General features: G+C 41.5%; 1 protein-coding gene and 1 non-coding gene across 3 annotated transcripts; both read right to left on the bottom strand.

The window, feature by feature from the left end:
* Window positions 1–24,665: 24,665 nt before the first annotated feature.
* Window positions 24,666–61,261, bottom strand: Nedd1 (NEDD1 gamma-tubulin ring complex targeting factor). 2 transcript variants are annotated; one of them, XM_041669807.1, is made up of 15 exons: window positions 61,220–61,261; window positions 59,221–59,364; window positions 55,775–55,869; window positions 52,166–52,282; window positions 49,540–49,680; window positions 40,205–40,434; window positions 38,587–38,788; window positions 38,023–38,218; window positions 35,362–35,493; window positions 33,516–33,563; window positions 32,441–32,643; window positions 31,199–31,355; window positions 30,063–30,219; window positions 26,644–26,710; window positions 24,666–26,235 (listed from the first exon to the last, which is right to left on the bottom strand). In XM_041669807.1, the coding sequence occupies exons 2-15, from the start codon at window positions 59,354–59,356 to the stop codon at window positions 26,131–26,133; spliced, it is 1,986 nt and encodes a 661-aa protein (XP_041525741.1). In that variant the 5' UTR covers window positions 59,357–59,364; window positions 61,220–61,261; the 3' UTR covers window positions 24,666–26,130. The 2 variants fall into 2 exon arrangements, with proteins under 2 accessions (XP_041525741.1, XP_041525749.1); XM_041669815.1 differs by lacking the exons at window positions 59,221–59,364; window positions 61,220–61,261 and adding an exon at window positions 60,301–60,304.
* On the bottom strand, window positions 29,002–29,144 carry LOC121464818. The gene has a single exon (XR_005976568.1). It is a non-coding gene; the product is annotated as a small nucleolar RNA SNORA79 (small nucleolar RNA).
* Window positions 61,262–72,089: the final 10,828 nt, after the last annotated feature.

The following is a 72,089-nucleotide window of genomic DNA, read 5'->3' as shown; positions in this document are numbered from 1 at the left end:
TTTGGGGATCCATTTTTCTCCTTGACGGGGCAGCTGGGTTCGACACCCGTGAGCACCCCACCCCCACTGACACCCTACCTACCCTAGCAGTAAGTTGGGGCTTCAAACTATTAGTATAGAAGCAGTTTTGCTGACGTAGGCATAAGGAAAAGATGCTGCTTACGTTGTAGCTATGATGAGAGAATTACTGATCATTCAAAGGAGCTTTTAAATGTCAATGGTTGGGTACCATTTGATAACACTCGAGAACAGAACCTAGATTTCAATGGTGTTGGCACATTTTTACCACCGTTGGCCAACAGCCGTGATGATTGCTAACACCTATGTTCCCCTGCTCCACTCTCTAACGAGTCTCTAAATTGGCTTGGTTCCTCATACTTTTTGTTTGACCGTTCATTGACTGTAAAAATTATTCCACTGTTACTTATGGTAACCAAGCTGTCTCAAAACCAGAAGAAAAAAAAAACACAATTAAGATTAACATGAGAGGAGTGAGGAGGAAGAGGAGGAGGAAGAAGAGGAAGAGGAGGAGGGAAGAGTCCCAGCTGGCATCAGTGAGTCACTGTACAAGTGAAACTGAGTGCTAACTGGTCAGGTTTTTAGTAAGGACTCATTTTCAATAAGGACCCTTCCATCATCTGGCCAGTAGGACATGAGACACCCGGCCTCTGCAGGAAGCAATGGTTCAAAGTTCACAGAACCTTCTCAGTGCCAGTCCTCCCGAGTCTCTCCGATTTGGATCATCTCCTTTGTTTTCCATCCCCTCCTGCTCTTCCTCCTTCTGAACACATTAGTTACTATGGAAACATTAGTGTGAATGTCAGAAGGCCCGGCTCGGAAATGCTTCATAAAGTCAATTTATAGAATGGTCTGACATTTATATCATGTTTAGGAAATTGAAAGAATTTGTGAGTTTCATGACTATGGACGGGGGTGAGTGATAAACAGAATAATATATCTGGTTTTTAAAGCTGTGTTTTCTCTGCTTTGGGAAAACATCAGGTTTTGTGTCATAGGGGAAGAACAGAAACAGAGGCAGGAGTCTCGTCTGGGATTTGAAATTGGATTCATTTTCCCTCCGTTCAGGAAGAAATTCCACTTGTAAGTTTATGAAACTCACTAGAATCTCTTGTGTCAAAATAAATGCTTTTTGAAAAACTTACGGCTGGCATAATTTTTCTTTCTTTAGCCAGACATTAAGACAAATGGCATCACCCATACTAATATTCACAGTATTCACGGGGCATTAGAACCCAAATGCCAATGGCCATGTTACAAAAAATTCCTACTTAGCGAGATGAATTTGAGCTAGTGCTACCCTCCAGAATAAAAATAGTCACTAACGATTCCAGCTCCACTTAATTGTGTGCCAGGGCCCTGTCTAAGTACTGTGTGTGTGTGTGTGTGTGTGTCTGTGTGTGTGTGTGTGAGTGCGTGTGTGAGTGTGTAAGTGTGTGTGTGAGTGTGTGTGAGTGTGTGTGTGAGTGTGTGTGAGAGTGTGTGTGAGTGTGTGTGTGTGAGTGTGTGTGTGAGTGTGTGTGAGTGTGAGTGTGTGTGTGTGTGAGTGTGTGTGTGTGAGTGTGTGTGAGTGTGTGTGTGTGTGTGTGTGTGCGTGTGTGTGTATGTGTATGTGAATTCATGGTAACAGAAATTATCCTGTCACATCCATTTGACACATGAGAGTGGCAAAGAGAGTGAAGTAACTCACCCGCCCTAAGTGGAGGAAGCAAGATTTAAAGGAAAGCAGTCCTCACCCGGAGCCTACGCTCCTAACCACAGTACACAGCTGCCCCCAGAGCAGACATGTTGAAACTTTGCCGGGAAGCCACAGCCACACGGCAATACACAGATTAATGGAGATGGCTTAGTTTAGGTTATGAGAGTTAGCCAGAAATACGTTTAAGCTATTGGCCAAACAGCATTGCAAAGAATATAGTTTCTGTGTGGTTATTTTGAACTGAGCAGCGGGGAACAAGTGGGCTCTTACACCATGCATGAAACTAGCCAGAGTTGACCTATCCCATGTAAGCCGCATGTTTTTGTCTTGTTTCATAACTATCAACATTTGTGATTACAGAGTGCTACACAGATTCTTTCATGAAACGATATGCTTTATAATATATAAAATCCCTTGTTAAATTCCAAAGACACATCCAAACATTTTAGATAAAACTTTAGACTCCTATCCAGAGTATACGTTGAATAAATTGAGTTGGTGAATAAAATCATAACCTCTCAACTGAATGGGGCCCGAGCTGCCTAATGACACCGATGTAATGCTTGAGAAGAAAGCCATCTGTCATCGCAAAGTCACATTGAGGGTAACATTCTGTTTCTGTCTCAGACAACAGACACACATTGAGTCTAGTATCAGTTTGATAAACATGCAGAAGGAAGATCTGCAAGTCTGGGGCACAAGACAAAGGCATGAAGAGCACCAAAGAGATAATCAAGGAAGAGCTTCAGGAACAGAGGAGGCGGAAGAAACAAGCTCACCGCCTGACTCTACATCCGGGCCACTCATATTCCCTGACTAGAGGTGTAAAGAACTGACAGGGAATGCAAGGGATTGTGGCACTGGTTATGTCTTGAAAACCACTTTTTATGTTCACTGAGAATGTATTCTAAGCCCTCCTTCCTGGGCTAGTTCTCATATTACACACACACACACACACACACACACACAAGAAAACTCTTATATCACTCAATATCCAAATAACTACAGGAAAGCAAATTAAAATTTACCCCAAAGTAACAAATCTTAGGGTCATGACATCTTTTCTTCTTTCTATCTCTCTCTCTCACTGAAACCGTAGTTAATGCATGATACATACATTTACATGTGCTTTACTGATGAGCGCATCCACTGTCTGTTTCTCACATCGCTGCCATCAGACAGCCCTGACCCACTGTCTGCCGGATGAAGGGGAAAAGCCGACTAGACGTGCTCATCAATACAGAAAGTTTCTCTCAAGTGTTGCAGCAGCTGCAGGGGAAAATATTTTTAATTCTGTTAATTCTCCCTGACACGCCTTTGAGACCTATGGCTATGTGATTTTTCTTTATAACAAAAACAACCCACCCACCTACCCACCCACCTAAGTGTAGCAGTGTGCTCACACCCACGCACCTGAGCATGGTAGTGTGCACACACCCACCTGGGCATGGGAGTGTGCCCACACTTGATGGTGCACTCAGAAGGCAGAGGCAGGTGGGTCTCTATGAGTTTAAAGTCAGCTTGTTCTACATAGTGAGTTTCAGGCCCATAAGGGCTTCATGGCGAGACCTTATTTCCAACTAATAATAGTGTCTAAAGGTGCAAATAGAACTCTATGCAAATTAGTCAAAACGCTGGCAGACAGAGGCGGCAGTAATTTCGTAACTCTAGAAACTTGAAAATTGTGCGTGTATGAATGTAATATATATGATAAACATTTCTTTCATATATAAGAAAAACACATATCAACTAGCCTACCACAGCTAAGAAATAGTAAAGCCTAAAAGAGAGGGGAAAAAATCATGCAGCCCAAATGGTCCACATTCTAGAGTGAGAAACGGTGTCTCCCTATGGATGTATCGCCAGTGTCCAAAGCCCCGGCTGTAAGAGCCAGCGCACTGCTCAGCTTCTTTGTCTCCATATCGCTCGCAGCCAGCTCGTCTCTCCACAAGAATCACCAGCTCCCTTTCCTGTCTCCCCTGTTTCCCTTTTGACATGGATTTCTACCTGTTCCATCACTAGACAAAGATCATTCGATGCTCCGGGGAAACTTGCCACAGATCGCTTGTCAAAGATGTACAGAAAAATCTCAGTTTCTCTGAACACAGATTTCTCTGAACTCGAGACCCTAAATGCACGCCATTCAAGTGCTACATGACAACGCACCCAAACAAGCGGCAAGGTCATATTGCCATTGTTCTGAACGCATTCACTCCTCTAGCAACGGAAGCAAGATGCTTCTCCGGTCCTTACCCACCCATCCTGTCAATCAAAATCTCAGCGCAATGAATCCATCTTATTCTCTCAAGCTCCCAGTCCATTCCTACTCACAAGGCTGTGGTTTACATCCTGAACTGCTAAGATGGCTCTCTAAGCAGAGTTACCTGCTTTGGCCCATTCCTGCGCTCTTCTGACAGGAACCTCTTTTCAAGAAGATAAATCAAGTCATCCATCTCTCTCTCTGCATCAGCAATCCCGCCCCTAAACCCATCCTCTTGTTCCGGGGCAGGAGTAATGGAGGCGCAAGGCTTTGCAGACCGTTCAGGTCTTGCCTCAACTGACACATACCCAACTGAGTCCACCCCAGCCCACAGAGGAGTACGCAGCCCTGGCCAACGCTATGTTCCTGTGTTTGGTGCTGTGTGCTTGTTATGTGTGACTGTGTGTATATGATTGCACATGCATGGACATGAGTGTGTGTGTGAGTGAGTGCGTGTGTGTGTGTGTATGTGTGTGTGTTTGTAGACCGAAGGATATTGCCCTGTTATTCCATTGTTCTCCACTGTACTTACTGAGGCAGTTTCTTTCACTGAACCAAACGTCTGCTAGTTCAGCCGCTCTGGCTAGCTAGCTTGCCCAAAGTTCTGAATTACAAGTAGGCCACTACACCCGCTCAGCTTTTATATGGGTCCTAGGAATCTGAACGCCAGTCTTCACACTTGTGTGGAGAACACTTTATCCAGCAACTCACCTCCCCGGCCCTATGGGGTTTGGGGTTTGGTTTGGTTTGTTGTTCCTGGTTTGATTTTTCGTGATGTTGCTCACGTGGTTTAAATACCAAACTGTTTAGGTATTTAAGTGGCAGCATACACTAGCAAGAACAAAACGTAAATATGTTTCTGGCCATTTCTCCACTGGAGTAAAATGAGGTTAGCATGCTTTCAAGTTGACATACTCTGCTTCAGAACAGGCTATGTAACTTCCCCCTTGTTCAGATTCTTATTCTTAGCAGATTTTTTGTTTGTTTGTTTTGTTGCGGTTTTATGTTTTTGGTTTTTGTTTTGGCTTTTAATGAACCATTTTTTCTCAGATGAAGGCCATAAACAGTTATAGAAATAGACCAGCTTGGGGGCTCAAAACACATCCACAAAGAAACCAATGGAAGAGCATGTTTCCTTTATAACACACAATCACTCATGAAATAGCCGACAGTCTGTCTTTGTGATAACGTGTTCCTTGCCTCAGCTGTTTATGTTGGTATGTTCTTAGAGATTATTACATGGAGCTGATAACCCTGTACCAACTAAGTCGTTGCTGTAACTGATATGGACTGACATGAGAAATCCAGAACCTCTGCAATCATGCATAAGGAAAGTATTGTATTTCATGTTAGGCTGTTTATCTTGATTATAAACCAAATTACATGTAGCATGATAAAGACATCTGTTGAAACTGTAACACTATAGTTCTGAAAGCAAGACACTCCTTCGGCCCTTGCCCATCTACTTCCTGTCAACCACCTCTCTATTCAATACCCTGAATCTATCTTAGGCTCTCAAGCTCCCTTTCCATTCCTGCTCATATGGCTGTGGTCTGTACTGCAGCTAACTAAACCTGATGAATATATAAAGTAAATTCTATTAGGAAACTAATATGTATCCTGAAAGAAAAATAAATAAAGGCTAGCAAGAATGATGAGAGGCTGATACAGTGTTTGAAAAACACAATACAGAGGTAAAGAGATGGTTCAGTAGTTAAAGGCAATGTTGCCCTTACAGAGGACCTAGGTTCGGTTCCCAGCACCCACATGGGAGGTCACAACTACAGGTCCAGGGGATCTGATACCTACTTCTGACCTCCAGGAAGACCAGACATGCACATGCTATACATACATACATACATACATACATACATACATACATGCAGGCACAACTCGCACACACACAAAATAAAAATAAATAAAGTTTAGAAAGCACAATGGAACCTGAAACAAAATGATAAAGGAAATGATTAAAACAGTATATGAAAAGCTATTATAGTATTTGTCTACAGTGGAGCCTGCCTCCAAAATAAAAGGGTGAGACAGTACACAAAAATAAACTGAAACATGTACAGGTTAGTAGAGGAGACCTTACAGAATGTTGGAAACTCCATGACTCTACATATCTTTAATACTGAAAAACGAGGCATGGTGGCTAATCTTGATTATCAACTTGCTACATCTCGGAAGGACCCCAGCTGAGGAACTGCCTCTATCAGAATGGTCTGTCACTATGTTTGTGACACATTTTCTTGACTGCCAAGTTCACTGTGGGCTATGGCATCTCTGAGCAGGTGGGCCTGGATTATATAAGAAAGGCAGCTGAGGAAGCCAGGGAGAGCAAGCCGGGAAACTCGTCTGACCTAACACCTTTGTCTATTAAACCTTTGGGGATGTATTAACATACTGTGGTTTGTATCATCATCCCCTAAGCTAAGAAGGTCATCAGAGAGCCTTGAAAACCTGTAACAGAGACTTCTCTACTTGGCTGTCACATCCCTCCCGAGTGGTTCCAACTACATGTCTTAAGAATGTCTTGAGTTATGAACGTCTTTTTTTTCTGTAGTTACAAATCTTCATGAAACTGTTGATGTCAGAATATGGTATTTAGAGTGGCCTAAAGTTGGTTCCGCTCCACGGTCACTCATATTTGACCACAGCACAAACTGTCTCTTATTCCCTTTAAATGAAGGCTGTGCTATTGCGCCAATGTATCTGGCATTTTGTACTCAACAAGCTTATGTTCTTCGAGTGCTTAGCACAAAGGAATGGCTTACTGTTTATCAAATTAATTAATTCATAATTAAAACTGAAGACAAAAGATCAGAAGTGAGCCTTCCAGATTGAGCGTCTCCACTGGGACAGAATCGACTGTGAACATGACGAAGCCAGAGGCCAATGTCCTCAAATTGCTACCACTAATCCTATGAGAAATCCCAACAAAGACTCTCCAGATCTGGGCTAGCCTATTGGCCTCTCTGAATCCTCCTCTTCCCCAGTTTTTTCTTCCCTCAAAAAGGCCATGACTGGAACTGGAGAGAAGGCTCAGTGGTTAAGAGCACTGGATGTTCTTCTAGAGGTCCTGAGTTCAATCCCCAGCACCCACATGATGACTCACAACCACCTGTAATGTGATCTGGTGCCCTCTGCTGGCCTGCAGGCAAACATGTAGACAGAACGCTGTATACATAGTAAATAAATAAATCTTAAAACAAAACCAAACAAAAAGACCAGGACTGATGGAAAAAAGGAATGCCAGCCACATTTACCTGGCAGCGTCACATGAAGAACCCGGAAGGTGGGCACAGCTCTTCTTGTTCCATAGTGTGCGGGCAAACACACGTCAGCTAACAAAAGTGGAAACCCCATCTTAACGTGTCCCACTAATCTCACCAGCCTCTCCATAGCAACCGCTACAGGAACCCCTGTGTGTGGCCCTTCTTCTCGTCCTTCACACCTGTGACACTCAGACAAACCTCACTGCTTTGTCAACATCAATAACTAGGCGACTGAAAGAGAGCTCGCTACCGGTAGTAATCTTTAGATATCCAGAAATTCTTTGGTTTCATTTGGCAGATAGAAATTGAGTGTGATCATCGTCTTTTGAAAATGAGAAGCAAATGTTTTCTCACCTCGCTGCTCTCCAAAGGAGAGTGTAGGTGTCTTTTGACATAAGACACACTTCAAACAAATTTTGAAAATTTCAATTTGTCTGAATACAGAATGGGGCATAATTGATTTTTGACATTTTAATTTTAAGTGAACTCGTTTTCAGGTTTCGTTTGAATAGGACCTGCAGTATCTGTATCAAGGATATGTCAACTATCTTCAAGCACATTGTTATTTCACGGTGTGCGTGAGTCTATCTTACTATTATGAAGAGCTGAGAGTTGACACATCAAGAATGAAGGGTTATGATTAATCAGATTTCAGGTTTATTGTGAAGATCACATATACCACACAAGAATTAATATATAATAATCCCTTATGTATACAACATTCTTCAAAGGCTGCTATATAAAGAGATGCTCTTGAACCTCCATGGGGAGGATCACATCACACAGGACATGGTCTAGCCCCAGATAATTTAAAGGCTGCCTCTTCCCAATAAGGATCCATCCTGGGGACAATAACCATAATTTTATAAGAATTATCATAGTGTGAGGAAAGAAATTTTTGGATGCCCAGAAGAGAATATAGCTAGCTGCCTTTGGGTCAAGGAAAGATAACAAAAAGGCGAAATATAGGCAGAGTCTTAGGATTTTAAAGTGTTTGGCAGGCAGAGGAAGGGAGCCATGGAAAGGCATCACCCCCCACCCAACCTCTCTCCGGATCCTGAGATTGGAACATTGGGTGCCTGGTGTGTTACAGGAAAGACGTCTGTAAGAAGGACAAGGATGTCTTACCAAGAGTGATGGCCCCTTCTTTTGGACAATCAGAATTGCGTTTGGGTGAAGACAACTCTTAAGAGCTGCTTATGGAATGGCCAAGTAGGGAAATAGAAAGCCTAGAAAGGCCACTTAAAAGCTAGAGAAGATGCGAGGATGGGGTAGAGGTGGGGCAAGAAACGTGTCCAGTACAGCACGATCCACGCCCAAAGAATCTCCGTGGCACATAGTAGTACACACTTTCAGCCGCGCTACACACTAAACTGGGTTTGATTCTGCAGCCTGGCTAAGGTCTTCATCCTGTGTAGCTTTCTGTTGCTATGATAAACGCCATGGCTGAAAGCAACTTGGGGAGGAAAGGGTTGGTTTGCCTGACTGACCAGATTACAGCCCATCCTTGAGGGAAGCCAAGGCAGAAAGCAACTGGAGCAGGGCAGGCACATGGGGACAAGAAGGAGGCAGAGAGCATGCCAGAGCTCTACCTATAGGCTTATTCTCCAGGGCTCAGTCAGCTTCCTTAGTTAGACAATTCAGGACCACCTACCCAGGGGAGGCACCACCTACAGTGGGCTTGGCCATCTTATGTTGATGGATTGATCATTAACCAAGAAACCCCCCCCCACACACACACACACACAGACTTGCCTGCAGATCAATCCGATGTAGGCATTTCCCACTTGAGACTGCACCTTCCCAGGAAAGTCTAGCTTGTGTCAGGTTGACAAAAGCAGTCTACATCTCCGTCCCATATTTATTTTTCATGTTTCTCCCAGGGATATGTGTGGCATGCATAAGTGTGTACAGAAGTATGCTAGGTGTGGTTGTCCGTGTGTGCTGTGTACATTTCAAAAGTTCAAAAGCAATTGAAACTTACAAAGTTTTTTCTTTCTTTTGGATTCTTGACATGAAGATCTTACTATGTAGCCCAGGATGGCCTCAAACTCCTGAGTGTCTTGTTTTGGTCTTCTAAAAGCTGAAAATTCAGATGTATACCATGGTACCATGCAAGTACTCTTTTTTTCTTTTTTCTTTTTTTGTTTTTTTGAGACAGGGTTACTCTATAGCTTTGGAGCCTATCCTGGAACTAGCTCTTGTAGACCAAGCTGACCTCGAACTCACAGAGATCCGCCTGCCTCTGCCTCCCAAATGCTGGGATTAAAGCCATGCACCACCACTGCCCAGCACCTTACAAGTACTCTTAAAGCCTTGTTATTGAACTGGAATATCACCGTTTGCTCTACAGCAATCAGCACTAACAAGGTCAGGAAAGGAAGATCCTCTAGCTCTCCAATAGTAGGAAGTGTCTTCAAATGCCAAAGGGCAGACATGCCGTAGGGGTGGAAGACAAAACCGTCAGGTGCCACATGATCTACATAACCAGTATCACGTGGTAGCAAAGGTCTCGCGTGGGCTCTCTTTAGAGAAGTAACAGGAGTTACAGCCGGGCCTGTTTCAAGCATTTCTGACTCAGTGGTGGAGTGTGTCACAGGAAAGAAAGAAACTGAATCTCCAGGTAGCCCCAGGACAGAGATATTGTGGAGATGGCTGTGGTTCTGCTCCCCCAAATCATTGAGCCTTAGGCATGTGGCCTGTGATGAGAAGCAGAAATGCACAGAGAGAACCACCTGCTTCTGAGATGCCGCCTGGACCTCTTTCCCATTAGCTTTGTGGGAAGCGCTGGCTCCTTTTAAAGCGGTTGCTAAGATGCACCTTCCGCGCTGGTCATCCGTGAAGGTCTGAAAGGTTTCCAGTCACTGCACACGCCACCTTTAGGTCGCACGTATGATGCATCCAAGCCCTACTCTTCAGCAGCTCAAATAATCAAGCTTTTGTTCGGTTCTGGGTCTGATGAACTTTGGCCATCCTTCCAATTTCAGCTTCCTCCAAGTGTGAGGGCTTGTTCAGAATTCAAGTCTCTTGTCACTGTGCACCAACGGTGGTGCCTGGTACAATTTTTAATGCAGTTGTTCCCATTTCTTTCTGAGATAGTTTCCCAGGCTCTTTGTCCTCTGAGTCATCACCAGAATTGCCCCTAATGCTCTGCTTACAGAATCCTAGGCTTTTTTTCTAGCTGCTCTTTCAAATTCTTCTAACCTATGCCTGTAACTCATTCCCAAAGCCTTCTCACATTTTCAGATATAGTAAGGACCCCATTCTGGTGCCAATTTTGTCTTAGTCCATTTTCTATTGCTAGAATCACAATACCCTGCTGCCTAAATTATACAGATATGGGGTTTATTTAGCTTACTATTCCAGAGGTTGAAGGGCCCATATTCTAGTCCCAAGACAGCATGAAGCTGCACGTGGTAAGAGACAGGAAACATGTCCACACGCCTTCTGTTCTCCCTCACTCTTCTCCATAGGGCCCCAGGATTGAATCCAGGGTGCTCCCCTTGATGCCTTTATGTAACCCTAATATCTCCCAAAGATTCCACTTCTAAGCAATATAGTTAGATTAAAACTCTATCTCTTAATCCATCACCATAGGGAGTGAACTCCAACCTGAGTTTCAGAGACAAACGAAACTCAAACCGCAGTTTCTTCTCTTGGAGGGGTTAATAGCATTCTAGGTCTGTGAAAGCAGCTCAGTTGGTAAAGTGCTGGCCATGCAAGATGGGACCCGAGTCCAAATCCCCAGAGTCCAATATATATAAAAGCCAGTTACATTAGTGCACGCTTCTTCCAACACTGGGGAAACGGATAAACGGGTCCCTGCGGCTTGCAGGCCAACCAGCTCAGTCTAACTGCTAAACTCTCGGGTTCCATGGGAGTCCCTGTCTCAAAAACTACGGTGACTGGCATCTGAGGATTTACACGGGAGGCTGATCTCTTGCACTCACACACAGGCACACACATGGGCACAAAGACACGATCACACAAACAATAAATAAAAATAATTGCTGGGGTTTTCAGGAGCATGTATGGTGAGTACATATTTATAAATACACAGAGAAAGTAGAGGAGAGATGTGAAATAAAAGCAATATTTGTTTTCAGAAGGTGAGAACAGACAACATGAGAGTGTTTGGTGGGTTGTGACTGACTTGTGCTTTGTTGAACGTCAAAGTGGAATAAAGCATGGTTTGTCTAGGAGCAGTGGGCTGATCCAGAACCAAGGAGAGGTTTGCTTCCAGAATGGAGAATCATACAGACCTACTAATCGCCATGTTACTTTTCCTCTGGAAATTCTAGCTGTGGTCATGAACAGGAAATAAGAGAAACCAGCAGAGCTTTTAGCTCTCCTCAGGGACGAGGCAAACTCATACACCCTGGGACAGATGTGGGATATTGAAGCTAACACCCAGGAAGAAAGTTTCGGAAATCTGGTTTTCTACAGCTGTTGCTGCTTAACAGAGATCAGTGTGTGGCTGCCTAGGAGGATGTCCCAGCACTGTGTAGAGTTCTGAGCTGACCTTCTTGGAGGTCTGCATGGAAACATTGGGAATAGGAGCAGGACCCTCAGCAAAGCCACAGCCCCTGACCCGCAACATCTCCTGTTACATTTAAAGTGATCCGGTGCCCACTGTCTCTGTGGCAGAGCCCAAGGCAAAGTCAGCCCCACCTGGAGAAAGATGTGCCCAGGAGCATCTAATTCTGTTGAGCATATTTTAACTTTGTTTCAAATAGTTGCATAACCTTCATACCCAGACACTGAAAGAAGATTATAAAGAAAGGAAAATTAATAACTAACCTTTTTTTAATAAACTTAGATGAAGTAATCCTAAATACTAGCAAAGTAAATCCAAGATAATGAGGTTTCTCTAGCGTTTGAGGATGATTTAACATTTAAAAATCAATACGAGTCTCTGTATTCATAGATTTAAGGGGGAGGAACCAATCTCAGTGGATTTGGCAAAAGCAATTAGCACATCTCAGTACCCACTCCTGATGGAATGAAAGCAACAAAACTTCTTAGCAAACTAGACAGAAAACGGAAGACGCTGCGCCTTTCCTCTACCAATTATTGAGAGAAGTTATCCAATTCTTCCACAAAATTCTAAGCACTGACCTTTTCTTTTTCTGTCTACAACATCTGCTTTATATTTTCCAAATCTCTTGTGTGAGGAACATGAAACATTAGAATTGCTGTCTTTTTCTCTGAACAGGACAACACCACCAGATGACTTCCTTAGTTCTGGAAGGGCTCTTGTCCGATCTAACCTGCTAGTTCCGATCGTTAGTTTTAATCGTCAACTGGACACAACTTAGAAACATCCAGGGAAGACTTTCACTGCTTCTTGATCACGTTGGCCTGGGGGAATGTCTGTGGAGATTGTCTTGATGGTCCTCACCGATGTGGGAAGACCCAGCTTGAAAGTGGGCAACACCATTTCCTAGTTTGGACTCTAGGAAATGTAAGAGGAGAGAGAGAGAGAGAGTTGGGTACTAAGCATGCATGCATGCATGCATCTCTAGGAAATGTAAGAGGAGAGAGAGAGAGTCGGGTACTAAGCATGCATGCATGCATGCATCTCTGGGCTCCTGACTGCAATGCGCCTTAGCTGCTTCAAGTCTCTGCCTTGGTTTCCTTGAAGCGATGGCCTGTACTTTGGAACTGTGAGACAAATAAACCCGCTCTCACTTAAGTTGCTACTGTCGGGGTACTGTATCACGGCAACAGGGAGGAGACTAGGCCGCTATTAATATTAGGCTTGTGCTAGCCTTTCAATCTTCTTCCATTCTTCTCTTTCTATTCTTTCTGTCACCCAGTTATTTCAAAAATGCAAATCTCATGATCAGCACTCACCTTGTGTTTTGTCTGTTGAATGTTTTAACTGGCCTATGGGTTCTTTGTATATTAAGTGCTGTTACTAATATATTTTAATTGAACTACATTACCTTACTATTGTTTCCCATCTGGACCACCTGCTCTTCGTGTTATGTGTAGGTATTTACTAAGATTAAATAGGATAGAAGTGACTTAGTTAAAGGTTTACAGCTTTAGAATAGGTTTTTATAAAGGGCACACCTGTATGCCAACACCTCAGGTTGAAAACCGGAGCCCTGACTTCAGAAATTTCCTTAGTGTTCTTTGGGCCTGGGACCCCAGAATTCAGATGAGATCTCCATTGTCACAGATAAATATTCCAAAAGAATCCCCAAAGCACGTACACACTTCAGCAGATAGAGTGTCCATCTGAGACGTAGCATGAGCAATAAAAACCCAGAGACAGATACTGGGGTTCAACCTGGAAATCAGAAAAGCAAAAGGAGACAAGCCACTGGAGAAATCTTCAGACTGAAAGAGAAAGAGAGAAAGAGAGCAGGCTGTCTGAGAAACGCACAGGGGATTGTTTGGAAAAAGCACGTGTATTGCTGTTCCTTAAGAGGAAGAAGATGCAGCAAGAACAGATGTAGGCACAACAGATGTGACATCAAGTCTGCTCTGAGGGCTCAATGGTTTGTCACAAGAGGACCCTTTGGTTAACTTCACAGTATCCGAGCAGCACAGCACCACTTGGTCAAAGTTAAATTTGGGTTGCCCTTTCAGAAGCTTACAAGGGTTTCCCTACATCTTATAAAGCCGAAGACTTGGTACTTTTAGGGCCCTTAACTTAATAGTCCATTTTAGAGTCAGAGCCAAATGTGTATGTGTGTGTCCCCATTCAGGTGCATACATACATATATACACACACATTCATAATCCATCACTTTTGTCTCTACACTCGAGTCTATTGCGTGTATGTGTGTGTGCATGTGCTCACTGACTCCCTTCAGACTCTCATTTGCATTGGGTACCATGGCATCCCCTCATTTTCAGCTGTGCACCCTCAAGTCTAACTGGAGTCTCTTGTACACACGTGCACATTGCTTGTTTATTAAGTCAGCCTATGTCATTTAATTGGCATGTTTAGCACATTTGTAATTAAAGTAACTCTCCGTAGGTTAGGACGTAGTGTTGTCCTTTGCTAATTCTTTCTGCATTCCATGTAGTGCCTTTGTTTTTTGTCTTTTCCCTAGGCTTCTCCCACTCTGTTTTGCTGAGTTTTTCTGCAGTTACACTTACAAAGGCAATTATTTGAAGCGCCTTAATTAATTGTAATAATACATTTATAAAAATTAGACACCTTATACGTCTCTATCACTTTTTATACTGCTAATAACACAAATTCCCATGTGTGTGTTCCTCTGTGTGGAGGTCCGAGGACACACTCGGTATTGAGCCTCACCTCCAGTTCATTTGAGACAGGGCCACTTTGTTGCTTTTCTGCTGTATACATCAGGGTGGTTGACACACAAACAGGGTATTCTCCTGTCTCTGTCTCCAATCTAGGGGCCCTGGGGCTACAGATGTTTGTGTCACAAGCCCAGCCTTTCCATGGTGTCTAGAGATTGGAAGTGAGAGCCCCATGCTTGATTGGTAAGCACTCTTACCCAGATTCAGCTCCCCAGCCGACAAATTTCCCTTTCAATATTACATCTTCAACTCCACAGATTAGTTGTAGGGGTGTGTATACAGGGTGAGGGGGTCAACCCTTTACACATGGCAGGTAAAGACTCTGACCTATTTCCCCAACCCAGTGTCATAGATTTGTAACTTTCTGATTTAATTTTACTGTGGTAGGAACATTTAGTTTGAGAGCTACCCTATTAACAAGCTGCAAGTGTGTAATACATCACTGGTGACAACAGATGCAGCATGCCGGTCTCCTGAGCTTATTCATCTTGCTTAACTGGGACAATATAATTACTTCTTATGCTCTTAGAGATCCAATGCCAGATTCAAAAATGATTTACCTTTCAACAGTACAGGCTTCTTCTATGCGTGTCTATGTATTGACCTATACTGGGAAATCTATTATTTATGAATAGTTTTGTCTTGCTGTTTACCATGTTATTACTTGAACTTAGGAACAGTAACTGTGCCTCTTGGATATGGGAACACTGGGAATCAGTCGACCAGAGTCACCACTAAAGTCAAAACATTAGATGTGCATATTGTATACTATAATCCTCTGTTCCCAAAGGAAAAAATAGGAGTCAGGATGTCCAGTGGTCACACGGCACAGTGCTGGAGGGAGCAACTCCAGGGAGTGTCATCGTATTTCCACCCCTGGGTTTTAATGAGGCTGTTCCACTTTCTCCTGGGGGGTAAGCACCAGTTAGTAGATTTCTCAGAAGCTATTTGACCTGTGTACTGTTAATTCTTTGTCAATGTGCAGGAAGGAGGGTTTGTAGCTTTCTATCCATTTATCTTGTTGAAATCATTCGACACTTGCTTTCTTAAATCCTCCAAGACAGTGGTTCTCAACTTTCCTAATGCTGTGACTCGTGATTACAGTTCCTCAGGTTGTGGTGACCCCCAACTACAAAGTTATTTCATTGCTACTTCTTACCTGGAATTTTGTTGCTGTTTGACTTGTAATGTAACTATTTGATATGGAAGATATTTGATAATAACCCCCAAAGGGGTCACGAACCACAGGTTGAGAACTGCTCTAAGATTTACCAGCACAAGCACAAACTTTATCTTAAAAAACAAACCATCAACAACAACAAAACAAAAACAAAACTTTCTTGGGCCTAAGGAATAGCTCATGAATCCAATGCTTGTCCTGCATGCAGAGGCCTTGAGTTTAATCGTCAGCACAAACAAGGCTCCCAAGCCTCTTGGGAGACAAGTGTGCATCCTCATGACTGTGTCCCTGCTGTAAATGTTGGCTGTAGAGTTACTCCTCATAGTCACCGAAGGGTTAATACGGACAGGAGAAGATGAAGAAGAAGATTTTAGGCTGCTGGTTTGGAGCATAAGCCAGTAATTGGGTTTATGACATGCAATAATTTCTAATTTTTAAAGGTAATAAAGGACACATGTTAAGAGATCAATAAAATAAAAGAAGCTAAGGCGCTGCTGCTGACAGCTGAAAATGAAGACGCAAAGCAGATGACGACACCAGACACTTCTAGCATTTTGGCTAACAGATTATTCTGGAAACCCTAAAACAGAGGAAACATAACAGGGTGAGGCGAAAACTCTGCTGAGACCCAGACAGGTCCTAACCAGAGGCAGTCTGTGGGAATAAGGGGCCTTCATCCCACATACAGGCGCCGTGAGCTACTTAGCCTGGAGCACATAATCTGGAAGGGCTGGGAAGATGGCTCAATAGGTAAGGTACTTGTCACCCAAGCATAAGGACTTGGGTTCAGGTACCACCCCCTTACACCAGTCATTGTGGCATGTGTCTGCAAGCCCAGTGCTGGAGGGCGAAGACAGGCGAATCCCTGGAGCGTGGGGACAGTTGGTCTAGCCAAAATGGTGCTCCAAGCTCAGTGAGAAAGTTCATCTCAAAATAAAATAAAATGATGGGAAAGCAATTGAGGAAGATCCCAGCATCAACCTCTGGCCTACACATGTGCACACATGCATTTGCATGAATAAGTACACACACACACAAACATGTATTTATAACACACATATACGTATATATAAATTAACATGGGACACTTCCAACTTCAAGCACATAAATATTAAATTACCTATAATGACTACCTCAGTAGCACCATGATGTTGGAGGAGGGGCCACTTGTTCATCCCGGCCACATGGCTAACTTAGCCCCGAAATAACCACAAAGAAACTGTATTCATTAAATCACTGCTTGGCCCATTAGCTCTAACTTCTTACTGGCTAACTCTTGCATCTTAATTTAACCCATTTTTATTAATTTGTGTATCACCACGAGATCGTGGCCTCTCAGCAAGGTCCCAGCACGTCTATCTCACTGCCTCCCTTCTCCCAGCATGCCATTTAGTTTTCTCTGCATACCTAAGTTCTGCCCTATCAACAGGCCAAGTCAGTTTATTCATTAACCAATAAAAGCAACACATAGACAGAAAGTCCTCCCACGCCACCATTAGGACAAGATAAGGGAGAATTAGTCTGGCTATTTTGACCTTGCATTTGCTCCTCTCTAAACTCCTATGGCATGGGTTTCAATCTTACATAAGCCCTTAATATACATGTAAATATTTTTGTAAAAAAATAAGACAATAGAAACAATATAACTTCTCAACACATTTGCATACAGAAACCATGGCTTATCTTTACATCAAAGTTTGCTTCAACTATAGAAACGTTTTATGACTTGTGATTTCATGGTCAAAAATTATGTCTGTAAAATGCATCAAGTAGTACTTCCAATACAAAATCAAATGTGAATATATCTGGCAACTTAATTTCATAAGGCGGAATCGTAGCTATAAACACAGAGACATCCTTTAGAGGACATGGGGAAGTAACCAACAGTGATGTTTATGTTTTACCCAATCCCCCAAAGCACTCTGCATCTCCTACACCAGGGAAACAACCAAGACAGGAGTGGTCTAGGACTCTCTGTTTATGTACACAGGGCTTCCCTGACGCTAACACCAGTCCTGCTGCATCCTAGGTGATAAATCCACAGTGGCTTGGGCATCAGAAAATCTAAAGTGTGTTGGGTAACCTTAAATGACAGTGAAGCACCCGTTCCCACTTCAGAAAGGACCTAGCCTTTGAAACAAGGACCACAGAAATATCCTTCCACCAAAAGGCTTCGTAATTTCTGAAATGGATCCTATAAATTGCGAGGAGAGATGTTGTACTTTCAGACTCAAAGCCTTAAGTCTAGACAATTTTAGATAGTTTCCCCAGCATATTTCTGCTAGGAAAATGGAAAAAAATAGTACTATATGAGTTACCCATTTCAATAGTTGGTCAAAATATCGTAATTACTCTTTATGCTGCCATTTTCTCATAGTGTGAAATCATGGTTCAAGCTCAGGTTGAGCATATAATGATATATTTCCATTTAAAAACGTTTTTGAATGGCAAAAGTAATAAAAAAAAACCACAGTTTACTGGATAACCAAACTAGTAAGTATTATTTCTATGAAATACATAGCCTCTTATCACCCTTTAACAAACATCATTATCCATAATGCCAGGTATTCAATCAGCATGTGGACCTGCTTTTGCATTCCCAGCATCCACATTAAAAAGCGGAGCATGGCTGTGCATATCTGTAACATCAGCACTGGGAGGCAGGGACAGGAGGTTCCCAGGGGCTCACTGGCCAGCTAGTCTAGCCAATCAGAGAGCTCTAAGATCAGTGAGAGTCTGAACAAAAACATGGCAGAGAGTAATAAGAGTAATAAAGGAAGACACCCAAAGTGAAGCCCTGGTCTCCACATACACATATAGACCGCACATATACACACACATACACACGGGGGGCAGGGAACAGACAGACAGAGAAAAGATAATCTTGAATAAAAATATTATTCGGATTCCTTGCCTATATTCCTGACACATTCTGCAAACCACAGTTTTTACTTTTTTTTTAAGTTTTTGTTTTTTTTTAAGGGTTTCTCTGTGAAGCCCTAGCTGTCCGGGAACTTGCTTTGAAGACCAGGTTGGTATTGAACTCACTAATGTACACCTGCGTCTGCCTCCCAAGTGCTGGGACTAAAGGCGTGCACCACCACCACCCCAGCAAGGCTTCACCTTTTTAGCAAATGCTGTATCCTAGCCAGGAAGGCTGTACTCTCTGATTTTGGGAGACTGAAGTAAGAGGGTCCCATGTTTAAGGCAAGCCTGTCTCATAAATAAACAGACTAGAATGAACAAACAAAAGAAGGACATGTAAAACTGTATTTGACAGTTTCACTTTTCTCAGTAATGATTTGTCACTTATCAATGAAACGGTATGTCTAAGTGCCCACCACCTGAATCTCCTAGGAAAATACATCAACCTCATACAGAAATTCCTGATTTTCTGTACTCAAAACACTCAGCTCACCAACAAATAAGCATTTATAGATATTTATGAGGTGAGAGGAAAACATTAAGGTAGTTAATGTTGATGAACTCGAAACTGTCAAATAGCCAAGTTCAGCTGTTTAGAACTTAAGCGACTACCAACAAAATGCTACTCAAGTTTTCAGAAACCAGAAATATAAATTTCATCCTGGGTAAACTTCATTATTTTGATCCCTTTATTGACTATACGGAAATTCTCAATCAACTTGTTTACCCTAACACTGCAAATTCCTACAGTCCCTAATAACTATTATCTGCAGACATAGTCTGTATATGATGCTTACCAGGGTAAGGATGGTTCTCCTCACAGATGCTGCAAGGGTTGGTTCTGTGAAGTTCTGCCAACTTGACAGAGTCTGGAATCACCTGGAGAAGAGCCTTAATGAGGTTGACCTGTGGGGATGCCTGTGAATGATTTTCTTAATACGACCAACGGAGGTGCAGAGACCCATCCTTGGGGCCAAGTTGAATAAAAAGGAAAGAGTAAGTTGAGCACTAGCAGGTACGCATATATGCGTTCTCTTTCTGTTCTTGATGGTGGATATGACTAGTTGCTCTCAGTTCTGGCCAGCCACCTTGCTTCCCTGCAATGACAGACCTGGAATTGAGGTCAAGTAGGTCCTGTCTTCCTTGAGTTACTTTTGTTACAGTATTAAAAGCAACAGGAAAGCAAACTAAGATCTGAGTGCTGACACCAAATTATTCTTTCACTTCATATTTATTTCATATTTTGAACAACAGTAAGGGTATAAGGGGTGGGCTTTATAAGTAACTTCAACATACTTGCACCATACATTAGAATTGGTCCCTTTTGTTGGTGGCACATGGGAGGGTACAGTTCAAGATCAACCTCAGCTTCATAAGGAATTTGAGGCAAACCTGGGCTATGTAGACCTTTTCTTGAAAATAACAAGCCGAAGCAGTTGACATTAAAATAAGTTATTCACTACAGAAGCACATAATTTGGAAACTATTGGCACGAATTCTATCATCAAAACCCAAATAATGCAGTCATCAGTGACAGAAGTCTTCCTGTGACCTTTTAGTAACCCCCTCTTACCCTACTCCCCAATCTTCAGAAAAACATTGATTGCTGCCAAGTAAGTTTGCATTTCCTAGAACGGAATGTCAGCGTATAACACTGGTTTCTATTGATATATTTGTAGTCAATCCACATCACTGAACATTAGGTTCTTCCCTTCACATAGCTGTATGGGTGGCAAATGCTCATTCGTTTCCCGGCTGCCCAGACTCAAAATAACCACACGAAAACTGTATTAATTAAAACACTGCTTGGCCAATTAGCTCATGCATATTTCTAGCTAACTCTTACATCTTGAATTAACCCATTTCTATTAATCTATATATCACCACAAGGCTCATAGTTTACCGTAAGGTTCTCTGGAGTCTGTTTCCTTGGGCAGCTACATGGCATCTCTGACTCTGCCTTCTTTTCTCCCCTATCTTCGCTTGGAACTCCTGCCTTGCTCTCTTCTGCCCTGCCATAGGCCCAAGCAGCTTCTTTATTCATTAGCTAATAAAAGCAACACATATACAGAAGGGCTTCCCACACCCATACTGGGTAGAGCTCCATTACCTATACGGTGATTTGTTTATTCCTTTATTTGTTGACAAGTATTTGAATGGCTTCCAGATTGTGGATATTACAATGGAGCTGTTGGGACCATTCCTGTGTGCAAGTTTTCTTAAAATGGCTAAGGGAGGTGACCTGTGGATGTGAGAAATTGTTAAGATGTTTACAAAAATGATTGCACCACGCTTCGAGTGGCAAAATCACAGTTGTTCCACTTCCTTACCAACCCAAGACCAAGCCTGATTTCTAGGTCTCGGTACTTAAATGAGCATGCAGTAGCGTCTCCTGGCTTGGTTTGCATTTCTCTGACGACTGAGATTACATAGCTCCTCCCATGGGCACATTTGCAGTCTTCCCATCATGACTGTCAAAGTGCCAATCTAAATCATTTGCCCACTTTGAGACTTGTGTGGAATGCAAGGACATGGCATTTTCCCATTATGCCTAGTGTTTTAAATCTCTTTCGGAGTATTTTTTGAAGAGTGTATCAATTGTTGCTCAAATTCAAGTTAACAATTCTTTCAAAAGTTTTGTTGACGTACTCAAAATTAGAAAAGCTCAAGACCTCTGCCTTATATTATCTTCTAGAACTATCTTTCAATTTAAAAATTATATAGTTGAATCTATTTTAGTTAACTTTTATATAGTACAAAGTATGTCTCACAATTTTTGTTCCAAATAGATATCCACTTATCCAACAAAAACAAAGTATAACCTTCTCTACTGATTTCTATTCTTATGTCAAAAATCAGTTGAGGATTATGTATGAAAAGGCAAGACAATGTAGAGGTTCCTTCATCTTGTATACTTTTGAGGTCATTTTAGACTTAACTAGAATTTGATTCACTTGATAGGAAGACCCACAGAAAATTACCCAACCCTGTTCGAGGAATCTGAGGTCAAGATGCTCCAGCTAACTTAGCTTCTGTTAAGCTGCCTGCTTGTGTAAAACCTCTCCTTCCAGCTGACAAGCAAGACCTCAGGATATAGTTTTTGCCTTTAAAAACTCATTAAACACCTAGTGCTAACTTAGGTCCCAAATACCAAGTGTAGTTCCAGCCAACTGCAATGAAGACTTATAATTGGCTATCAACTGTGTTATCTCTAGTGGACTCTCCCTGGCATATGTATGAGTGTGCGTACTGGCATGATAATCTACTTATGGACTTTACCATATTGGTGCGACTGTATGTATACTTATGGCTGGTTGTCTTTTAATAAGAAATTATAAAATATAAACACTAATGTGCTGTTTTTTTTCCAAGGTTGTTTGGTTACTCAAATGTTTTGTACTTCAAAATTTTGAGGGCAGTTTCACAGATACTATCTAACAAGATGGGTAACATTCTTATTGTCATTCTGTTGAACACATGTCAATGTGAGAACTGACATCACACAGTACGGAGACTTTCAACCCCTAATGCCACACACACTACTAAAATTTACTTTTCACTGGAGAATGCAGTGTGTAAATCTTTTATCAGATCCATCCCTCACTAGCTCACATTTTTATGCTATTCTAAGTGGCATGCAATTTTCTCATTAATTGCTGCTTACATAATGAGTTTTTTTGAATATTCACTTACATCTGAGTTTTAAATCAGGAGTGAATACTTTGTCAAACGTTGTTTCTGCACCTACTGAAAGAATGTTTGCTTTGTGATAGGCTGTTAGATTTCCTCATTATTCCAGATTGGCATTCTTGGAGAATCTCCTCTGGCCGTATCTTTTTTTTTTTTTTTAGACAGACTGCGAGATTTGGACTGCTAAAATGTGATGCGGAACTGCCTGAATTTATGTCAGGATGCTGTCTTCTTTGAGCAGCAGAGTGATGCTGGCCTTTGTGAGTTGGGCATCAAACCCAGGTTATCCAACACTGCAAGCACTTTTTCAGAATTGGGCGTTTTCTTTAAAGATATGAAAGAACTCATCAGTTTTCATACTTGGCATTTGTGTCAGAAATACTTGTAGGCAATTTCTTTTATTCCTGACATTGATCATTTATGCCTATTTTTTATCAGTTTTATTGATAAGAACTAGCTCTTTACTTCACCACCCCCCCCCCCCCACCACCACCACCACACACACATTGATTTTGTTTCCATTGCCATTCTTTTTTCTTTTTCTCATTTTGGGGCTCACATATTTTTCTACTTGCAGGTGGACACTGAGGTCACCTAGTGTAAGAGTTTCCTTTCCTAAAATAAGCTTTTGATGCTGTGCATTCCTCTACAAACACTACACAGTGTGGCTCCCACAAATCTTAAGGATTTATCTTTAATTATTTAAGAGGAAGAGGGAGACAGAGTTGCGGGAGAGAGAGAATGAATACAGAGGCCAAAGGAGGTTATCAAACTCTATGGAGCTGGAGTTACAAGAAGTTGTGAACTATCCAAGGTGTTAACAGGGGACCAAATTTGGGTCCCCAGAGAGAGCAGTATGTTCTCTTAACCACTGAGCCTACCCTCCAGAATCTCATTTGCATTCAACTCAATACACTATTTTTATTTTTTTTTAAATATTTATTATGTATACAATATTCTGTGTATATGCCTGCAGGCCAGAAGAGGGCACCAGACCCTATTACAGATGGTTGTGAGCCACCATGTGGTTGCTGGGAATTGAACTCAGGACCTTTGGAAGAGCAGGCAATGCTCTTAACCTCTGAGACATCTCTCCAGCCCCTATTCACTTTATTTTTCATATTTGAAGTTTATATATTCATGTTTAAACTAGATTCAGTACAGTGAGGCTAAAAGATTCAATCTGTAATAAAAGTAACTCTGGCAACCTATAGTCAATGTAAATCTAGATATGTTTTTAAATCTGCCATCTTGCTGTTTATTTTCTATTTGTCCCACAACTTGTTTACCCTTTCAACTACCTTCTTTTGGATTTGGGTATGTGTGTGCATTAGTGTTTATTAGTCAGGCATGCATGTGCCCCAGTCCACGTGCAGAGGTTAGTCTTAGCCTTCCACAGTGTTTGAGGCAGGGTCTTTTGTTTGACGCCGTGTATGTCAGTCCATCCAGCTGGCCCACAGCCTTCCAGAGGTGTCTCTGCCTCACACCTCACAGGGATGCTGCAGCATTACAGATATGCCCTGCTGATTTGCTGTGGGCACTAGGTATTCAAACTCTGGTGCCCATCATTGTGTGTGTGACTACCCATTTAGTCATTCCCAGGCCGCTTGGGGTTTTGTTGCTCTTTTATGGTTGTATCTTATCATTTTTCCATGACAGTTGACATTCTCCTTTATGCAGTCTACTTCCAGGTCTTGTCATCCTGCTTCAGTTAGTGTGAACAACTCAGGGCAGGGTATTTCACTACAACTTCCCAACCTTGACTACAGCCCATATGTCAGCTTTATGGTTAAGAACACAGTAACATTTTACATTTACCTTTGAAAAATGAGAAATGTCTTTAGTATTTTACACTTTTGGTCTGTTTCTTTGAGTAGTTACAATTTAGGGTATCCTTTTCCTTCTTAAACATTTCCTGTAACTCCCTCTCCTTGTGGTGGACTCTTTCAGCCTTTCTAGGTCTAAAGAAAAAGTTTTATTTCATTTTCATCTTTGAAAAACATTTTTACTGAGTATAAATCTGAACTGCAGATCCACCTTCAGAACTTGGAAGACAGTCTGCCATGGCATGCTTTTCCTTCTAGGAAATGCCCTCTTTTTTCAGCTTCTATTTTAATTTTCCTTGCAGGCTTTAAGCAATTTGCGGTCATTTGTTACCCTGAGTATTCCGAGTGCCTCTCAGGGATGACAGTGTTATAGGGCCTATTGCTAATCTATAGTAACTATTTTACACATCGTGCCTTTTGTTTACAAATTTCAAACGGGAAGGTAAGGTAATCCCTGTTATTCCATTTCAACCAGAGGCAGAAAGTTCAAGTTCAAATCTTCTATGCTTTGAAAACAAAAAAAAAATTTATTTACTATACTCAAGTGTTTAAATCCATGACAAGTGTTTCACCTATACACATAAAATTACTAGTTTTACCAGACCCTTTTAATATACAATATATACACCTATAGAAAAAGGAAGTAGGAAAATATTAATAGATAAAAATACAGCATACAGACAAAGTACTTCTGCATTCTAACCTTGCTTGAGTGACAGATAAGGAAACTTGTTACAAGTCATAATGCTGCCATATCCGCTAGGAAAAGATCGCAGCATCTCTGAGTCACCTGGGAAATAATTATTCATAGGTTTGTATTTATTACGTATATCCTTAAGCCTTCCATCACTTTAGAAACCCATAAAGTTAGCAAACTAAGCTACATCTTAGTAAATATTTTGATCCCAGAAAATAAAACTGGGCAACAGACGTATATACAAAGTACACAGTTGAAATCTTTGGGCGAGAGGCAACAAGAATGTTAATGGATGAGTAGCTCTCCTACTCCAGTCCTATCAAACCGTGGATCACAGCAGGTGGATGAGCATGCCCAGCTGCTGCCGATGTGTAAATTCTTTCCATGATGAACCTATATAGATAATGCTATGGTAAGGCTAGTAATAGAAAAATACTATCTGTAGCATACTATAATTAGAGAAAGTTAATGGTATAAAACACAGAAAAATAATCTATGCTTTTTACTTGTGAGAAAAATGGCAACAATATTATAATATTTATTACCATATAATAAATTTTCACTGATTATAAGTTGACCCACAGTGATTAAAACCTTATAGCATGATTTTGCATACCATCAATCCATTAGACAATTAGCAGATGTATAGCCCTTGAATTTTCCAAAACCTTATTAGTTTTTCACGTGTAAAGGTCGGAAACCAGAATAGGGAGCCCTCACAAGCAGAAATGTCAAAGGTACCATGTATCTGTACAACTCAAAGTTTTAAAATACAAGCATCATACATCGAACAATAAATAAGTCAGACCTGACGTCATCAGTTAACAAAGATAATGACTAATCAGCAGCATGAAAAAATCCAATTGCTGCTCTAAAGTTATTTCTTCATAAAATAGAGGGTATACCAATGTTTTGAACGCTGGCTACCTAAAAAGAAAATTTGGAATATAATTTGTCCATCAAAAATATAACTGTTTTAAAGAGTCACTTGTAAAACATAAACCCAGCCTTATACGCACATTTTCTTCTCTTAGGCAAAGGGCACTTAGTGTATAGCTAAGGCATTCAGAACATAAAGATCCTGTTCACTTCCCTATTAGGAAGAAGGTATTCTGTGCAGTTTTAATATAAAAATATAAATATGTCTGATAGAGATGGAATAGTGCCTGGTGCAAAACCCATTGTCAAGGCCATAAAAACAATACTGACTCTATTTCATTCTTAGTTGCCAGAAGCTTCCCCATCATAAAAATTAAGGTATTCTGAGTCTTCAGAAGTGGGTTCGTAGTCTTTTGTTTTCTTCTCGCAGCCGTTCGACTTCAGCCACCAATCCTTCATTCACAGAGTATCTTTCCAGCAAAGAGTGTATTTCATTCTGGAAAAGGGGGAATGGTTTTTAGATTACTAATTGAGCACAATTGAGCAAGCTGTGTTTTACACACTCAGCTTCACTTCCTTTGTGCTCAATTAACTAGCTAAATGGTATTTCTTGGACTTAACCACAAAAGATTACCAGAGAAATTAAATATCTGCAAGATTTACAGTCACACACTTGGGTATCTTTTTGCTTAGCCATCAAAAAACAAATCTGGGAGAAAGAAGCCTTAACAAGTCCAAAAGTAGGTGAGCAGCTAAGATCTACTTCACTTGGTTAAAATGTCTGAAGCTTACTTATCTTGGCAATTAGCTGTAACAACTAAGTAAAAATGTATTAGTTTTTACATGCATTTTCCCTCAGAGCCATAGACTCTACGTTCTTTAATACACTATGTGCTATACTTACCAGCTGTATATGAAACTGCTTAATCATCTCCACTTGCAAATTCACAATATCCTTATGGCACGCTTCCCTAGGAAGAATATAAATCTGTTAGAACTGCAACAGCGTAACAACCCTGGACCATTCACAAAGTATCTTCCCTGTTTACATGATGTGGTATTAACCACAGGTATGCTAGGGTGCAGTGACGTTACTGTATGCTTGGCAGGACACTGACTAACTTAAAAATTAAGGAACTTATTCATCTTCACAGTGATAACTGGCATTTTGTCAATAGACACAGAGACAGAACAGGTCTAATTCATCTAAAGTCACACAAAGGGTTGAACAGGTTGTCAGCCCAGCCATCCTCCTCTATCTCTCAGTGTACTATGTCCCTTCTTAAAGAATGGGTCAATGTGGAGAGAAAGATTAGCCAAGCACCTGCCTGACAAATGGGAACCTGGAAAGATCACTTAGGGTGCGACCTCTCAACACTAATATCAAAAACAAGCCTGGTCACCTAAAAACTCTGTTAAAATTATCCAGAGTAACAAATACAAAGAAATTTAAATTTAAAAGGCAAGTTCTTTCTGGGAAAGAAAGAGGCCCAAGGTTCAAGACTGAACATGGGCAGGAGGAGTTCCCCATGAGAAGGTGAAGAGAACCAGCAAAGATTCCTTAGATTTTAATGACCAACTGGAGACTGGCCAGAGTTTAGAATCCCAAAAACTCCACTGTCCAGCCCGCACTGACCAACTTCCTCCCCTGGACCTTTACCAGGTGCTTACATTAAAAATAAGGGAGAAGCAAAGACACAGGGTTGCAAGAGTCCCTAAGGCACAGATCATATGACATCTCAAGGCGGGAACTAAGCCTCTGAAGCTGTATAGCCTTCAGAGAGGAGCTACCATGAGAGCTAAAGGAAATGGCAGGGTCTCTCACACTGCCCCCTCTGTGCCCACGATGACAGAGGTAGCTGTGTATAACCCACTGGAAGCAGAAACAGAACAACTAAGTTAGAGAGCCTGAGCCATGGGCCTCAGACACAGAAAGCCAGGACCAGACTCAGTAAAACAAAGCAAGCACGACAATGCAGAGTGGCAGCAGCTGTGGAGCAGAGAACGTGGCCTCCCCAGGACTCAGGTCCTCATCGGGTGGAAAGGAAGGCCTGAGCCTGAACCCATCCTAATCAGCAGACGGTGTGAGCTGACACGCAGATGCTCGGATAAGCAGGCAATAAGTACTACCACTGTGGTCCTATGCTTACAAACTTCCTGGTAACTGTGTGGAGTCCTTCATTAAGCTGCCTTCCGCTCTCCTTCTGGCCACTTCCTTCTCTCCACAGACATTCTTAGAACTGATAGCCATGTCTCTGCTCATGCTGTTCCCACACACTCCAATGTAAAACAAAAATCTCTTCAGCAATACCTTTCTAAATCTGCCCAAGAAAATTGCTCCCATTCTGTGTTTCCAATATCATTTTATTTGCGCTAGACTCAGCTGTTATCTAGACAGTTTTGCTATTAGACCATAAATATTTATGCAGTGCTCAAAAACCTAACTATGCACTGAAAAATAAGAGGACTCAGAGAGAAAGGACTAAGGCAGACCACATACAACCTGTGCAACTGTCTAAGTAAAGCACTAACAAAAACAAGTCCGAATAAAAGTACCAGGACAATTAAAAAGCAAGATAAAAGTCTGGTACATAAATACTGAACATGATGAAGGGGGAAGGAGAACAGATTGAGGATGTGAGGTAGGAGAAAAGGCAAACATGCCCAGAGATGGGGAAGAGCCAAAATCCAAAGCTTTCAGACCGCACAGAAACAACCAGCAGAGGAGCAGGAGACAGGCTGGCTTCTGCATTTGCTCCTTTAGTCCAGTGGCTGTCACAGGACCAAATTCCCATGCCGTGCACTCCTGGCCAATCTTGAATGAATTGACAACTCACATTAAACACACAGTCATCCTATCAGGATGCAATGGATTTATTCCAGAGAATCGACAGCCACTGTGTGAAGATTCTCACTTTTGCATTCTTAATATCTGACACTGGGCACACCATAATGATCAAAGACAATTTTTCAGAAAGAAAATTTCTAATATTTAAAGATGCATTCAAAAATATTTTAAAATTAAAAGTGTATACCAATAAAAACTATAGATCTCCGATTTCCTTCTTATTATAATCCAAGTAATTGCAGTTCAAAAAGGAAAAAGTCTCTCTCTCTTTCTCTCTCTCTCTCTCTCTCTCTCACACACACACACACACACACACACACACACACAAAATCCCTGTAACTGAATATAACTTCCAAACTCTGAAATAACAATGAAAAGTAGGCAACAACATTCTAGAACATGTAACTTAAAAAATATTGTTTGATCCCGCAAATTTCAAAGAATATATAGATAACCCCAATATCTTAATATTCTCTGAGTGAAAAAAATCAATTTTAATTTATGATGACCTAAAATCCTAGTGCCATACCTGGAGGCAATAGGAGGAACAGTCATCAAAACAATTTCATAATAAAAACTCAAATGATGGGAAGAACAGAGTTACAGAAAGATTTTCTATTTATTTGTAACATTCCGATGTGAAAATGAATGAAACCTATGTCCTGGCAATGCTGCAGCATGCATGGGCAGCCTGTGTATGGCGGCTCTGTTGAACTTGTCCACATTGGATTTCATAGTCTAAGTGGATGAGGATGACTGACCAGGTCTCTTCCTCTAGAGGGCACCAGATCTCATTACAGATGGTTGTGAGCCACCATGGGGTTGCTGGGACCTTTGGAAGAACAACCAGTGCTCTTAAGGGCAAAACCATCTCTCCAGCCTCAACATTCTGATATACTCTTATCAGAAAACATTAGAATTACATGTAAAAGGTATCTGTCAGGCCTGGGGAGATGGCTCTGGCTACAGACACGTCCTGTCAAGCCTGAAAACTTGGAGTTCAGTCTCCGGAACCCATAGAGCAGAACGAGAAACTGACTCTACACGCTGACCTTCGACCTCCATGTGGGTACAGTGACTTATGCTCCCCCATCTGAGTGAGCACCACAACAAAATATAAAACAAGCACGGAAGTCTGTGTCTCACACATCACTTCCCAGAGTGAGTGCACTCATAGGTGATCTAGAAATACCATATGTGAGAACTACATTGAATATGAAACTCTGCCCGCACCCTGAGGTGCAAGGGCATCCTGCACGCCAATTGCACTTTTCCGTCAGGCCATCCATCTCCTTGCTGCTCCGGACAAACGTCCCTTTCCATGGTGTCGTATGCAAAGATAAAACTTCGTATTTCCTATGATTTTGTGGTCATCAGAACTTAGACACAAATAGCAATTGCCAGTACGAATTCTGGTTCAGGTTTCACACAACGAAAACATACACTGTGACTAGGGAGGAACAACTTGCTGCTACCTGCAGTCATCCAAGGTTTCCTGTATCATGTTCTGAATGAAGCGGATCTGAACAGAGGTCAGCGGTGCGCTGGGCCGACTGCTCCCAAGGGTATCGACTATTTTCTCTGAGAGTGAGCTGGCTACTCCAGCAGTGACCGAGGACGCTACCTTTGGAACTACAACAAATGGAGAAAATAGTAACAGTGAAGTTGGACTAAGCCATCAAACATTTCTAAATAAGATTCGGTAAAGAAAGACTGGGGAAACTGCAAAAGAACAATGTTCTTGTGACATTCAGAAAAACACTGTCTGCAATACACATTTTATAGACTTTCTATGTCATTACTTCTAATGGTCATTTATCTGTCTATACAAGCTGCCAACTGTCTGATGTGATAACGCATGATGGGGAATTAGTCTTGAAGAACCCCTGAATCGTTCCTCTTATAAAAGATTCATGTGACAAACTGCACCACAAACCAGATGAGCCAGGACTGCAGGAAACAAACAGAAGGAGCATGGCGGTAAAGCAGTGCCACAGGCTAAGCCCTGGAGTCTAACAACGGGGAAGAGATTCTCAGGCAGCTCATAGATCAACTTAGCTCCCTTAAATGTAATGGCTCTTAGGACTCTACGGCATAAACTCTTTTTTTTTTTTTTTTTTTGGTTTTTCGAGACAGGGTTTCTCTGTGGCTTTGGAGCCTGTCCTGGAACTAGCTCTTGTAGACCAGGCTGGTCTCGAACTCACAGAGATCCGCCTGCCTCTGCCTCCCGAGTGCTGGGATTAAAGGTGTGCGCCACCACTGCCCGGCCTCTACAGCATAAATTCTAAGGATAAAACTTCAACACAAACTTTTTACAGATTTCAGGTATTTCCAAAGAGCCCCCTCCTACTCCATTCTGTGCACATGGAATTAAATCAAACCCTTATATGTTAGGCAGAAAACGGAGCTCATATCGAATGACCAAATCAGTGTTGCTGGATTTAACCACTCATGCCTTCTAATAGAAAAGGAGATCTCCGGCTGGTGACCAGTCTACAAACCCACATTCCTTTAACTTGATTGGTCTGTGGTCTCTCTTTATCCCTTACAAGGGAAACAGCCCTGGATTCCAACTGCACATCTTCACATACAGGATGTGCCGTGTGCTTACCTGGAGTTGAGGATCCATTGACTGAGGGCTCATGTATCAATGGGGCTTCAGTTTCTTTTTCTGGCTTTTCATACTTGTCGAGATTTCTTATTTGGTTAGATGATGGAGAGGTATTTAGAAATCCAGGCTCAGCACCAGAGGAGATCAACTTTGCAAACTTTGTATTTAAAATAAGACAGTCACTCTAATATGTCATTTCTGATCTGGCCCTATTACCCACAAAACTTTTATACAGTTCTCACTTTTCCCCCCAGTAGGTAGGTAAGGAACTGAGAAAGATTGAGAAGCTAATACTAGCAGCAAAGGAAGTTATTAATTAATAAAATTATTAATAATGAATAAAGACATGAATATTTACAAAAGCTAATTTACTAAGCACTTGTTGATTACAATCAAATACAAACACTGGGAAGAGGAAGGGAGGTAGGAGGGATGGGAGGCCATCTCTATATGCTCCCACATCGACGAGACAGAAATATCTGAAAACAGACATTTTTGTACTTCTGACTTCATTATCTTTTAAGTTCTAATTTTAAATATAAATTAGAAAACAAACAGACATTTGCACACAGACAGTCTTGATCTTCCTACGACCTTTGACCCCCAAGATGCTAACACTAAAGGTTCTTGGACACCTCAGATTTGCATTAACACTAAGAACAACTTGACTTTAGGTTACAGAGTAAAACTTGCTTTAGGCTGCAGAGGAAACATATTTTAAAAGAATGTTTCCCCTTTTCTACACATCTCTTTTCTTGTATCTCTAGCTAAGACATCCAGGTTTCCACTTCGGCACTACTTATGCAGACACAGTGAGCTGTAGCTACGGACACAGGCACACCGTCCACTGCTTCAGCTTCACCTCTCACAAGTGAGAACTGCCCAGAACTTCCTTTTCCTCACTGAGAATAAAGAACATACACAGATATAGGGCTACAATATACATTATTTTAACTTGATTTTTCTCTTTCAAACCTGAAGTTGATTTTTCTCCCTTGCCTTCATGAGAATAAAAATCATTTCTCCTCGATAAAAAAAAAATAGGTATGAGATATTTTCTTGCAGATGTGCGGCTATCTTCAACATGGACAAGGTTCTGACAGACTTCAGAGCTGTTCTTCAGTCATTAAAAACTGGCATCAAGATTTAAAACTTTCCCTGCCTAGGCAGTACACGACATCAGTAATTAAGACATTCTCTGAGTGACAAACACTAAGTCTGGTACTATGTTTCAGTGGATACCTGCTTCAAGGAGTCCTTCGGCTCCTGCTTCCCCAGGAAAGCTCTCTTCGCCTCAGCTGCCAGATCAGGGCTTTCACCGTCTTCTTTCCCTGGAGATTCCATGAAGACGGCAAGAGGGCTGGCGTGCGACACCAGAGTGCTGGAAGCGACTGGATTTTTTCTCGGGGGGAACACTGAGTTCAGCTGCAGTAGAAAGTCAAGGCCTGGGAAAGGAAAGAAGTGCCGTACGCAGATGAGGTTTCCCAACCTTAAACACGTGATATTAGCACTTACGATGACGGCAGATAATTTGGATCCAGAGAACTGGCTTATTTCTTAGCTATTTCCGAGAACGGATGGAGATGTGGAGGACATCTTTTCAAGCTTGAAACTCTGTTTGCTTTGTGGAGGTGTGGTGAACCTCTAAAGTACACGTCTAGGCACACTGATGTGCTCCAGAGCCTTAGCAGGAAGACTAACGTGCACAAGCCAGCCTGCAGTACATGGCAAGACTGTCTTCAAAAGCTCCTTTTCTTGTGAAAATACTCTGAAAACTCTAAAGCCCAACCAGTGTTTTGGACAGCATTTGTTCTGAGGGATTTGATTTGTGGTGTCTGTGGCAGTCTGTAAGGTGACCCCTGATGAGTCAGGCCTTTGACTCCCATGCATTGTGCATTCCTCTCAGTTTGCCCCTGAGTTAGACGAAGGAAAGGAACATGGCAGAAGTGGTATGACGCCACTTCCATGACCAGGGTACAGTGCGGCTTCTCTCTCACTGTCCACTCGGAGGAAAGCAGCTGCCCTGTTGCCAGCTTAACTGAGGGGCAGGAACCCAAGGGGCAGGAACTCATCTCTCCAGTCAAAAGTCACACAAATGAGCAAAGAAGCAGTGTTGAATGCAGCTCTGGCTGATTCCTCAACTGAACCATCAAGAAAGGAAAGACCTGAGCATTGGGCCAAGTGATGCTTAACTCCCAGAAACAGTGGGATGCCAAGTGTTTGCTCTTTAGAGTTGACACAGTGGGGTAGTTGTTACACAGCAGCACGGACAGTATTACTTCTCATTTTCACAAAAATATTTCCTAAGATTTCTTACCATCTCCTTTGCCTACAGATTCATCACCTCCTTTGCTGACTACAACATCTGTAATAAAATAAGAAAATCAAATTATTTATTTGCAACATTTTTAATAATAAACTAAATTTTTTTTTAACTTTGTGAAAAAAAGAAGCTGCAGCAACTTGGGCTTCCTATTGGTATGATTGGAGCCAAACGTCCTCAGGACTAATACAGGTCTCCCTGATTCCGCCAGCTTCCTGCACAACAGCAACTATGAAGGTTCACTCTGCGGCCATGTAAGGACACAGCAGTACACAAACAAGTCTCAAAATAGGCACTAGTGCTCAACAACCCAGTTTCACTTGATCTTTTTGGTGCCTTCCTGATCTAGGGCAGGCTTCTAAGATTGTTAAACTACAATCTTTGTATATTTAAACTAGGGATAATGTCTTGATTATCTCTCAAAATTGAGAATTAATTGAAATAAAAATATCTTACAAGTATTATAATGTAGTAAAAACATATGGCTTTATTGATATTAACTTCAGTCACAGGCTACTGCAATATTGTTAATTATTCATTTACCAGTATATAACAAAAACTGTGAACTCAATGTTAACACATTAACAGAAGAATGGGCAAAAGTCACTAGCAAATTCACCTAAAATACAAATGACCAATAGCTAATGACTATCTGATCAGAAATCTTGTTATCTGCATTATGTATATTCACCTAGTAACTACACATCACATACTAACACACTCCTACCCCCCCCCACACACACACACAGAGCAGATTTTTAAAGTTCTTGGATTCCTCTTAATATAAAAATTGTTTAACAGATGAAGAAACTGAGGAACAAAGATTAAGCCTTTTCCTTAGAGAACTGCACCCTTGAGACTGGCCAATTCCAAGTCAACAAAAGCATTATACGACCATGTTTCCTTACCACGAAGGTGAAGCCCCAATAAATGGAGAAACACACCTCAAATTGGACATCTGAAAAACAATGCAGCGACTACAAGAGAAGCTAGGCTGTGCATGAATTTACACTTAGATACTTACAAAAGAGGCCTTTCCTTCAGTTGCTCCCCCCCCACCGTGTGTGTGTGTGTGTGTGTGTGTGTGTGTGTGTGTGTGTGTGTTTAAATCCTCTGCTATGGACACTGAGATTTTCTTCTGATTTTTTCAGTATTATAAATAAAACAGTGAACACACAAATCTTACGGATGTCTCTGAATATTTTCTGGGGTAAACTGGTAGAAACAGAATTAACAGGTCACAAAGTATGAATAGTTTAACAGTCAAACTACCCTATGGATATGTGCCTGGATCACTGATGATCCTGCTATTAGCACTGATCCACCCCATTAAGGAACTTGAGCCTCGGCAGAACTGAAAAAGCACCAAGGTGGCAGAGGTTTCTTTTTAATGGTGACATCTAGAGGGTGGTGACAGAGATGATGTAATATACACATAACACTATCATCTATAGTGCAAAAGAAGAGGCAATCTATTACCTAGCCATGAAAACATTGACTAAATATCAAATAAATACTAATAATCTTTATTTTGACATACCAAGCATCCACGATCTTAAGGAGGCTTATTTGAAGCAGATACAAGTCAAAGATTGCTTATACTGGCAGAAACTCCTTCAAGAAATTCTCTTGGTGCTTAAACTGAGAGACGGAGCACTGACAGGGGTCAGGGGAGGACCAATCTTTATGGAAATTAAAATGCTAGCTTAGGAGCCATGTCCAAGACCAGCATTTGTTTTAGCAGGCTAGATTCTCACATATGGGGTAGAGGAAAGATCCCACTGAGGAACTAAGAAATGAATAAAAAGCACAGTATTGACCCACTGACCCGAACACTTACCATCTCTGACTGGTGAGAACATGTCACCTAAACTACTTTTCCTAGTATCATCAAAGCTGGAGAAATCTTGACTCTTTCCACCATCTGTTTCCTTAGATAAAATATCTGTATTTACGCTTCGAGAAGACAAGCCTTGGGAGAATTGGATACAAAAATCAGTGCTTTGATATACATCTAAACAACTGTTACAACCAGAACGAGATCGCAAAAGTGAACATCACCCACACTGTGGCAGTTTTATAATTGAGCATCAAGAAAAGCAGCAGAATATGTCAGTGAAGGACTTTTCAAAACAAACAGCTCATTTGTTCATAGGAATCACTATAGCAGACAGTTTCTAAAATCATCAATATGCTTTTGCTGCCCTCTTAAAGTATAGAAATACAATATATGACTGTTAGGCTTATGACTGTCTATAAATGAGTAAGACAGATCTACCAGGCATAAAGCATGATGTCTCAAGTACAACAGCAGCCAGCTAACATTTGTTCTCCAACTTGCAGAAAGGCCTCTTGCCTCCACCTAAAGTCTTCTTTCACTAAGACTGGGATTTAACTTGACTCTCGGGATTCCAGAGCTAAAGGACTCAGTAGGCAAGGGTAAAGGGTTGCTAGTTAGTGCATGGCTTTCCAGCTAAGGCTTTGTGAGAGAAACCATAGATCAGGACCATCCTGCTTAGCCTAGGGGTGTGAGTTAGGAGGTGAACTCCAGCTCCTGCACCGGCAGCACACTGCTGCACGTTTCAAAAGAAGCTTGACTTGGCACCTAAACCAACTGCTAGAAAGCTAAAGCCCTGTGTATCACAGCACTGACAGGGTTTCCAGCAGTGCTTTCAGCCTGGCACAGGGACACACACCAGTAAACCAGCACCAGGAGGCTAAGGAGTCCAGGGTTAGCTTGGGCTACACAGGGAGGGGAATGAAAGGGAAGAATGTGGGCAGGGAGGAGCTTGCCTCCTTTTTTCTACGTTCTTAACATCTTTGAATGAATGTTCTAGTCTTTGAAACAGAACAGAGGGTTAGTATCATAGAAAAACAGTACAAAAGCCTTAATTTTCACTTCTTAAAAACTGTTATTTCCTACTTAAACTGAAAACCAGCCACAAATCTATAGAGTGTTTTTTTTTTTCAATAACTAAGTTGGATAATTGCTGATACACTTTAAAGTAAGTCATCACCATGGTCACGACTGTGACCACAGTATCACTAATACTGCGGTTTACTGAGTGTCTCATGGGCCAGGGACACATGTTCTCAGATTGCCATAATAATCTTAAAGATTAAACATTATCATAGCAGATAAACAATGAGACAGTAGAGGCCAGAGTGGCTCAGTCAGAACAGCGCTTGCAGTAGAAGCTGCAGAGGATCCCCAGACCCCACAAGGAAAGAAGAGCAGGGTGCCCGCAGTCCCGACAATGCGGAGGCAGAGGCATGGACCTCTGTAGCAACACAGAGAGAAACCCTGGAGACAGTAGCGAAGGACTGTGATGCCCAAGCTGTTTTCAGGCTTCCATGCACAGAGGCACAAACCTGCAAACTGACAGGTATTTCAAAATCATCAGAAATCTGTTTGTGGGGACAAAACAAATACTTTGCCTAAAATTTTGAGACTCTATTAAGAGCTGTCATTAATCAGTAACCCAGCAGACCCAAGCCTTCATTTGCTAATGAGTGCAGTCATCCTTATAGAAGAACTACTTATTAAAAATTGATACTTGAGTTCACGGTTTATAAACTATCATTTTAATCTTTTAAAGTTATGAGTAAGAACTGCAGACTCATTTATGAAAGTCATGGCAAATTTTCATAATACAATTAATTAGGAGACATTCAGTTATATTTCAAAAATATTTCTTCCAAATAAATAACCACAGTGTTTATCTCCAAGTTCTTAAATAAGGACCTAGTTGTTTGTATGTTGTGACCACTCTGTGAGAGCGACAGAGACCGTCACGGGAAATCGACACTATCAAAGTCAACACATTTGGTTTTGTCAAACTTTGGTTTGGCTGCTATTTACAAGTGGTAAATTCATACTGAGAAGCACGGGCTTGTCCTGCAAAGTGAAGGACAGGGTAAGGTGTCTTCTGAGACTTGAGACTGTGGTCCTAGCTCCGACTCCTGGTGCAGTAAAGTCACTCCCACACTGCACCTTCCCAGGCTGGAAGGAGTAAGTCGGCAGGGCCATTAGAAGAGACTACCCACACACTATAACTCTCAGCTAACAAACGAGCAGTTTAATGTGTGCCAGGCACTATGCAGCATCTCAAAATACCCTACACCTGACTTACTTTTCATTTGTGATATGAAACATTAAGAGCCATAAGTTCAAACCAAACAGACAGCACTGGTGTTCCCACTCTTTGTTCATGACGTAACAAAAAATCAGCCAGTCTGAGGAGTCTTAAAGAAGGATTTCTGAGTCAGCATTTTGCAGCTAAAACAATCGCTCTTTCTCACAACTGGAATTCAGTTAAAGAGAGTTAGTGCTCCTAAGAGCTCTTTAACAAGGCAAACTTAGTAAGCTTCATCTCTTCCATGCTATCTACAAGCGAGTTTTGCCTACACTCAAATGAGTCCCAGGTTCTCAAAAGTGCTAATTATGTGATATTTGGGCAGAGACAAAGCCCTCAGAACAGGCCGACATAAGCAAAATTACCTGCTTTATCCTGAGCAGCACCGGCTCCTTTGCCCACGGCTGTGGTCACAGGCTGCGGGAGAACTGTGGCAATGGAAGGGGCAGTTGCTTCCCTGACGGTTCCAGAATTCTGAGCAGCCCCACTGCTGCTATTCACAGCAACACTCCGTTTGTTCACTGATGTGCCCTTATTTGAGCAGCCTTTATTTAAACTTGCCTGAATGGAAGAGAATATTTAAAAGCTCGGGTTACTAATGTGTCATACTATACATTAATATTTTATAAATGCCCTCCAAAATTAAAAACTTAATTTTTCTTCCTATTAAGCTTGCTGGTATATCTGAATTCTGGTCTAAACAAAAATGCATTTTAGACTACTTTTGATGAGGGTTTACATAAGAATTAAATATTAAGTAAGTTTAAAATCAAATATCAGATAGCTTTATACTAAAACTATGTACAGTGTCACCATATAAAGTAACTATAAAGAAACACAATGCTGTATTTAGTGGACAAGATATAACTTTCTTTTTCTGAGCTAGGGATTTTAGTACAACTGACAATATTGAAAAGAGAGCATCTCACCTTCGTCAGAGTTGTGGAATACTGAAACGCTATACACTGTACAGATGTCTTGTGGGCACTGATGGTTTTCACGGGGGATTTCAGCATCCTTAAGTCGTACTGATATATTTTCCCACGGGAAGACCCAATAGCCAAAGTGGCTCCATCAGGCATAAAATCTACTGCAGTCAGAGGAGTGTCGGCCATTAAAGTTTTCACCAGCCTGTGGAACAGGAGGGGCAAAATGCAAATACATCAGTACATCTAGGAGTATAAGCTTATATGACACAACTATTTATCAAAAACACTTATAGTTTCGAGGACATCTTAGACATACAGGAGCTGTGAAGAAATGCACATTCCACCCTGCTTTTGTTCTCACATAGCAGGGCACAGCCTCCATTTTCCAGGTAGACCACCTACTTCCTGGAGTCATTACTCTACGGCAGGGATATGGCCAAGTCCCCAGTGTCACTCCACAAACAGCCAGCAGCTTCGGGGAGTAGGCACCACATATCCAGTTTCCACTTAGTGGCCTGCTTGTCTCTGGGGACTGCGACCTTTCACTGAGCAGATGCTACTGTATTCTGAGTTGTGCATCTCTTGACCAAAAGCTAAAAGCAACACAGTTCATGTGGCCAATGGAGACTGACTTGCTCTTTGCTGGTCTATCTGGTACTGGACAAAGAGGAGAAACAAAGGCTTACTGAGCTTAAAGGCTGCCAGATAGTGAAACAAGTCACTCACTAGAGCACTGGTGCAGCCGAACATTGCAGCGCTAGAGTGCTGGTAGAGAGCATTGGTGCATTGGAGCACTGCAGTACCATTGCGCTGATACACGGGAGCACTGCGGCCCTGGTACACTGGAGCATTACAGTTCTGGAGCACTGATATACTGGAACGCTGCAGTGCTGGGCACTGGTGCACTGGAGCATTGCAGCACCAGTGCACTAGGATTTCAATGGTTCAAAGATCATCTATGCATTCAGGGCCCACATTCCTTAAAAATACCTGGTAATGTCTGGAGACTATAACTCAGCAAATGTCACCGTGCTTAGTGAGGAGACACCAAGAACAGTGCTGAAATACACTGCTCAGGGTGGCACCCACAACAGAGAAGCACTAGGCCAAAATATAATTAGTTTAGGAACTCTAATACAGAAAATAAATTTCAAAACAAAACTGTTTTAAAAAATGTTTAGTTATACTTTACAAAAGAATCTTAAGACTGATGAAATAAAGATATACAATGAAGAACCTCTCCCTCCCTCCCTCCCTTTCTCTCTTCTGGTCTAAAAGCATCCTAATGTCCATGCCATATCCATTATTCTTTCATACATGAGAAAACAAAAGAAAAATTTCCTATCAGATCCATCAAATGTACAAATATTAGATCCTCCTGATAGAGGTCAGATGCCTGTGTAAGTCAGACATATCTGCTAATGAAGTGACTGTGTTAAAGCATGGACTCGAACATGAACATGGTCGATGTTCAGTGGGCAGACGTCTTGCCTAGCATCCAGAAGACCCTAGGCTGATGCTAAGTACCACATAAACTCAAGCATTCAGCAAGAGGATCTCGGGTTCAAAGACATCTTCAGCTAACTGACTAGGTGAGACTAGACAACAGCACACTTACTTCTTACTTGAAGTGTCATAGAGGATGATTCTCTTATCCAGGCCTATGGTTACAAACAGCAGTTCATTGACAGGAGAGAAACAGATGCCTGAAGCAGGAGCCTTGTGTGTACTGTCAAAGCTATGGTATGAGCTCTGACTGTTGACATCCCAGAGGGTCACTACTCCATTATCCGAAACACTGCCGAGGAGAGACTTCTTAAACAGGGAGTACTTCACGTGCCGGACAGGCTGTGATACAAAGACACGCTGCTGTGACTGCCACAGTCATAAACATCCATACACGTGACTGAAGTCCATCACTTCTGTCTACACCGGGTTAGGACTTCTCTGATTTAAAAGGACAGACATGCTTTGGCCACAAATCCCACCATATTACTTAATATGCTAGAAGATGGCCCTGCAACATTTCCATGCTCTAGTAGTTGAGTGTCTGTCATGATTTTATGATCTTGGAGAACACAGCTTTTTCAATCTCCTCCATTTCAACTGTTAATACAAAGCATCCACGCTGACTCTATTAATTAACCAGGCTCAGAACAGTCACCATGAATACAAGGCACAGCCACAGTCAAATCCCAAAAGAACACTGGGAGAGAATGAAAATATTTTACCCTCATTTCCTTTATCCCCCTTAGACTCTGAGAGGCACTGATCTGTGTGGGGCCTGTGGAACTGACAACCCAGCATAGAAGCCCAGCAAGGCGGAAGTACAAAGGAGGGATTGGGGCAGGCTGAACCTGGTGGGAAAGGCATCAATCAGCCTGAGGGCAGTGCTGGCCTTTCTCTAAACACCAATCCCCCACCAGGAACTTCCTTTCTTGTTTATCTGGCCTAGAAGATTCAGGCTGAGTAAACAGATCTTGGATAAAATTGATTGAATCATATCTTCTTCTCCTAAAATAATGCTTTTATATTTCTATTGGTATCACACAATTAATTTTGCTTTAAAAACCTCATAATCTACTTAATTCTAGGATTTCTTTTGTCTCCCATAACAAAAATTAAGAAATAACATAGAACAAAGTCTGACTAAAGAAACATCTGTTACCAAACACTGATGGTAAGATAAATTACTGTTAATTCATTAATGTGGCTCCTTGTTCTCATATAGTTAAAGAGTGCAAAAAGAAAATGATGAGTCCTTTAGTTTCCATTTTTGTTGGCAAAAAAACACAAGCAGGTGAAGACACAATCTTTCTTTTGGTCTATATCTGAGGGAAAAAAGAACTATGTGGGGTTTTTTGTTTGTTTGTTGCCTTGATTGCCACTTTTAGTCACTATATTTTTGGTTTGTGGTAAGGCTTCCTTCCTTCTGCAGTCCAGGTCAGCTTGAACAGGTTCAGGAATGTTCCTTTCCACAGATTAGGGAAGAATCTGAAGCTGTAGCTAGCTTGAGGAGCCATGCCTAAGATCCCGAAGGTGATTGGCACTCCAGTAGGCAGAAATCACAGTTCAAGCTCACCTTAGCTAGTGAGCTGGAGGCCACACAAAACTATAGGAGACCCTGTCTCAAAAATAACTTTTATTTCTAACTTAAAAAACAAGACTAAGAGAGAATGCCAAATGTCTTTGCCATAGCCATAGATAACTGCAGCTTTCTAAATTATTCAAAAGAAATACTATATAAGTCTTAAAAATTAAACAGCATAAAATGTAGATTTTATAAATGTAAATTTTATAAGTTCAGTGAACAAACAGGATTGCTAATTTTTCTCCTGTGTAAACAATTCTCTTGCGTAGATAAAATTGTCACAGGCAGTTTTGGGATGCAGTTTGGATTTAAGTGTAGGAGGTGTGCTAATGCAATTAAGTTAAAAGGCCACCAACCTCTGGCCCTAAGTAGGCATTCTTAGACAGGCTTTATGAGGCAATTATAATCTAGGGATACAGGTAAGCTCTGAGCCACAAACACTCCACCCCTAAGAACACAGTTTGTTGTCTTCCTCACCTGTCTGACTCCCTCAGGGAGACAAGCTATTGTCATCAGCTGTGTGAGTTTCAGACCCCACACTAAATTCAACTGTAACTTCACAACTACAGGAAAATGGCTTACCATTTCTGGTGGTACCATAAGTACCTTTCTGTACACACTCCTGTATGTGCAATGGGACAGAGTAGATCCCTGGGGTCACAGTCTACTACATCACAGTCATGACAGTAAAATGTCTCTACTGGATTTCAAAGCTGAATATAAAAATGCACGATTACACCACTTTATCTCCTCCAGTTTCCAACACATCTATCACTTCCTAAAACTGTTGATCTGAAATCATTTCTATTTTTGTTGTTTATACTTTTCAGAAATACTAAGTTGAGAATATTAGACAAACATTTTTCTTAAGAATTGTCTATTAATCTACTTTTCCTATTTTCTATTGAGATATTATGAATTAGTGTTAATTTGCAACTGTTTTAAATTGTTCTTAAAAGTAATGTTCATATAAACTATAATATTTTATTCACTTCCTTTTAATTTTGTTGATTCTCTTTTTGTGAGATCAGAAACAGTCTCAAGGTTTCTGGATACCACCTTACACCTGTGATTGTTCTCTGCAGAAGTTCTGTGGGGTGGAGTGGGGGTTCGGCTTCATGTGGTTCCCTTCTCTGGCCAAGGGCACTCTTCCAGCAGGAAGAAATCATTTCAGACCCCTGAATCCCTCCTTCATTTATCTCAAAGCCATTAACCAGACACTGATCACTGAGAGGACATTAAAGGTCTACTCTGGACAGGAGAGCAGTTACCAGAGGCCAGTTCCCCTGTTCCTAGAGCACTTCAGTCCCCACTTCACCCTCGATCCCAGTGGAACTCTACCCCAAGTCCCCACTGTCTGCTCCTTGGGCCCATTCATCCCCCACAAACTCATTTATCACCCCAAGAAGTACTTTCAGCTCCCCCTTTCCCTTCTCCATTTTGAAGCATAGCTAAGCAGATAAATCTCATTATGTTACTAGGTAAACACACACACACACAATTATTTAAGGAGTTTTGAATCAAATCAAGAATTTTATAATACAATTATGCTTCCTTGTTCATTATCAATTCAGTTACTTTAAATAGAACTGGCATCCTACGGTATTTCACAGCCAAAAATCACAAAATTAAAGAAAGGGATGTTTAAATGTTGGTCCCTTGCTGACTTTTCCCAAGAGACTATAAAACATTTTTATATTTTACTATTTTTATCTTTGATGTTTTTAAATCAAAGATCAAAGACTATCATAGTTTGCTAGACCTGGCATTTTCTGAATACATGGGTTCAAAGTTTCCTTTCTTTTTAAAATACATTTTCAACTTTTCCATTTTTATATAACAATTTTTCAATGTTTAAAATTTTTCTTGGTGAAGCATATCCCATGTTCCTTGAGAATTCTAAACAGCTCAACACTCGCAGCACTGCTAACTTGCTTTCTGAGCGCCCTCTTCAGCTTGCGGGCTGGGGTTCAGTTCTGAGTTACTAAGAGCAGTGCACATGCTTAAAGAATGACTCAATACTGCATAAGCCTTTGCTTGTGTGGGGGGGGCGGGGCGGGGGTGTAATGGAAGCTGTTAAAGGTTTCTGACTGCTGCAGGGGGACTGTGGCATCCACTAAGATGCTGATGGGACTGTGGCCGACCACAGCTTGGATGTTCATCGCCGCTCAACCCTTGCTACACCCCCTCACAGGCCTGTGATGAGCCTGCACTGTCGGTTCTTTCTGCCAGACTCAATTACTAACCTACAGAACAGACTGTGAAGCTGTCTGCTGGGTTAATTTGTCCTTTGCAAACTTACACTCTAAAGAAAGGATGCACCTAGCTGATTCAGACAGGACCAGGAGAGAGTTCACTCACTAGACCTCCCACTCACTGATCTTTATTAGACCCGCAGAACCCACGACATCTGCTGCTCAGATCATCAGAGCACAAGTCAGAGAAACAGACACTGAGACTCTGACCGCTTCCTGCCCACTCACCATCTACAGCTGAAATATTAGCTCCTCAGTGAGCCTATTCCTAAATTTTATTGAAAAAGGTCAAAAGCAGAAGAGATTTTCAGATTATTAAGATACAGTGCAAGCTATTATAAAAAATTAGAAAACTATCTAAAATAGAAGAATCTTTAGGTAAAACACAAAGAGTGACATTAAGTAATAAAAATCAATCACTGAAAATTAGTGAGAAGGATCAGTGTGACCATACCTGGGACATAACACAGTGACAAAAGGCAGGAAACAAGTTTAGACAAAGAAAATGACTTTGTAAGAAGACAAAGCTATGTATACGGAAACACATAGTATTTTTCAAATAATTTCCATTAACGTTAGGAAGAGAAAAACAAGGGAAAAAAAAATCTCTCAAAATAGGTACAAAGTAGCAATTTATTTTATGCTTACATAATAATAAGACTACCTTAAGAGCATAACACAGAGGCTAGGCAAGAATATAACAGATGCTAAAGAAATACACAGGTTATTAAGGACATGTTATCGTGCCAAATGTTTCCCCAGTATAAATTATACTAATGCTCCTATAAACTTAAGGATCACTAGTCTAGAAATAAAGTTCTGCAGTCAAACTTTTTTTTAGCATGAAGTCATGTAAAACATAAAGTGAATTATAATTAAAAGTTTTCTGTAGAGCCAGAAATAGAACCCAGAACTTCTTAGGGTTTCTACAATTGAGCTATATTCCAGCCTTAAATTTATTCTTTACAAAATAATTATCATTTTAAAAGATGAATAATAATCACTTACAGTTACCAGATCTCTGTACTCTTAATAAGCAGGCTTATTAAGACTTATAAAATCTACACATAAAACAAACTATTCACTTAAGGAAAACCAGTGGGTTTAAACATGTGTATTTTAAATACATCTGTAGTGTATTTTAAAATCTTGCCTGCTTTACCCAAACTCCCTTTTTAATCTAAGGCATCAATAATACAGATCCACACTTTTAACTGCTTGGGGAAAGGCAACATGGGTTAAACCCTCATCGAGCCCAAGCTGCTGAACTTGCCCAGTGCTGACATGCAATTACAGCTTCAGAAGCCGGCAGCCAGCAGCTCTGCAGAAGCAATGAATTTCTTTTTCCCATGGAGAAAAACACTGCTCCACATAGAGCTAATAGATTCAGTTCACCTCAGACATTCCAAAATAAGACTCTGGATATATCCAGGCAATCTCCCTTCTGATGAATTTCAGTCTGATGCAGATTCTGGGAGACGCCAAGGACTTGTCACTCTCTCTAAGCCAATCTGGTGATTATTACAACCTCAAACCTTGATTGTTTACAGAAACAAAAATAACATTTTCAATTTAATCATAGATACGTCTTGTGTCTTGTCTACTACTCTTTCTCAATAATCCAGACTCTAGGCACAATAAAAACAACCAACACAAAACTGAGCTGAACAACAGTATACTTGATTTTTAAAATGTCAACGTCTGACACACTTGAGATCTTATGAACAATTAAATTTTTAAGTGAATATTTAATATATCTGAAATCTCAAATGAATTTTAAGAAATCTTGTAATAGAAATTTTCATGAATGCTCAAGTGGCAGTTCTAGGCTTCTGGTAATGACAAACTACAAGTAAACAGTAGGAGAGAACTAACGTAAACAGTAGGAGAGAACTAACATAAACATGCTTTCAAATACTTCCAGTATGTTAAGTCAGACTTGAGTGCGCAGAATCCCTACATGGACTGTTCTAAGATATCTAGAACTGATCTTATATATAAAGAAGCCACTCTACTTTCTTGCCTATGTATTTTTATCTTAATGGTATAGCATGAAAGAATATGAGATAATACAGTATACAAAAATAACCCTTTGTACTTGGCAAGAGGGAAAAATGCAGTCTAATTTTTCTTTACCTTTTTATTGATACACCCCCCCCCACTGAGTCTAGTTCATGTTTCCTATATATACACATACTTAATGCTGCTCACTTAAGTATTGGGAAACCTACAAAGGATCTCCTTTCTGAAGAAAACAGCAGCCACTGACAACTGTAGTTCTGCCTCACGAGGTGGAGCCTCATTAGAAAAAGTCTTAAATACAAAAATATGGTTCTGGAGACAAATTACAACTTGTAAAGTAGCAGGGGGTTGAGAGGAGCACACAAACTAAAGATGTTCAAACCAGGTTGAGGAAGTAAATCACAAGAGTGATTTTAATGTGAGTTCAAGGCCAGCCTGTTCTATAAGAGCTAGTTCCAGGAAAGGCACCAAAGCTACAGAGAAACCTTGTCTCAAAACAAACAAACAAACAAAAACCAAAAACCCACTCCCAACAGCAGCTACCACTCATTCATTGATCTTAGCCTAGTGTTGCCAAGTAAATGCAAAGCCCACTAAGGGTCCTTCAGAGGTACAGCTGCCCTAGGAGGAGGCAACATGCCCAGCAACATCTGTCTCAGGTTCTGACTGCTCTGGACTGGCACTACACATGAGCTGTATGCATTCTTGGTTTCCTAAACAAGAAGACAAACTTCATACGGTTTTCTGATAAAACTAATCAATCAAAAATCTAAAACCAAAATTCAATTACTGCACACCTGGAGACATCTAGTATTCTACCTGTGACTAGTCGTGACCAGAGAGGAGGGGAGAGAAGGAATTCTACAGGGGGTGGGGTGGGAGGACCTCAGAGCTTTGAAGAGGGAAAGGGAGGCAATGGAGTAAAAGGTCTTTACTGGGGAGAAAGGACAATACAGAGAAGGAAAGAGGCAGGGATTAAATAACGCTAAAGATGTTTGAAAAGGTCATAGCAAATCATATTATTTTATGTTTATCTAAATTTACATAAATACGTATATGTGTACATACACACACACACCAAATGAAGTTATGCTACTTTAGGTGGTAAAAAAGCCAGACTTTTTAAAAATTCATACAAGTTTTTTCATACTTTTTATTCATACAAGTTTATGAAGTTATATGCCCCTAATACAAAACACAAGAGCCAAAGCCCAGTATTTCTCAACCTGTGACTAGCAACCCCTTTGGGAACGAACAACCCTTTCACTGGGGTCACCCCAGACCATCGGAAAACACTGTTCCCATCAAGATTCATTACAGTACCAAAATTACAGTTATGAAGTAGCAATGAAAATAATTTTATGGTTGGAGGTCACCACCACATGAGGAACTGTATTAAAGGGTCACAGCATTCAGAAGGTTATGAACCACTGGTCTAGACTATCCAAACAAAACCTCAGTACTAAGCATGAGAAACTTCTTTTGATCATTGATCAGGAAAGCCCAAACGACCCCCAAAACAATATAGGCTAGCATCATTGCCCTTGACTGCCTTCTACAGCTTGAAGGTAAGACGCCTCATATTTTTGTCCCAGGACTTGAGGAACCAAGCTGGTACCGACAGGAGCTGGATGGAAGGCTCCTCCCTGAGGACTTATTCTCAGAGTCCTGAGAAAACATACTAATAGTAGCAAAGGCTGTATAAGAAGAACGCAGTGCCACTTAGTGACCACTGCGTGGGAAACAGCAAATGGTAGCAAGTCCTCTATGTTGGCAATAAGTATCTAGCAAACTACAGGAAGCAGAGGGCCATATCTAATTTGTATGTGAAAAGTCAGGCTTTTGAAAAATTCATATAAGTTTTTTTATACTTTTTATTCATACAAGTTTATGAATATGCTATGCCCCTAATATAAAACACAAGAGAAGAAACACATTACTCTAGTTCCTTACAAAGATGTGTGACCAAGATGTGATTGTTTATAGTAGCTCCACAGCCTGAAGGTTTAGGCTTTAGATGACCAAACACAAATAAAGAGAAAACATAGACAAAACATAGTTGGTTTTTACAGCAATAATAATATTCTAAAGAACCAATCTGTGAAAACTAAAAGCATTAATCCATAAAACCTGGAAAGCACTGTCATCTCGAAAGGATTTGTTGTTCAGCAATTCTAATTCTCACACTGCATTTGTCAGAAACACCCAGATGTTTAAACGCTGTCAAGAACAAGCCACATGCTGCACATGGACGGCACCCAGTCCTGGCCAACACTGCACTCTTACCGCCTAGCCTGTTCTTACTCCTTCCCTCCACCAAATCCCTTATGTACCTTCCTCCTTATTTCTGTCATCTCCTCCACTTGAAACACCCTTTCTCCCAGAGTTCTAGATCAGCCTCTTAAAAGCTCAGTAATTTCTAAATATGTTCAGACAGCCACATGTTTATTGAGTGTCTTTACCCAGGTAAGGTGCAAAGCCGGGCATGGCTGCAGACAAAGACATAAGCTGTGGTCCCCATTATAATGTGCACATGTGGAGACCTAACTCTAAGAACCCAGAGCGTAGCAACTGGAGCCGCTCTGTCACACTGACACAGCAAAATCCAACTCTCTCTCTCTCTGGTCCCTCCTGTACTCCTGATTTTCTCAACTTTTCTAAACCACTCCCCCAACTCACAGCTTGTGTCTATAGCTCCCTTATTCCTCACACACATGGACCTCAAAAGGTGATATTTGCCTGTCCAATTAATTATCCGTTAAATTTTCCTCAAGTAGCACATATTATTAAAATATCCGGCAAGCAGCAAAGACCTCTTGTCTTTTACCTAATACTAGTTGTGGCCAAAGCGGTGAGAATAAAAAGCCCGGTATAAAGAGCTCACACGGCTACCTCTCATCCCTCTGAGACTAAACACAACACATCTACCTTAAAAGATCTACCTTACTGGAATCATCTCTAAAAATTTTCAAGAATGTCAGCCAAAGAGTGGATTCATTAAGACATTTCTCATGCCTTTAAGAAAAAAATTAAAACTATTTTCTTGACGAAGGAAAATATCTAATTGACTAATTTTTTTTAAAAAGTGTTCCTAAAGATTTCTGTACTTACCTGATATGTATGAGTAAGCTTTGATTCTTTTAACTACTACATGCTTAAAAAAATTTTCCTCCAAAATTTACTTGACTCTATCTAAATAAAATAATGTCCTATACATGACAGTATTCATGTGTGTACCTGTCTTTACGGCCAATAGTTTGAATTGCACAACAGTTCTGTAACAGAAATGCCATGGGAAGATTAAAATCCTAGTCTTAAAACGGTATTATTATCAAATAGTTACATTTTGTTATAGATAAAGTTATAGTATCAAAAGATCAAATATTTAACTGTATAAGTAAATGCATATAAGCATTCTAGTATATATTAGCTTATTTTATCTTTGTCAAACACTCTCATTAAAAATTAGTTAAACATCTTCAAACAAGATAAATTCTTAAATGTTAAAAATTTAAACTTATTTTATGTAAAGTAATTCAAATATAATTAATCAACTTAAATTTGGGGAAAAAAAAAATACCGTACCTGATTACTTCCATGGCCAAAAGGTGTACTGGATGTATTCGTGGTTAAGCTGTGCAAAACAATCTCACCACTGAGAGACCCAGAAGCAATGTAGCAATCATTCCAATTGTATGCCACACAAGTGACTTCAGCTTTATGATCCTGAAGGAAACGAATACAGGAACAGCAGCCATTAACCCCACATTCTGATGAACAGAAAAGAGCACAGCTGTCAATCAACACCTGTGCTAACATTTTCCTTCAACACAACACTACTGAGCTCATTGGGAAACCACACAATCCACGTGGAGTCTCCTCAGAAGACAGTGTTCAGGGCTGTATTACATGTCCACGGACTCTGAAACAATAAACATTCCAGAAGGCTAACTTACTTAATGTTCACCTGAGAGAACTGACTTCCACTGATAGATAACATTAATTTGAAGTTAAATATTTGCTTGAGTATTACTGTTCAACTAAAGGTGCTGAAATTAGCACCAAAACGATGGAACAAATGCTAACTAAACAGTGGCATCAAGGGATCAAAGGAAGAAAAACAGGTATCACTGTCAAATGATCTGAGAGAGAAACATAAAATTAAGTCCAACCTTAAAGGATGAAAGTGGGGAGTGGCAGTACACACGTCTAATCCCAGCACTAAGAAGGAGCGTGAGCTCGAGACTAGCCTGTACTACGTTGAGCTCTAGGCTAGCCTGAGCTATATAGCAAGGTCTTATTTCAAATGACAAACAGATAAAAGCAGAGGTTAGTTATGGGGAAAGGAAGGAAACCAGACATGACCAAGTGGGAGAAAAGCAAAGAAACATCTGAGCCATCAGACAGCAGCTGCTCCCACTGGCTGAGCACCTTCTCAGATGGGACTAACAGGCCATCTAGTCAATCTGTAAAAATCCTAAAAATCAATGTCATTTGCCCCACTTACAGATGAGGCTCACAATACAATGAAAAATTAGGAGACCGGTGCCATCTTATATATGTGCTAAGAGACAACTAGTATTCCACTCCAAGTCCAACTCCAAAGCCCATGGCCTCCCAACACTGCAGACTGCCTACCAAATATGAACACCATCTACTCTGAGGGAACAAAAAGTTCAAAACTTTGAAGAAACTGAGTTCACAAAGAGTGTTCCCAAACATCAAAATCAGAGATTTTTAGCAGGAACATGTAACACTGACCTGAAGGGTGGGGTTTTTGTTTTTCTTTTTGGCAATATAGTGTTCTGTTATTTACTGACATAAATATACTCAACTTGATACAAAATAACTAACGGATTATCAAGACTAGTGTGGCTAGGGACACCACACTCACACTATAACTTTATCCAAAGATCCTTCAAACATTTCCTCTCTTCTATCAAAGAACAAGTGCCTGTGGGATATTTTTTATGTTGTATACAAAGACACAAGCAACATCCCTGTGCATTGTTGTCACAGGGAATTAAGAGAGTCATCCAATAGAAGTTCTGCCACTTTGTGAAGGAACAGGTGTCTCCCTAACTCCAGTTGTGGAAACTACTGCCATGAATCATCAGGAAACATCTGCTATGCACCAACCGCATGCCAGAGAACTGACAGACTGACCAAAGACTCCCTCCTCAGAATGAGTCTGTGTAAGCAGTGTGAACTCCGACAAAGGAAACACTATACGAAGAGCAGAGCAGGGGCTGCACTTGCAGGGACCACCCTGAGGCTCACAAAGAACCAGTTCATTAACATCTGACTCAGTTTCTCCGTCTGCACCTGAGGATGTCTGCTGCTCTGCAGTTACTAAACAGAAGCAGCATTTGCAAGTACAACGGCTCGCACAGTAAGCAACTTGACAAAAGCTACCTACTTCATTAACAGCAACCTGTCTTTTCCCACAGTCAAGAGTCTTTAAAGTTTAGCTCTACTTAATAATCTTCAGAATTAACTCAGAAAATGTACAGGACAATGTCTGGTATTTACGACAAACAATCCGGAGACGGATGACAGGAGAGCAGGTAAACCATTACTGTCACATGGTTGCAGGTAAAGGGAGTTCTCTGTGTAGGCAAGAGTACGGATATACAACCATTTACGTTTCATATTAAATCTGACAAACTCAAAAATAACTCCGTAGTTCCCCTTCTAAATATTGAAAAAGGAAAAAGTAGAGTTAAGAAAGTCTTAACCACAGACCTTCCTGAGATGAACGTTTATTTCTGAACCTAGAAAGAACTACCTAAGGGAACATGGATTCTACATAGTGAATTATTTTAAGAATTACTTCATTACCAAGTTCAACTCTGGTTACTGAACTCCAGAACCACACACACTTTCCCAAAACCCTTAAAAATAAATAAATAAAAACCACTGATGACAAAACCACACCTCAGAAAAAGAAAAACCAAGGAAGTAGTTCATTCAAAATAGGAGAAATACTTGACTATGTGAAATAATAATAATAATAATAATAATGATGATGATGATGATGATGATGAAAAGGCAACATGTGCCAGTAATTTCCAGGAGGGAAAGTTTAAGCTAGATAGCACCTGCATTCCTCAATAAGTCTCACTTCAATTATAAGGGCAATGTTTGGTAACCATTCCAAACAGAGTGTGAGCCATTCATTCTATAAATATTTAAAAATATATTTACTTACCTTAAGAGACCGATGAACTCGTTTTGATTTTAAATCCCAAATATTAACAGTGTTATTTAGGCCTCCACTTGCCAAATACATTGATGTGGAATTTAAATCGACACATGTCTGCTTTTGCTAGTAAACAAACAAACAAAATTAGCGTAACAGGTCCCAGAAATGATACAGTCTCACCCAACACAGTAAGCATGACAATGAATATGCTGAATTAAAAGCAGAGATGCTGATACTCGCAACTAAAAATTTCGTCTCTCATCATCCTTCATAAAGAACCAACAGCTTATTCATCCTATGACATCAAGACAATCAAAACTTGGTGGTGTTTCCTACGGAGGCGGTGAGAGGAAGCTCTCCATCAAGCATGTGTTCAGTGTCTTCCCTGCTCAGACCTTCTCTAGGATCTCTATACAGCCCTAAAGTTAATCTCTGCTCAGACCTTCTCTAGGGTCTCTATACAACATCCGAAAGGTAATCTCTGCTCAGACCTTCTCTAGGGTCTCTAAACAACATCCTAAAGTTAATCTCTGCTCAGACCTTCTCTAGGGTCTCTATACAACATCCTAAAGGTAATCTCTGCTCAGACCTTCTCTAGGGTCTCTCTCTATACAGCATCCTAAAGTTAATCTCTGCTCAGAAAATGCTAAACATAAGACCTTTAAATAATTTCTAAGCTGGGTGGTGGTGGCGCACGCCTTTAATCCTAGGACTTGGGAGGTAGAGGCAGGCAGATCTATCAGTTCGGGGCCAGGTTGGTCTACAGAATGAGTTCCAGAACAGCGAGGGCCACACAGAGAAACCCTGCTTTGAAAAACCAAGCAAATAAATAAATTCTAGCTTAGCCTCCCATTTTACAGATGAGCAGAGATTTTTAAACAGGCCAGGTCTCCTCGCAAATCTCACCTCACGGAGTCTTAAGCATCTCGGCAAATCCAGACCTTAGGGCTAGGGCTGCAGCTCAGTAGCTGAGCATTTTCTGAGCAACTGTGAGGCTCTGGGAAATCTACCACCACATATAAACATATGCATAAACATAAAAACAAAATAACCTGGTCTCCCATCCTTCCTCAGCTCAGCCAGGGCACAGATTAGCCCTCAATTCCTTGTCACCCTGGTCCCAACCTATCAACAAGGTATATAAACTCCAACCCTACAATAAATTCCACATGCCTCCCTTCATCCAAATCTATTACTAGTACTAACCCAAGCTTTGAACTTTGCTCAACCACGGTAGCAGTCACTTATCTAGTTTTTTGTTTCCACTCTTGCTTTCTGAAAGCCCATGCCCCATGAATACAGTGGGCAAAAATTTAAAAGAAAAAAATTAAAAAGCAAGCCAGAGTTGGGTACAAGCACACCTAGAAGAAACCCCAAACCCATCAATGTGCCGTCAGAGCCATATTTGTCTGGGCCATCAAATACAAAAAAACCAAAACGGAAAAATGAAGTCCAAAGGAAAGACTTAATGACTTTACCAAACGGTAAGCTGCGCAGGCTGAGGCAAATCACCTCACATTTTAGAGAGGAGTACTACATCACCTGTTCCTACCCTGAGAGGCAGGCATCCCCACAACAGTCTGTGCTCCAAAGACTCTTCAGGTGTTCCCTTTCTCACACCCCCATGAGCGGTGACCAACAGTATTAACTAACACGTGTACAAAAGAGCAAGACACACAGCACATCAGTGCTTCAACTCTAGTAATAGTTCTCCCAAACACCATCGTTTCAAGAAGATTTACTTTAGAATCTACTTGCACTGCAAATCTAAGTTTTCTAATAACCATTTTAAAAAACTTCAAAAAAATAGATAAGAATGGTATCCACCAAAAATTTATACTGGGATGCCAGCTGTCACAGTATAATTATTGTTAAGGTATCTAAACAAAACCTATACTTAGAACTGGTTTACCTTGTTGATAGAAGACCTTTCTATGTTAGTGGATTATTAATGCATCTAATGAACTTAAACAATTAATAGAAACTGTATGGTATTATAGAAATCCTATACATAGGACAAAAGAATCAAAAGACACAATTTTTAAAAATTAAATTTCAAAGTTATTCTGTAGTCCCCAAAGCCATTATAATACTAATACCAATCCACTTCAAAGAGGAAATATACAAAATTAAAAACAAAATAAAGAAGTCAAATTTCATTCTAAAAATAATGTTAAAATAAGTAGGGTGGAAATCTCTTTCCAAAAAGAAAAGGCCTGAGAGCTTAAATAGCATTGAGTTAACAGGGCTGGGACCTCACCACAATAACGACCAGATACGCTGCAAGAAATTCCTAGCAAAGGGAATCACTGTTTGCAAAGGCTTTTAAACTACAGCACACTCAAAATTGGAACTCTGACGAACTCATCTGTCTTCCTGCTTCACAACTAATGTTTTAAAGTGGGGAGGGCTAAAACTACACAAATTCACTAAGTCCTCAGAATTATTCACATTTGTAGACATCACCAGTTAAAGTATTAAAACATAAAACAGAATTTGAAGTATAAAAGTACAAAGTATACTTTTTTTTTTTTAAGTGTGAGGAATAGGGCGTTGTAATAATCCAAACACTAAGGCAGTAAAGGTAGATGGTTCTCTATGACTTCAAGGTCATCCAGACAGCCAAGACCACAGAGAAAGAGAGACAGAGACAGAGAGAGACAGAGAGAGAGTCTTAAATAAACAAGCTAATAAACAGACGGGGGGGGGGGGGGGGGGCAGAGGAGCTAAACGCTGATTTTAAAACAGCGCATGAAACAGCATGCAGTGATGAAGCTGGAGGCACTGATTTGGCTTCGACATTAAATTCAACAGCAGCTTGCTGGCCACTTTTCAAAGGACCCAAAGACCCCAAGACTGCTCTAACTCCTGTCCTGCAGAGCTGCGGTGACCCACTGACCAGGTCTTTCTCCTCTACTGAACTCCATCTCCTCAGACTCCCACTCTACTCAGACATTCTCACTACCTAAGCTTCCTCACCTGGGCTGAAGTGACATTTAAGTTTAAACTAACTAACTAAATAACTCAATAAATACCCCACACAGAGAGAAGCAGCAAGAAGAGAAGGAGCCACAACTTTTTGTTTGGGTGTTGCTCTTTGAAGAGCAACTTCTGTGAAGGTGTGAATGGAAAAGAATCCAGTATTATCCTGAGTGAACCTAAAAAAAACAAAAGGATAAAGAAACACATCTACTGTGTGCTATGGGCCCAGGACTTACTGAAGAGCTCATCTGCTTCAGGTGCTTAAGGAGGCCCCGGCAGAGCCCTGAGTCCTAAGTGGTTGGCATCTAAAATGGAAGGGCATCTTCAGGGCTAGTCTTTTGTTGATGACCTGCACTCAGTCAGCAGAGAATTACATCATGACGGTTCATATGGTCAGGTTAACCTAGTGACCTAAGTCACCCATCAGCAGGAGGGGAACTGGAACTAAGGTCTCCTAGGACTCAATAGAATGTCACCTAACAGCCTTTCAAGTAAGCATATACACGCCACCTGTTACTGTAGTATTTGGAACTCAGGAGAAAAAAAATGTTAAAACACAAAGAGCCAAGACAAAGAAGTCATTGTCACTTAAGCAAAATATATTTTAAATGGTTTAAAAAGCAAACAACTTACCCCTTCAGCAAGCTCCAAAAGCGGGACGGGTTTACATTTGCAACTTGACACCACTATTTTGTCTCCGCTGGAAGACGCTGTCACTAGGAAGTTATCTGAATGAAGAGTTAGGAAGCATCCAATAGTCCATGGGCACCCACAGCCCCCAACTACGGTCATAGAGCAGTCAAGTAAGCCAGCGCCAAGACAGGAACACAAATACAGCTTAGACACAGCTTTTAAAATGGTTCCCGTTACCAACTGCTAATTCTCTCTTTCAGGAGGGCAGGGAGAACCATCCTTTCTGGCTATGCTATCATCTGAAAACTACTTAGCCCTTGTGAAACACTACTCCCTTCCCAGGGTGGGCCAGAAGGTCTAATTTTAGCCTTTCAGAAGTGAGAACACAGTAAGAGCAGCTCACGCAAATAACAACCAGCTCTGTCATATACAAAGTCAGTTTATGGGACTCATTTATTAAACCACTGCTCAGTCCCAGCTGCAGTTAGACAGCTGGTATCCACACCACTCTCCTACTTCTTCCAACAGAAGAATGAAGACTGATGTTTTCTCAGGACTGAAGTCACTGTCATAGATGCTTCAAGCAAGAATATATTAAGAATGAGTGTTACAGAGTACAGTAAACACAACTGATTGTGGTTTAAAAAAAAACTGCTTATGCTATGCAAATTTAAACTTTAAATTAATCTTCACTTAAAATTTTAATTACATTACTCTATATAAATTATACATGAGTAATAAGTAAACACAAAACAGCGTATTTTAAACCAAAATGATTACATGATGTAATCAAGAATAAGAGTCTGATTTTGAAAGTCATAGTGCATTAAGATATCCGAACACTTTACATGTATATGGATGCGTGTGTACCGCTATGCATGCACACCAACATATCACATTCCGGGTATGGAGGTCAGAAGACACTCAGGAAAGTCATTCTCCTTCCACCAACTGGGTTCAGCGAATTCAGTTCATCAGGTTCAGCAAGAAGCATCCTCACCCCTGAGCCATCTTGCTGTCTCCAGAATACAGGAACTTTAAACTTTCAACTTTCAGGAAGCAAAATCTATGCATGGAAGCAGTGGAAACTTCTGGATAAGCCTTACTATATTATTTTGGAGAGTGTACATAGTATTCAGATATTTTATGAATAGATCATTTTTGTTGTTGTTGTTTCTGAGAAAGTCTCAAATATCTTAAGCTGGCTTCAAAACTCATTTTGTAGCCTAGAATGACCCTGAGATTATGATCCTCCTGCCTCTACCTCCCAAAAGCTAAGATTACAGGCATGTACCACCATGTCTGATTTAAGTGGTGCTTACAACCAAACCTAGGGCTTCATTCATGCTAGGCAAGTCTCTAGCAACTAAGCATCACTCCAGCCAATGTATTATTTAAAAAAAATAAAGTTCTGAGCTCCACTGGGATGAGGCTCGCCTACGTGGGGGGGTGGGGGGGCTGTCACCTTCCACCCTAAGAATGAGTCTCCGGTGAAGTCAAGGATGGAGGGTCACTGTCTTCTCCCCTAAGAAAGAGGTCTCCAGATAACAGGTAAGCTGCCATCAACATGAACTGCTCATAAAAAGAGCCTATGTTTCTCTGGTTTATGGATTCAAACCAAGCAGCAAGTGCAGAAATCCACAGAGCTAGCCGCCCATGCCCTTCCCTGCAAACTCAGGAACAAGCTTACTTTTATAGTCCGAGTATTTGCACATCTCTAAACTGAGCAGGCCCTGGTTCAGAGCAAGCTGCACACATCATTTCTAGGGGAAATAAAACGGTTCCCACCAACAGAGAGCCACAGTGAGAAGCCACTGGCTTCTTTGTTCACATTTCACCCCAAGGACACAGACAGAAAATGGCAGGAAGCGGGGAAGTGAGTTTCTAAGTTTTTCTTGTAGTTTTGGGAGTATGAGAGAAGGGCGGGACATCACCTAAAGAAACTAAAAGAATGAACTTCCCTGGCACCTCATACTAAACCTGTTCTTGGATCTTTCATGCTGGAACCTACGTCGCCAAGTCTAGAACTCTGTTCTTCAGTAACAACGGGCATGGAGGAACCACAGCCTCTTTAGGAGTGAGACTGACACAATGCTCTCTGCACAGAAATAGGAGCAGCTCCCGAAAGTCACACAGCACTCCCTCACTGCCACACCAGCCATTAGTGCAAGCTCCTGGAAACACTCCCTAAAACGACGCCAAGCAGAAAAAAACACAACCTATTTCTTAAACCGTCCCAGAAAAAAAAAAAAAAAAGAAACTATAAACACAATTAAAAACTAAAAATAGAGAGGATCAACTTCATACACTTGCCACTCTCCTTAAAATAGCTTCCACATGACAGGCTGGAGAGTCCTTCACACAAGTTTGATTAATAGAGCATCAAAGTAATTGGTTTCACTGCTGCTCCAATGCAAAAAACCAAGGGATGATCAAGAGGGAAATTTAATCCAATAAGAAAACTTGTCATTTGTTATGTATGTGCAAGAACAGGCATTTGAGATTAAAAGTTCCTAATACATTTGTTCATAAATCAGTCATATTGTAAAGCTTTGTCAGTTTCCCTTTCATCAGGAAGAAATTAATACTCTTGATACTGGTAAAAACCAGACAATTCTTAGCACTTACGGTTGTTTCAAAACAGTATGCGTTCCACAGAAGATGAATTTCTAGCCTACCAAAGACATCGAGTATTTTCATGTTTTCACATCAAGAAAACTAAGAGCGCTTCATCTACAGCAGAGGCCCTCAACTTGAGGCATCTGGACCACCACGACTGGAAGTTCAAGGCATTTCGAGGCTGGGCAGCAGAGGCCAGGAACATTTCCTGTGATGCCCAGGAAAGTCCCCACAACAATGACCTGTCAGACCAAAATGTTAACGATGTGAGGATGATAAACCCTAGCTGACAAGCTCCCATCACACCCATTCACAAGCTCACCAATACAGGGAGCATGCCAATCAGACAAGCGCAGGAAAAACTCAACCCATTTTGTTTGTTGGGAAATGATGCTGTTTTCATCACAGACAGGAAAGACAAATCCAAGCATATCATCAGGAAGATACAAATGGTGGACAGTTTTTTTGTTTTTATTTTTTTTAAATCTCCTCCTCATCTTGCTTCTGCCCCCAAGCGTTGACTGAATTCGGATCAGATTCAAATATCCAAATGGAGATACAGAACATCATTCCCAAATCTCCCCGATGCTCTACGACCCTCCTTATTCTGTGTATTCTATAATAAACTGCATACAATAGAATTCTACTGCCTGTATCTGAAGACTAATATAGAGGAAATAAGAACACATGCATATGTAATACTTTTATCTATATTTTTTAAATCTATGGTAGTGACACAAAAATACTTTCCTTTTTATGGCCCAACACAGTTTTACTAATTACTGAAGACTAGTGAAAAGTTGTTAACTTTTTTTTTTAAAGGATACTATTGCTGCTCCAACATATCGAACTGATTCCATGTGGTGGCATGTGGGGGTTGAATTTATCCACCAATGTCATAGACGAAGCATCCCATATTCTAATATCATCGCCTGAGGAAGCAAATCTGAGGTTTTCTTGCATGACTGAGCCTATAAAAAGTTTAGAACAACATACACCATTACGGGAAAGCAATCTTTAAAAGCCAAAATGAAAATAAATGTTTTATTCCAAACAGCACACGCACTACAGAGATCTGAACACCAGACAAATCACATACTCTTAGCTCATCATTCCAAGACTCATCCTTGAGTCTTCCCCAGCAACCCCAACAAGTTCCACCTCCTCTGCCCACATACAGGACAGCTATACTAGTGCAGATCTCCTTTCTTTCCTGTCTGGGACCACTGAGACCTGAACACTGGCCTTCATGTGTCTATGCATAAGCCAAGGTCATCCTCACCTTGGTATCTCCTCACCTGCTGCTCCCTCTACCTGGAAAACTGCCCCCAGGTTCCCCTAAACCACCCCCTTATGATTCAGTTCTCAGCTCCAACATCCCTGCCTCTAAAAGGAAGGTTCCCTATCTACTGTGGCGGAAGCAGCCTTTTACCAGTTACCCTGCATTCCGCCACCGAATTCAACGTTGTTCATGAAACTTCTGCTGTCTTATTTGTCCCCATAACAACACCTGCCTCCCATTATAGGAGATTTAAAACATTCCTGATCCATAAGTGCTCCACAAAAAAGTACCTATGTTCTCATCTTTTAAAATATGTACCTAGAAGTCTCAATTCCATTATCTCAAGTTTTCCAAAGTCTAAAATTAGTAGCATGGTTAAAGAAGTTGTCACTGTCTTCCTAATACCAACTCTTTTTTAGTTTTAGTTTTTCGAGACAGGGTTTCTCTGTAGCTTTGGAGCCTGTCCTGGAACTAGCTCTTGTTGACCAGGCTGGCCTTGAACTCACAGAGATCCGCCTGCCTCTGCCTCTGGAGTGCTGGGATTAAAGGCGTGCACCACCACCGCCCGGCTTCATTGATACTTTAAGTCTAATAAGAAGAGGTGACTTTTTTTTTTAAAGGATACTATTGCTGCTGCAACATATTGAACAGAGTACACGCGATGACGTGCTGACCAACAGTGGCCACGGACAGGCTCCCATTTCATCAACAAAGCACCACACTTATCTCTAACGGGCTCCAGAGGACAAGATAAAACGCTTAAAGTAGAAACCGTTCATTCCCGAGAGAAAAGAAGAAAAAAATGCTTTGAGAAAAATGCTTTAAGAAAACAAAAATATTTAACGTTTAGGGAAAGACTAAAACTGTTAGCCAGAAACTCCCGGGACTGCGGGGTGTGCTGTCGAGATACAGTAGTGTATAGGTGGCTCAGGGGTAGACGTGCCAGGAGCTGCTCAAAACTAGCAGTCACCTGTTGAATTGTAGACAATGTTTCTAGTCGCTGACAGAAGCTTTTGTACCCTATGCCCCCACCCCCGGTCCCCTAAAAGCAGAACTCTTCAGTGCAGTCAACACAACTCCAAGGAGTCGCTACCGTAACAACACGTAAGGGGCAGCAGCTACGAGACAGGGTGGATCAAAATCCCCAAAAGCTGCCTTAAGCGACCCGCCCAGGTCACGTTTCCCTCGCTTGACTTCTGGGATCTGACAATCGGTCGCTCAGGGAGGGTTCCGCGAAAGACGAGCGACAGCGACCAACTAACTGCACCCTTGGCTGCAGGAGACCGAGCTCTCCTGGGTCGCACCACAGGCCCAGGGCGGCTGCGGACCCGAAGGAGAGCAGGCCGCCCGGGGAAGCACGGCCCGCAACTCTTCGGGCCCGTGACCCCGTCCCGTCCCGGGCCGGGCCACTCTCCGCTGAGAGCGCGCGCCCGCTCTCCCGCCCGCCGCCGCCTAGCCCGGGCCGTAGGCAACCGACCCCGGGGTCCCCCGCCGCGGCCCTGAACCGGGGTGCTCACAATTTCCCCAGTCCGGCGGAAACTCACCTCTCAGGCGTGGGACCACCCGCTCCGCGGCCGCGCTTCCGGCTCCCGCCTGGACTGTTAAACTTGGGCGGCCGGAAGTCCCGCCCCGCGTGACATCACGGGGGAGGCGGAGCCCGGAGCGTCCGCTCAGCGCGTGCTGGCTGGGATCTCAACACTGGGGCGGTGCAAGGGAAGTTTTCCTATCGTGGAGCTCTCGGGCCTGGGGGGCTTGTTTGCCAGACACCGTGTTTTTAAGCTGCCTGGTGTGTGCTGGGTTTAGCCCTAGAGGAACAAGAGATCTGCGACCATGCAGGTCCCTTGGCCTGATGGAGTTCACCTTTCCGGGGAGCTAGTAGCAACAACTCTATATGTAAATGTCAAGAGCAAGGGATGTCGAAGCCAACATGCCCAACTGTCAGTTACCTCAAAAAGGTATCCCAGTTATCGCAAGGAAGATGTGACAAAGTCCCAAAAAAGGGAATCAATATGGATGCTGGTATAGGAGAGGAAGCCATGGGAAACTAGTAATTGAGACACATCTAACCCAAACCGAAACCTAACCCTGGAAGTTGAGAACAAACTTGGAGATGGGCTGGGTCGGTTCCGGAACACCATCTCAGTGTTATTCTTTTGAAGGAAATTGTCTCGGAGTGGAAAGGGCCCAATGAACTTGTAAAGTTTTTTCGGCCAGATAAACCTCTCTGCCGATGCAATAATTTAAATCAGACCAAATCAAACCGGATTAGAAAAAGCCCAGGTTTAAGAGATGCCAGCATTTCCCAGGGGCCCTCCAGGAAAACACAGAGAGGGGAAAGGAGAACCAGGAAGACCACGTGTTCGCTGGAGGCGCAGTTTAAATAGCCCGTAGGAGTGGTCTTGACCCTCCTTGGGGAAGAATCTCCCTTTGGCCGGCTTTCTCAGAGGATATGTCCTTTAAAACCAGACTTTAGTTGATTGGTATCCTTTTGAGCCAGGAGCGCTGGTACCAATGATGAAGTCCCAGGAGCTGGTACAGGTGTTGGCATTGTCTAGAAGGCCCTCTGTAAGTTGGTCTTAGCCAAGACAACAGGGGTGACCTGTAAAATTTGCTTTAAAATGGTGAGGTTAAAAATAGGCTCTGGAGACTGTTTTTTTTACCAGACCTGATTTTTTGATAAAGCAGCAGAGCTTTTTTTTTTTTCTTTCTTTCAGAAACTTGCAGATATCTATAAGACAACTGGAACAGGAATATTTTAGAAGACAGTTAAAGGGAACTGGGAACTGTGGATCTCTGAAGATACATTTGAAACCTATTAATCCTGGATGATGAAGCATGTGAAAGAGACTGTCTGTCTTTTTATCAGGAAGCTTGAGAAATGAAGTACTGAGTTACCAGTACCCTAAGTCATTAAATGCCACTAGACAGATCTAAGAGGGTTAAATGAGCAGATATGAGACAACCTTTTTAGCTACACAGGCAATCCCAAGTCTCTCCCTAATAGTCTTTGGCCTACACCAGTCTTAGAAGCAGTGCTTGTTGTTAGCCTCTGAGTCCAGGAGGCCCAAAGATTTTTCTGTACGGGGAATATTTAGTCTACCTGTCTTGGCAAGATGAGACAATGAATTCCCCAGTGTAGCATCCAGGAAGCTGATGAGGTGGAAGACCACTTTTTGCTGTATGGGTGGCTTTGCCATACCCAAAGGCAAGCCTCTAGGTGGAAGGTCTTTTGTAACCGTGTATCTTCTTGGAGGAGCTGTAGGATGCTACAGGAGCTGGCATGTCTCTGTGTTAGAATCTTTTTTGTTAAATGCCATACTCTATGATCTGTCAAGGCATTTGAGAACTGGGTATCATTACCTGTTATTTATATTTAAATTAGACATATAATTTAAATTTAGACATGTGTTTTACCCATTAGTTACAACTTACCAATGCTAGTAAGTGTAAGAAGATTAAAAGGAATATTTTAATAAGTTAAAGATTTTGGAGGCGGAATGTCTCCTTGGTTGGTCCAGTCCATGTGGGTACTGTTATGGTAAAAGTAAAACACCACAGATTCCCAAGTGGCTGCAGTGGGCTCTGGCGCTTCAAATGTAGACAAAGGGCTGGAAAGCCAGACAACCCTGTGAGAAGCAATCAAGCCACAAACTTCAGGAAAGCCAGAAGAGGTGACTGAAGCAGACAAAGAGGTTAGGGAGGCACAGAGACTTCCTGGAACCAAAATAAGAGAGCGTTTCAGCTGCAGAAGAGTCAAGAGGCTGACAGGAGAGGGAAGATTTTAGCGCAAAGAATAGAAGAAATAGAAGAGGTTGCTTTTGTCTTTAATACTGTAATAAAAGTTACAGACAGCCTAGGATATTACACTGACTTGGAAGCTTTACATTAGATAAGCTTCCTTCCATTTGGATAAAGGAGTTATAAAAATAAAATGTTCCCAGGATGTATTCAGGGAAAACAACTATCTTCTAGGGCACCTCATAGGACCAGTGCATCTTGGTCCTGTCTGCATTTGACAGCTCTGGACTCATAGCAGGATGAAGCTTCTTAAGACATCTCTGAGACATGGAAAGACTCCATTGTGCCATCTGTGATGTTGGCTTCAATGGGAGAGGAAGGTCATGAACCTTCCTTAGGATCCTATTAGGTATAGGGTAGCAGAGTGTACATTTATCTGTACCCTATTCTCATTGACAAAAAGAAGTGTGAATTATTGTGTTGCTGTGACTGACTCTGAAATGTTTCAATCTGAGGAAAAGCTATCAATGATTTTTTTTCCTGAGTAGGCAATGAATGTATGCTATAAAACTTTTAATTAATGCCAAAGTTTGAGTTAAAAAGAAATCTTTTTTTATCTCTGGTAGTGGGACACAATTGCTTTGCTTTAAGAAAGTGACTAAGCATAATTTCTTGGGCATACTTCAGTACTATTGTAGACATATTCAAGCTTATGGACTACAAAGTCTGTTTATGTTAGTTTTTACCTATTCTGAGCATCTATTTTTCTCCCATATCAAGCTACAGTCAGTAGTTAATCATTTTCTGACTGGGGAGATGGCTCAGTGGCTAAAGCACTTGTCGTGTGAGTGTGAGGACCAGATGTCAGATCCTCAGCATCTACGTAAAAGCCAGGTGGACATAGTGACCTGCCTGTAAGTACAGCCTCAGAAGCGGGAGACAGGATCTCTAGAACAAGACTAGCCATATCACTGATCTCTGCGTTTGTCTAGGAAACCCTGACTCAATCAGTAAGGAGGAAGGAAAATTGCAGATAATTCCTGATATCACCTTTGGGTCTCCATGTATAAGTGTATACATACACACCCCCACACACGTGTGCTCACAAACATGCAATCTGCATACAGACACATGTGTGTGCTCACAAACATGCAATCTGCATACATGCATACCACACATACACATGACAATGTAAAAAAGGAAACAATGAATCATTTTAGTACATCCTGGCCTCATTCCTTCTGTCCATATAATATTCTGTTCTGTGGGCAATTTTTAGTTTGCAAAACCTCTGTTGGTGCATGCTCAACATTTTATCCAGATGTCCTTTGCACACAGGAAAATTTCATATATGCAAGAACTGTATTGCATACACCGTCATTATTAATATGATATAAAGAGCATGTGTGGTTTCAAATAGTCTAGCAGCTACATGCAAAAAAAAAAGAAACAAGTGAAATGTAATTCAAACAGACATTTAACCCATTATGTCTAAATGTTATTATTTCAATATTTGTTACTCAAATTTTAAAAAGTATGATAATGAGCAAATCACTGCTAGCGTGAAAATCATTCATCCTTTTTCAACAAATGAAAGCTTGTATTGTTTTTAAAACTCAAATAAAACCTTAAAATGAGTGGAATTTTAGCCTCTCAAGCCTGGAGGCAAATTCAGAAGAAGAAAAAAATGTGTGTCATATGCAATAACATCTCTGCTCGGATAAATGCAAGCCTCTGGAAGCTGATACCCTGAACACATCCTCCTGATTGTTTGTTAACCTATTTTCTTCTTACTTCTATCTCATACCAAAGTAACAGTTACATTGCCATAAAGAAAAAGAAAGCCCACCTTATGTGCAGCTTAATATACCGCTAAGCCATGTGCTTAGGTGATAAGGATGAGCTCGCTCTTCAGTATCCAAAGAGCTCTGAGCCTGTCGCTCCTACCTACAGCTCATCCTATCGAACAAACAAACTAAAGCTTGATTTTATGACTTCTTCCAAGAGCCAAAGTGCTTGAGCCCCGACGTTAGTGAGCTTGGTGTTTAGGTAGTCTAGAATAAATATCAAGAGTCACTTGGGCAGGGACAGCAATTCTGTTCACTGTATTGAAGTTTCCTCTGTTTCTACATAATACTTGTCCTGGTGCTCCTGTCTTCAGCCCTCCTGGTATCCGAGCTGTCTCCTTGTCAGGAAATCTCTGGACCTGTGCCTTTACCATTTGTAAACCCGATATCCCACAGCAGTTCGAGCTCATAAAGATTACAACAATCACCATTCCCGACACCAAGAGTGCACTTCCTACTGCCTCTTCCTGTATTCTGCACCTCGGTCAGCCGGCCCACCAGACACCCAAAGGTCCAACCTCTCCTGCCCCCTTTCCTTCCACATTCCAGCCATCACCATATCATACAGGTTTGCTTTGATTTGCTGAATTTCCTTCAGCCAGGTGTTACCTTTGCCTTAATTGTGTCTCCCTCCCTTGAAGTGATAATGTTTGACTCATCTAGCCTGTAGGCCTGCCTTTTCTACTACATGCTCCATGCTACACCAGACAGATCATTCTACAAAACAAACCCGGTCACATCCATCCAGTTTGGAACACACTTTGGTGGCCCCTCATCATGGGGCTAAATATTAATATTTATTAGACCTTACCCCTGCCGGAACAGTTTGTAGCAGCTCTCAAGGGCGCTGAAAACAAAGCAAAACAAACAACTGGTTGAGGGTTTTCTTTTATTCCTAAAGAAGTTTCCAGTGTTTCTTGGGTGAACATAGATTTTCAAGTGTCTTGGACAAAGTTATGAAACAATAGATGTTACTGAAATTTTAGGGGCAGAGTTTCTGATGACAGGCGAGTGCTTCATCCTTCGGTCTTTCAAATGCCATGGAAGAAGAGCATCAAATGCACAACCTGAGAGGTCCTGAGCTGAGATTTCCCTATTAAAGACGACTCACTTTTGCTCTGGTTTGTTTGAATTGAACAGAGACGCTCTTCAAAAGATGAAAGGGAAATTCCACCCGAAAAGTGACTTCTTTGCATCTCTTGTAGCTATTGACTGAAATCACTCACAAGGAGGCTGCTTGCGGGAGCTCTGCAACTCCTACACCCTGATGGAGAATGTTACTTCCACCTGTACTGGAGAGGTTCGCCTCTGGGTCAGAAAGCAGTCCCACTTTGTGTTTCTACACATATAATAAAGCTGCTCTATGCCACTTATTTCAGATAGCATCCCAAAGCTTTGGTGCAATGTTATGAAGTTATAGTATTTAATTAGTTTCATGCATGCTTCCTCTACTCCCATAATAAAGGGTGCATTAGGCCTGTGTTCTGTGCATGGCCTGATTTTGAATAAGAACAACTCATTTTAAACTTGAGAAAAACCCCAGGAACTGATGACCAAAAGAATTGTTTTTCTCCGTCTAATTTCTATGAGAGTAGACACATCTTTTGTGAAGGTGGAAAAATGCTTTCTGAGGTGTTATTTTTTGACAGCTGGAAGTTTTGCCTGGCTCACAGGGGCTTTCATCAAGGATTTCAGCTGGAGAGGCGGGGGAGGTGGGTGACTCAGACAAAGTGTTGTTTAAGGCTGGCTGTAATGGTTCAAAGGTAGCTCACAATGCTGGGAGATCTACATTAGTGGACTGTTGAAATAGACAGAAGCAAGTTGCTTGATAGAGTTACTCCCCCACCCCACCCAATTGCAGGCCACAAAGGACTTCTTGGGAGCTAGTAAAATGCTGTTTCTTCATGTGAATGCTGTTGCTTCAGTAGGATGGTTGTTGTGAATTTGTACAGTGTGTGTATTATACTTATTATACTTCAAAGTATTAAAAACAATAAAAATGGAAACATCCCCTCTCAACTCAAATAAGCATACCTTCCCACTCACACAAGCATGTATGCACACATGCACAAATAAAAAGAGTTGTTTTTTCTTTTTAAAGCTGCTTTCTAGCCGGGCCGTGGTGGCGCACGCCTTTAATCCCAGCACTCGGGAGGCAGAGGCAGGCGGATCTCTGTGAGTTCGAGACCAGCCTGGTCTACAAGAGCTAGTTCCAGGACAGGCTCCAAAACCACAGAGAAACCCTGTCTCGAAAAACCAAAAAAAAAAAAAAAAAAACCTGCTTTCTATTATACAGTGAGTTCTTATTTGTGAATAGACACACTCCAGAGGGGGATGGAATCTGCTCAAGAGCTTCATATTGAAGGTTTCCAGATACTGTATAGGGATAGATAGGCTAATTTTTAACAAGGATTTTTTTTAAGATTTATTTTTTATTTATATGTGTGTCTGTGTGTGCATGTCCAGCATGTGTATGGATACCCACAGATGCCAGAAAAAGGAATTTGTTCCCCTAGCCCTGGAGTTACAGACAATTGTGAGCTATCAGACAAGGATGCTAGCCACCAAACTTAGGTCCTCTAAAAGAAAAACCACTAACACCTCAGAAACCTAACCACTGAATCACCTCTCCAGCCCCTTAACTAAGTGGATTTGATAAGGAATACTTTACTTCCTTTTCCTGTTCTGCAAGGTACAGGTTAGAAGGTCAGATATGATATGGGAAGTTGAAGCCATTCCTTTCAACGCGTAGCCCAGGTTGAGAGTTACTGATCCTTTATCTAGATATTGCATGACTTACAGACAGTGGGTTCCTTTATGGTTTCTTCATTCCTTCCTTCTTATTTTCTTGAAGTTCTTTTCTCTGACGCTGTTTTGCTCCTCAGTGAGTCCTTATGTTGGTGCCAAGATAGTTATTCAAACACCGGTGTGGATGTTGCTGTGAAGAGTTGTTTTTTTTTTTGCTGTTTGTTTATTATTATTATTATTATTATTATTATTATTATTATTATTATTTGCAGGAAAAGGTTGAAACAGAATTTCTCCGTGTTACCCTGGCTGTCCTAGTATAAACTCTGTAGACCAGGCTGGCCTTGAATTTGCAGAGAGCCGCCTGCCGGGATTAAAGGCGTGCGCCACCACTGCTTGCGGTGTTGGTGTTCTGTTGTTGTTGTTGTTGTTGTTGTTGTTTTTAGAAGATTAGCATTTCTGACTGGAGCTTCTGAATAGACCAATTGCCCTATCAGCCAACAGTCTCAAGGGAAGACTGATGAGATAAGGATAGCTTGTGGGGTTTCCAAAGCACTTGCTGCTAACCGGAGGACCAGACTCTGGATCCTGAGAGCCCAAGTAAATGCCAGGTCAGCATGGCAGCCTGCCTGTGATTCCATCACTCCGAAGACTATACAGAGGAGCCAAGAAGCACGCTGGCTGTCAGTCTAGCCACAAAGGGTTAAACTGAGAGGTCTGCCTCAGTGAATTGGGGGGGGGGGCAGTAATTGGAGAAGACTCATGACATAAACCATAGGGGTCCACATACATGTACACATATGTGCATAGACACCTACACTTATATGTAAACAGAGGGGGCAAGAGCGAAGACTAGGGACCCCAGAAGAGGGAACTCTGCCTCCATACTGCCTATGTCTAGAGAGAACTGCACTATCCCTGCCCCTGCAGAGGGTAAGCTTCATGATTGGCTGAACTAACTCATTCTCATCCACTATGCCCATATATTCTATGCGCTCTACTTTTCCTGGAGAACTCTGACTCAAACACCCTCGAATTAGACCTGAGATCCTGAAAATGTGGGTTACAACCCTATCTGGAGTCAAGTCACAGAACGCAGGGAGTGGGGGACACAGATAGATTAGGCAACAGTAAAAACGTTCTAGATGTTCAACAAACAAAAGTTAACTCAGAATGAAATGCACAGGACCTGAGGCATTTCTGGCCTTGCGTGCTCAGGGAGCATTGCACAACCTCCCTGCAACCTTGATCCTGAACACACAGCACAGACCTTGCACGGGGCATGCCCTCACACTGCACAGTGCCAACTAGGGATGCCTGGAACAACTTGGCTCATGTTGGGGACTATTGTGTGTCCTGAGTTGTGTTTTTATCATGCACACAAAGGTTTCTGCTCTTACAGAAACATAATGGTTTAATTACAGAAAACAAAGACTTAACATTTTATCCCCATCATCTCTCAGCATGTAAGTATCGAATTAGTGTGTCTTTGAATTGTATTGTGTTAGAATGGATGGTTTTTTTTTTTTTTTTCGTGACAGGGTTTCTCTGTAGCTTTGGTGCCTGTCCTGGAACTAGCTCTTGTAGACCAGGCTGGCCTTGAACTCCCAGAGATCCACCTGCCTCTGCCTCCTGAGTGCTGGGATTAAAGGCATGTGTCACCACCGCCCGGCTTAGAATGGATGGTTTTTAAAATGGTTGTCTGAGTTGAGCTTCATGAAGAAAAAACTGTTAAATACATTTTGGTTTGGGATTAGAACAGAATTCCCAGCAATGTCAGAAATGGGCCTAATATGTTTCTGTTCTCTTATATGCCATCTATAGGACAAGACACATCGGCAGTATTCATGATAATAAAATCAACACTTCAACCAACTCTGAAAAACGTTGAAAATACCCTACATTCTGTCATTCAGATAGATTTGAATATTCCATGTAAAAGTAAACAAGGTCATTCCTCTCATTAGCACGCAAATGTCTTCATCTTCAACAAATGGTACAATTATGTATATATATATGTGTGTGTGTGTATGACTGTTTTAAAATAAGTCTTTACATGTTTTTTATCAGTAAATAGTGAATTTACATGTCAAATGCATATACATATGTAAGGTCTTATACAAATTTCTTGGGTAGATACAAGTAAAACACCTTAAGAAACCTTGAGGTGACACAGCCCAGCACCAACCTGAAAACTGGAAAAACATCGAGTATTTCAATTTGTCTATTTCTAATTTTAGGTCATTTTTTTCCCTAAAAACTCCATATAGTTAGATATATTTCTAACTAATTCTATTTAATTATTTATTAACACCTGTTATAAACAACAATTCCAGCGTTTTGAAGTTTTCTTTTTGTAAGTTTTGGTTAGAACCAGTCAATAAAATAAAATAAGATTTCAGAGAGAATGAGGAGAGCTGGGTTTGAAAGAGAGAAAGCAGCATGGGGGTGGGGGGGTGGGGGGGGGAGAGGAAACAGGCAGAAGCAAAGAACAAAAAGCTAATGGGTCATTTCAAAGACACTTCCCTTGCAAGGCAAAGCCAGAGACAAAGAGGAGAAAAGTGATTGGCAGGTTCAAACACCACCATCTCTTTTGCATCGATATCAAAGCATCACTCTGCTGACTGAAACCAGCTTATAATAGTTCTTCCCACTCCCTTGTCTCGGTTCCTTGGCAGGGTCAAAGAACCGGTGTGGGTTGAGTTTGTCAGCACGGAACTTGAGCATCAGTGACTCATCTCAGCTTTTAGTCTGGTCGGCTAGGGTCCAGTGTAAGAGCTTAGTCCAAAAGCTGTTTCTGCGGTTATTACCTAACTCCCCAGCATTAGCCTCCAAGGCCGCTGCTTGAGCCTTGTCCATGGTAACTTTGGAAAGAATCAGTACATGTGAGTCGGTAGAAAACAGTGTGATTACAGTCCCTTATGAAAAATGACATCACTAATGTATGAGAGACTGCTTGTATTTTATAATACAAAGCCCCAGGGAAGTCACAATCCTAGTGAACATTTGCAGAGATGACTCCATCTTCCTGGTCCGCTTTCAGCTCAGCAAGTGCTCTAAATGCAAATCTCCCTTCAACATCCCATTTCGAATCCTTCCCTAACTTCCCAGCCTCCTTACCAAAGCTGTTCTCCAGCCCATGCACTTCTTGAAAAGTCCAGCGCAAGGAAGGGACAGTATGCCCAGACCCTTCCGAATTACATGTGTTGAAATCCTGCCCCCAGAGGTAATGGGGCTAGGGAGTGGGGACTTTGGGAACTGATTGAGTGATGAGGACAGAGCCCACGGAATCAGAATCAGTGTCTTGAGAAAAGCATCTAGAAGAAATCCTGAAGGGGAAGGCAGTCGCTTCCGGGTGTGTAAGGGCAGAGGTAAAAGTTACCATCCATGAAACAGGATGTTGGCCTTCAGCAGGTGCTGAATTTCCTAGCAGCTTGATCCTGGACATCCCAGCCTCCTCAGCTGTGAAAGACAAAAGTCTGAATTTATGAGCCACACAGTTGAGGCAATGTCTTATAATATTCCAGAATAAGACAAGAAGTAAGAGCACACTCCGATTTGCCTTGAGACCTCCGAATATGTAATTTGGAGTTTAGAATATTAGCATCCATCTTCATCAGGCTATTTTTTTACTTCAGCATACGGTTTTAGTTTAAAAGTTGTCTTAAGCTAGGTTTCCTAGGCAACAGGGCATAAAGAAAGAGATCAATGCCGTTTATTTCTGGAGAGGTCAGGCATGTGAAAGCAAGAAACTGTGAAAGAAATTGAACGAAACAAGAAGGACCATTAAATGTGTTATAGAACTGACCACCATGGCTTCACAATGACCCTTGAAGAGACAACGTTCAAACTTCCCAGTATAGTGATATTTTATTTATGTTTTAATAAATAAAGCTTGCCTAGAGATCAAAAGGGCAAAGCTAAGTCACTAAAGGTCAGGCAGGGGTGGTACACAACTTTAATCCCAGGATTTGGGAGACAGAGGCAGAGGGATCTTTGTGAGTTCAAGGCCATCCTGGGTTACACAAGATCGATACGGAAACAAATCCAGGTGGTGGTGGCTCACACCTTTAATCCCAGC

Source organism: Microtus oregoni, unplaced genomic scaffold (genome assembly GCF_018167655.1).
Source record: "Microtus oregoni isolate MIOR12 unplaced genomic scaffold, Mior012 000001F_ref0000356, whole genome shotgun sequence".
In the NCBI taxonomy this organism is placed as follows: Eukaryota; Metazoa; Chordata; class Mammalia; order Rodentia; family Cricetidae; genus Microtus; species Microtus oregoni.
Note: the sequence above shows the minus strand (reverse complement) of the source record. Positions and strands in the feature narration are given on the sequence as shown.

What these genes read in the sequence shown, in the direction of transcription:
- Nedd1 (XM_041669807.1), bottom strand. Translation starts at nt 59,356, where the DNA reads ATGCAAGAAAACCTCAGATTTGCTTCCTCAGGCGATGATATTAGAATA. An exon ending in GATATGTTGGAGCAGCAATA is followed by an intron (nt 55,870 to 59,220) that starts GTATCCTTTAAA and finishes CTCTTCATTCAG; the next exon opens with ATAACTTCCTAGTGACAGCG. An exon ending in TTTTGGAGCTTGCTGAAGGG is followed by an intron (nt 52,283 to 55,774) that starts GTAAGTTGTTTG and finishes TTTGTTTACTAG; the next exon opens with CAAAAGCAGACATGTGTCGA.